Source organism: Primulina tabacum, chromosome 11 (genome assembly GCF_025594145.1).
Source record: "Primulina tabacum isolate GXHZ01 chromosome 11, ASM2559414v2, whole genome shotgun sequence".
NCBI lineage: Eukaryota > Viridiplantae > Streptophyta > Magnoliopsida > Lamiales > Gesneriaceae > Primulina > Primulina tabacum.
Window position 1 is genome coordinate 5,465,207 of NC_134560.1, and position 71,026 is coordinate 5,536,232.

The 71,026-nt window shown below is 34.7% G+C and overlaps 4 protein-coding genes, 1 long non-coding RNA gene and 3 pseudogenes across 12 annotated transcripts; 6 read left to right on the forward strand and 2 right to left on the reverse strand.

Moving 5' to 3' along the window:
• Positions 1-604: 604 nt before the first annotated feature.
• On the forward strand, positions 605-6,020 carry LOC142518597 (dihydroxy-acid dehydratase, chloroplastic). The gene is given in 15 exon segments (XM_075621387.1): positions 605-824; positions 826-1,233; positions 1,974-2,045; positions 2,615-2,662; positions 3,059-3,213; positions 3,320-3,514; positions 3,589-3,700; positions 3,783-3,852; positions 3,935-3,993; positions 4,105-4,228; positions 4,357-4,427; positions 4,664-4,765; positions 4,851-4,931; positions 5,419-5,577; positions 5,804-6,020. Coding segments are annotated over 15 exon segments (1,830 nt in total). The 5' UTR covers positions 605-701; the 3' UTR covers positions 5,855-6,020.
• Positions 6,021-7,124: 1,104 nt separating this feature from the next.
• Positions 7,125-18,293, forward strand: LOC142517676 (uncharacterized). Of its 8 annotated transcripts, XM_075620055.1 has the most exons (11): positions 7,125-7,277; positions 8,413-8,516; positions 9,042-9,161; positions 9,456-9,549; positions 11,161-11,806; positions 11,921-11,983; positions 13,096-13,296; positions 16,431-16,516; positions 17,227-17,323; positions 17,442-17,540; positions 17,999-18,293. In XM_075620055.1, the coding sequence occupies exons 2-11, from the start codon at positions 8,489-8,491 to the stop codon at positions 18,059-18,061; spliced, it is 1,497 nt and encodes a 498-aa protein (XP_075476170.1). In that variant the 5' UTR covers positions 7,125-7,277; positions 8,413-8,488; the 3' UTR covers positions 18,062-18,293. The 8 variants fall into 8 exon arrangements, with proteins under 8 accessions (XP_075476170.1, XP_075476166.1, XP_075476165.1 ...); XM_075620051.1 differs by having other exon boundaries at positions 9,042-9,549; XM_075620050.1 differs by having other exon boundaries at positions 7,145-7,277; positions 8,413-9,549; positions 11,161-11,410; positions 11,540-11,806.
• A 1,397-nt stretch (positions 18,294-19,690) lies between these two features.
• On the reverse strand, positions 19,691-23,856 carry LOC142518250 (3-ketoacyl-CoA thiolase 2, peroxisomal). Its single transcript, XM_075620996.1, has 14 exons — positions 23,627-23,856; positions 22,378-22,454; positions 22,179-22,263; positions 21,951-22,077; positions 21,776-21,874; positions 21,606-21,673; positions 21,409-21,516; positions 21,254-21,331; positions 21,023-21,155; positions 20,851-20,947; positions 20,615-20,738; positions 20,429-20,537; positions 20,072-20,155; positions 19,691-19,978 (listed from the first exon to the last, which is right to left on the reverse strand). Exons 1-14 carry the CDS (start codon positions 23,720-23,722, stop codon positions 19,869-19,871), a joined length of 1,395 nt encoding a protein of 464 aa, XP_075477111.1. The 5' UTR covers positions 23,723-23,856; the 3' UTR covers positions 19,691-19,868.
• A 1,470-nt stretch (positions 23,857-25,326) lies between these two features.
• On the reverse strand, positions 25,327-30,558 carry LOC142518512 (uncharacterized). The gene is made up of 3 exons (XR_012813560.1): positions 30,321-30,558; positions 26,797-26,940; positions 25,327-25,490 (listed from the first exon to the last, which is right to left on the reverse strand). It is a non-coding gene; the product is annotated as an uncharacterized LOC142518512 (long non-coding RNA).
• An 8,916-nt stretch (positions 30,559-39,474) lies between these two features.
• LOC142519994 (5S ribosomal RNA) lies at positions 39,475-39,593 on the forward strand (annotated as a pseudogene).
• Positions 39,594-39,714: 121 nt separating this feature from the next.
• Positions 39,715-39,833, forward strand: LOC142519937 (5S ribosomal RNA; annotated as a pseudogene).
• Positions 39,834-39,952: 119 nt separating this feature from the next.
• LOC142519995 (5S ribosomal RNA) lies at positions 39,953-40,070 on the forward strand (annotated as a pseudogene).
• A 3,814-nt stretch (positions 40,071-43,884) lies between these two features.
• LOC142518857 (putative pectate lyase 8) lies at positions 43,885-48,617 on the forward strand. Its single transcript, XM_075621684.1, has 7 exons — positions 43,885-44,124; positions 44,244-44,297; positions 45,048-45,128; positions 46,904-47,546; positions 47,636-47,739; positions 47,825-47,963; positions 48,060-48,617. The coding sequence occupies exons 1-7, from the start codon at positions 44,006-44,008 to the stop codon at positions 48,279-48,281; spliced, it is 1,362 nt and encodes a 453-aa protein (XP_075477799.1). The 5' UTR covers positions 43,885-44,005; the 3' UTR covers positions 48,282-48,617.
• Positions 48,618-71,026: the final 22,409 nt, after the last annotated feature.

Sequence of the window (71,026 nt, forward strand, 5' to 3'; positions counted from 1 at the left end):
GAATAAATATAATTTCGTCGTCGTTTGTGAGACAGATCTCTTATTTAGATCATTCATGGAAAAATATTACTTTTTATGCTAAAAATATTACTTTTTATTATGAATATCGGTAGGGTTGATCCGTCTCATAGATGAAGATTCGTGAGACCATTTCACAAAGACCAGCTCATTTTAAATTGAGAAAATGTCTAATATATAACATATATTATTTGATGTATTAGTGTTACTTGGATCACCTATTTACAAAAGTAATAATAATTAATAAAAGTCTCTTACAAATAGAAACTAGTATTTTATCATTTTTTTGCATATATATTTGTAATATTTTGTTTATGTATGTTATTGATTTTATTTTTTATACTTAATCAGAGTTTTATACATAGCATAAATATTTTATTTATTTCATTCACTACTTAACAAAAATCTATATTCTTAAAATATATTTAAATTATATCTTATAATATTTATTTGTTGATCATTATCCTTACATTTATTCATTCAAATTTAAAAATTTTAATGCACAAAATTTATAATTATTTATCTCTCTAATAATCCAATTTATTTCCCCGTAATTTTGAGATAAAAATCATTAAAAAGGAACCCACACACTGTACCGCATTTGTTGAGAGGCCCTCTGCTTTACCAAACATCTTAATCCCTCTACTAAACCCCCCAACTCCACGCGCCGCCGCTCGACCGCCATGCTAGCCACCTTCTACCTCGCCCCGTCGCCGACCCCCATCGGGGCTCGATTTCCAACATCATCACCCCACCTTAGAGCTCCTTGCTCCATCATCTGTTCCTCCACCACCACTTCCGAGACCTGTCGCCTCTCCTCCACCACCAACCACTGACACAAAACTTAACAAGTACAGTTCGAGAATCACCGAACCCAAATCGCAGGGTGCCTCACAAGCCGTCCTGTACGGCGTGGGGCTCTCCGATGATGATTTGCGCAAACCTCAAGTGGGCATTTCGTCGGTTTGGTACGAGGGGAACACTTGCAACATGCATTTGTTGAAGCTCTCTGAAGCTGTCAAGGAAGGTGTTAAAGAGGCTGGGATGGTGGGTTTTAGGTTCAATACTGTTGGTGTTAGTGATGCTATATCAATGGGGACTAGAGGGATGTGCTACAGTTTGCAATCAAGAGATTTGATTGCTGACAGTATTGAGACTGTAATGGCTGCTCAGTGGTATGATGGGAACATTTCCATACCTGGTTGTGATAAAAATGTATGTAAAGCGCATTTCTTTTTAACTATGATTTTGTTGTTTATTTTCTTTTTTGTTGGATGATTACGTAGAATGAGACTTTACCTGTCATTGAATATTCTATTGCCCTTAGGTGAATGATTTTTATGGTTTGAGGTGTGAAACATTGGGTTTTAGAATTTTTCTTGTTCTTGTCTTTCATTAGCTGTGATGTGACTTTATTCGAAATTGAGAAATTATAGATCTTTTGATGATTAAATTTTTTTGGCTTGTGAAATATACAATGTTTTGATCAATTGCTGGCTCTCCACCCTTACATTTGGAAAGAAGACGATCTTTTGCTGGCAATGTAATATTCAAGGTTGAGTCTTGACACTTGTTAAGCATTGGAGGTGAGGAAGCCATTGTATCTGCACCCTGAAGCAATGCAATTGTGCATTGTGCAATGTGCAGGGACACTTAAAATTGGTGGAGAGATGGTGAAAGAAGACTATCGTCAAAAGCAGCTGGCCAATATTCTACCAATTTAATATTAATTGGTGAATAGCAATTTGGAAGAGGAAGCAAAAGTACAAGCGTATGCTTCAATGGTTGCTCGTAGTATTACTATTTTTATGAAGTGTAACAATAGCTTTCTGTTTTTTCGTCCAACTTTTGATTAAAAGATCTGTAACTGAAACTTTGTAGTCCATTTGTTCACTTAACAATTTTTGTTGGGCTAAATCCTTAAATATATCAGTTAATGGGGCCTTACGCTGCAGATGCCAGGTACCATTATGGCCATGGGACGACTGAACCGCCCAAGTATCATGGTTTATGGTGGAACTATAAAGGTTGGTTGGATCTTGAGAACTATTATTACCGATTTTGTTCTATTAGTGTCATGTTCTATGTGAAACAAGTCACTGTGAAATGTGACTCATTTTACTCCAAAGGTGCACACCAGTGAAGTGAATTTATAGATTTTATTCACAATGTGCGCTCTGATTCCTGATTTTTGGTGAAAATTATAGAAGCTGTTGTACTTTGTAAATTTGTTATATGAAGATAGAAATTTTGTTTTGTACTTGATTATGGAATTATGAATGCTTTCCCTAGTGCTTGTGATATGTTTTATCGAGTAGGCAGGTGAGAGAGCTTTGCTATCTATTTCATCTCCAGTGTTGTCAATCACTTCTTATCCTTGATGTTTGTGCAATACTACTATAAGATTTTTCGTGAACTAACTAAGTTTCATTAGATATCACGTGGTCCTTGGAAATCATGAAATACTGTAGAATATGTAAGACGCCGTTGCAAAGTTTGTCGTTAAATACGTAAAAGATCTCCATCTTGATTTGCTGTTACCTTTGGGATTTGCATAACAAAACCATAGGGCTAATTCTTTATATCTCTCATGCAGCCTGGCCATTTTCAAGGTCACATATATGACATAGTATCTGCCTTCCAGGTATGTGGTTGGTTTAAACCCACTTCAGTCTCATCTTCTATTTCTACTTGTGCCACTTACTGCCTGTACTTTTTTTCCTCATCCTTTATATGTCTAATTGCACTCACCAACTTTTATCATTCACAGAAACTTATATATTAATTTGCGACAAATTGCATTTATTGCAAGCAATCATGTGCCAATTAAATTGAGTTGGTTCTTAAAGTGATGTCTGTAATTGTTTGTAAGGACGCCTTGTCCTACTAGTCAACATTTCATATTTGCAACAATTCTTACCATCAGTGCATGGACAATGCAATAATGAAACAGTTCGCCAAGTTACTGGTTTTATGTTCTCATTGTTCTTTTTATTCTTTTGGTAATGGCTGATAAGATCTGATGCTTTTGAGTCTTTAGGTTTATGGAGAGTATGTGAGTGGTTTAATTAATGATGAGCAAAGGACAAATGTACTTCGTAATTCATGTCCTGGAGCAGGGGCATGTGGTGGAATGTATACTGCAAATACAATGGCCTCTGCTATTGAAACAATGGGAATGTCCCTGCCTTACAGGTAAAACAACATTATTAAGGGCTTGCTGAAAGCCTGAAATTGTTCTTTGACGTCTAATGATTCTAATTGAACTGTTCAAACATTTTTTCCCTTCTTATTTCAAAAGTTCTTCGACCCCTGCTGAAGACCCTCTAAAATTGGATGAGTGCCGCCTTGCTGGGAAGTACTTACTAGATTTGATTAAAATGGACTTAAAACCTCGAGACATTATCACTTCGAGGTCCATGCATAATGCGATGGTCATGGTCATGGCACTTGGTGGATCTACCAATGCTGTTTTACATTTAATTGCTATTGCTAAGTGAGTACAGCCAAATTCTATGACTACTGGATATTGCTTGTCATCTAAGTGGCTCATGGAAAGATTTTTTCCAGGTCTGTAGGTTTGCAGTTGACACTTGATGATTTTCAAAAGGTCAGTGATAGGATTCCCTTCCTTGCAGATCTCAAGCCTAGTGGCAAATATGTAATGGAGGATGTACACAAGGTACTTCAAAGTTTGACAATGCAAGATTATGGTGATCCTCTATTACGAAATATTGCTAACAATCTATATCCTCCTAATGAAGATTGGTGGTACACCTGCAATCATCCGCCATTTACTGGAGCTTGGGTTTTTAGATGGAGATTGTATTACTGGTATGTTTCTGGCATTTGCTTGGTAATGCAAAGCTATGCTTTCTCGCTTTTGGGATTTTCTAACTCTACTGACCTTTTGTAGTGACGGGACAAACTTTGGCTGAGAATGCTAAGCTATATCCATCGATGCCTGCAGATCAGGTATAGCTTCTGCTTCAGCAAATCCTTTATTTTCGGGCTGTTTGTTTTGTAACTTGCTGATTCTTTCTTACGATGCAAGTATGAAGCCTGCCTTTTGTCTTTTGATTCCAGCAAATAATCAGACCATTGACAAACCCCATCAAAGAAACTGGTCACATTCAGATATTATACGGAAATCTTGCACCGGAAGGTTCAGTAGCAAAGATAACGGGGAAAGAAGGGTTATTCTTCTCTGGTGATGCATTCCACTTGACAAGAACCATTTATAAGTTTATTCTGTTCTTGTTTCGTTTCAGATTTGAATTTATCTGGTAATTTATTCATATTACAGTATGAAGAAATCCTTGAACATATGCTTTGTAGGGCCTGCACTTGTTTTTGAAGGAGAAGAATCTATGATTGCAGCTATCTCAGAAAACCCTGAGAGTTTCAAGGTAAGAGTTTGCTTCCTTTTATGTTTTTTGTATTCTGCATTACTTTCAACTATCGTCAGTTGATAGTGTTTAGGCATGGGGCATATCAAAAAAAGGCTCGAACATTGTACTACTTTTGATGGAAACCTTCTTTTATGCATACAGAATAAAACGCCAAAAAGAAAAATTAAATAAGCTTCTTTGGCTTAACTGGATGTAAAAACGACGATACTATATAATGGGTAATTATTTTTCAGGGAAAAGTTGTAGTTATCAGAGGTGAGGGGCCCAAAGGGGGGCCAGGTATGCCAGAAATGCTGACCCCTACAAGTGCAATAATGGGTGCAGGTCTCGGCAAGGTGATTTTTCCTGCCACAAATTTTGCCATCTTCGATGCATTGGCTTTTTCTTTGAATTTTTTCCCTTTTTTTGTCCCTCATGCAGGAAGTTGCACTGCTAACTGATGGACGTTTTTCTGGAGGATCTCATGGATATGTGGTGGGACACATATGTCCTGAGGCTCAGGTACACTGGTCTCAACTAAATTGTTTTTACAAACTTCTTCTCTTATATGTGAAGTTTGTCACCATTCACATCTCTCCCTCGTGAGGTGATTGGTAATTTGTAATGTCCAACAAGTCAGTCAAACCGTTAAACATTATCTTGATATCAAAAGAACCTTAACGCAAAATAGGATAAGCTTAATACAAATTGGGATACTTGTCAAGCGCTGAGAAATTTTATTCATGCTATTTGATTAAAATATAGTTTTTTTAATTATTATTTTATGCTCAACTGTTTGTAGAATGTGGCTTGTTTTGGAAAGTTTGCTATAATATCAGACGATCATACTCGTTAAATGTTACTTTGGTAGATTAGACATACTAAATTTTACTCTCTTCGTCGACAATCTAAATTTTCCTTCAAAAAGTAATGCCGATATCCCAACATGGTATTGATTTTACTTGCATTTCTATTTAATTATGTATGAAATACCCACTCTGAATTTCAGGAAGGCGGTCCACTTGGTCTCGTTGAGAACGGAGATATTATAACGATAGATATTCAGAAGAGGAAAATGGACGTACAGCTAACGGACGAGGAGCTAAATGAGCGAAGACAGAGATGGACTCAACCAGCTTACAAAGCTGACCGGGGAGTTCTATACAAGGTATGTGTGTATTATGTGTTTCAAATTACTCAACTTCAACAGCTAATCTTCTTGTATGGATCTTCCTTATTTAGAAAATGGAAAATTTATTCCCGCTTAAGTACCCCCCTCTTGCAAGGATTCGGCGCCTCAAAATCTAGGTTTTCTTGTCAATTTCTCTGTTCTAAATGCAACCTTGAGTTTTTATTGATCTCTTTCGACTTTGTTCTCCTTGTTTCGGCTTCAGTATATCAAGAGTGTGCAGTCGGCATCGCAAGGTTGTGTGACCGACGAGTAGAAGAGGTGAATCTTCCATAGAGAAAATTTAGAGCCAATCCATTTTTTTTATAGCCAAAGATGTGGCTGACGAGAGAATAATTATTCAACCTTATGCTTGAGACTCGGTGTCGATGTATCTTTACTTTCGCCCCATTTTCGTGCAATACCATTGGCTTTGGATTTTATTGGACTTTTTTTATTTTTAAATAAATATATAATTTTATGCTTTCCACTCTCGGATAAAAAATCTTTCGTCATCTGGGATTTTATTGGACATTTTCCGTCTAGTGTTTGTGTGGTGGAATCTTTCGAGTTTCGATTTCTTGACGCAATAGGATTGAATCTGTGAGTTTTTGAAAATAAATTAGAAATTTTATAGTAGAGTTGTTAATTTAGGGTTTGACTCGTCGGGTCAATCTCTACCGCCATTAAACAAAGGTGGGTTCGGCCATGATTTTGGCAGCCATGCGAGCAAACCCACTCTGAACTAACTAGTGTGGTGTGATTGTGAAACTCTTTCAAAATCGTAAAAATATCCTTTTAACTTCCTCCTATTTATTGGGCAATTTATATATGACAAAAACCTGCGTGAGACCGTTTCACAGGTCGTATTTTGTGAGACGGATCTCTTATTTGAGTCATCCATAAAAAAATATTATTTTTTATGCTAAAAGTATTATTTTTTATTGTGAATATCGGTCGGGTTGACTCGTCTCACTGATAAAAATTCATGAGACCGTTTCACAAAAGATCTATTCTTTATTTATTACTACTCAATATTTCGCTCAAAATCAAAATTCAAATATTTAAGAAAATTAGTTAGATGCATGTAATGTAAGAATCTCCATTTTTTTAAAATTTTTCTTCGTAAAAATCACTTACAATTTTTTTATTTATTTATCAATTTCAATATTTATTATAACTATAAATTTTATAATATTTATGTATCTTAGACACGCAATACGTATGTCTAACCAGCTAGTTTCGCATGCTTTTTGCATAGTTGATAGGTTTTAAAATATTTGTATAGTTCGAAATGATTCATGTATGATTTATAATATTTGAAAGATTTATATTATAATAATGATTTATGCATAATTGAGAATTTCGAAATATTTATATTATTTATAATGATTTATGTATGGATTTTTTTGGAAGGATAGACCGGTCTAAGCCGTGATGGATTGGGTTGGGTTGGGTCGGGTCGAGTTGACAGGCTGGGGCAGGGTGGAAGGGAGGCCCGGCTCTACATTATAGATAGAAATAGATGCATAAAATGTCGTCAAAAATTAAAAATCCAAATAATTTAATGGGCTCGGTGTCAATTATGGGAACGGTGTTTCTGGGCCGTGGACCGTAAAAATGTAGGCCCAAATTAATCTCGTCCGCCATCTTTCAGAACTTCGGAGTCCCGAAAGGTGGAAGACGAGAAGATAATCGAGGTTCGGCATTAAATTCTAATTTTTTTTTCCGGCAGTTATTTATGTTTGCAATTAATTAATTGGATCGAATTCTTGAGAAACTGAATAGTTTTAGTGATCCTTGGGGTGTATTTTTGTTAATCGTCGGTTTTTTTCCCTTTTCGAGGCAATAAAATCGTATTGCTGGAGTTTATTGTTAAATTATCGTGGAATTCCAGGACTTGAAATTAGTGTTTGATATATTTTTCCATCTCTCCAGTAAGGTTGAGTTCAACCTTACATTGGGCATTAAGTTCACAAGGGTCTGAACCTTTTTCTCTATTCTGTTTTACATCATGAATGAATTTTCTGTTTTTTTTTTTTAAATTCAAAATGTTGAATTTGATATGATTTTCTTTTTCTTTTTTGAAGTAAATGTTCATCGATCCTGGAAATTGTACATAATCTTTTTCATTTCTTACCCAGAAATGGAAAAGGAAAAAAATGTTTATGTATATTTATCCATGATAATTTTTTTTAATCTTAAATTGGATACGAATTCCAGTTTATCATTTGATACCCCTTGGAGTTTATCTTGGCTGAATCTTTAGGCTTCTTTTTGTTTATAACTTACTTTGTTCTGGGATTCATTCTTGTTTTTAGTTTTTTGTGTACTAGGTAGTATATGCCTTTTCCTCAGTCCTTCCGTTGGAGTTATGAGTTACATGGTTGATTTAAGCTTTTATAGAGTTTGTGACCGTATCTTCGATAGAAAATGAAGCATGTAATTATCTAATGATTTCTGTCAATAGGGCTTGATTATTTCGAATGCCATATTAGCTGCAGTTGGTGTTTAGTGTTCAATTTTTCAGAGATCAGGATAATCTCCTATCTATTGTGGGGAATATCTTTTTAACCTATACCACTAGCTTTCAGGAGTGTTACCATTGCATGTAGCTGTCGCACCATTAGCATTTTTCTCTTGATTGTTTCCAATTTGGTATATGACATCATTTCTCTTTAGTTTTATGAAATATATTCTATCGATCCCTCTATTCTCCGCTGTTTTGAACTCTGGAGGATGTGAATTATTGAGATAATGGGTAGAAGTGTTGTTTCAAATGTTCCTAGTTGTTGTCAATTAAATTGAATCGATATGGCTTGGTTTGTCCTGCAGAATATGAATCCAGTGGACACTGATGATGGGGTGGATGTATCCGATACTCCCGATAGATTAGCTAAACGAATGATTAATGAGAGGAGCGGTGTCAAAGAGGAAAGGCATGTTTCACATATTCCTTCTCATCTATTACAGCAAATTTTTTGTGAAAAAGAGATTGAAATTCAACCATTGGTTTTGGAAAGTGGAAGCAGAAAACTATCAACTCGTGCTAAAAAATGTACTAGCAGTTTCACCAACACTTTACAGCCCTTGAATCCTGCTGCTCCTTCTCTGACAAGTTCATCCTCATTTAAAAATAATCCCCGGTCAATGGTCATTGACAATGGAAGCAGAAGGCAGCCTTCGCATCCTCCAAAATGTGCTAGTAGTTCCAGCAAATCCCTACACCCCATTAATTCTGCAGGTTTTTCTATGGCAAGTTCATTTTCCTCTAAAAGCCCTCTCTTATTTAGGAAGAAGGCACCTACTGAACCAAAGAGATGATACTAGTCAAGCGCAGCATCTACAAATAGAAAAGCCATCATTTAGTTATAAATCTCGTTCTTCTTCTTCTTTTCAAGATGGTTTTGTAGATCTGACAGAAATGAGTCTGCATAGTCCTGAACATGGAAATACATTACCAGGTGGAATGCCTGGCAGTGGTCGATTTGACTGCAGTAGAAGATCAGCAATATCAAATGGGGCTTCTTCTTTTAAGGACCTGTTGAGATCGACTGTGCGGAGCAGTGCCGGTGAGGGAACAGGTAATTTGACTGAAGTTATTTCAAATAATGGTTATGGACAACTCAGTGAGTTAGTTGACAATGCTCGAAACAAACCTGGTGATGATGGTTCTCTTCCTCATGAACCCATACTCTCACCTAGAGTAAACAAGCAAAAGAGATTGGTGAGGAATGGATGTATATCACCCAATAACATAGCTAAGGTGAAACAGTTGGCTGGGAAAAGAAATAATTGTTTTGCACGTGATAATAATGATGCTATAACTTCTGGAGGTCCACTTGTTCCATTTGATATCGAGGAATTGGTTTCTGAAGGTCACAACTCCCACACCAGAAAGGGAAAAGGAGTGATTATGTATCCATGCACTTCAAAAGACCCTGAAATAAAAAACAAGAATTTACCTAGCAGGTATTTATTTCGTAGACTTTCAGATATTTTGAATGTTTTGAATTTTTTGTTTGCATTTAGGGACCAAGGGTGCTTACAGTCTGTACATCTTTACCCAATGAAATCTGTAAAAATGTCTATGAATCATCAGGGTTGTTGATTCCATCTCTTTATGTATTTTACCAAGAGTTTGGTCTCTTTCTCCTCACAACTTTCAATTTTTCTTGTTAATGTAGTTTCCAAAGGCCTGCCATTTTTTCTCGATTTCTTCATTTTCTTGCCTTTGTGGTACATATATTTACATGATCTGTTTCCGCACCTTTTGATTATTAATGGTTATAATTTCAACATCTAGTATAAATTTTATCATCTTGCTGATTCTTGGATTCTTGCTCATCTAGTTTCTCGAGAAATTCATGATTGTGAATGTTATCTTCTTCTAGTCTAGCCTGTGGAGACGAAGAAAGATCTGGAGATATGACTCCATCTTTCACTCTCAAATCGTGTTGGATGTATGGTTTAGATGCTTGCGTGTTTATATGTTGATTGAATTTAAGATTTCTATATTTGTTTTATTTTGAATGAGCTCTCCATGGGAAAGGGATCTTCATGTATAATTTCCCGGGTAATAACAGGAGAGAACAGATGCACATTGAGAAGTAAGCTTTAATTTTTTAATATTCACCTTTTAGAGTAGAAGAGAATCATGATAGATTTGTAGTGGATGTTAATCTTGTGGGGGAAGCAACCAGATAAGATTCAGGTGATATAGGCCCCATTTCTTTGGACTCCATTCAATTCAACTCAACTAAAAAATTCATCTTATTTGTACATTATAGGAACCCACACTGGGAAAATTCAATCTAAGTTTCAGTCTAACCATGATATCACACCTTAAGTAAGCTATTCAAAACTCATTTAGAGCTTTTATACTCAGCTTATAAGGTATTTAAAATGTCTGATAGCACATTTAGGAAATTATAAGTTGATTGTAGATGTTAGTAGAACCTTGTAAAAATAAGTTATAATATATAAAGATAAGCTGCTAAAACATCTTATAAGATCTAAATTTTGTATGATATTTGGTTATTTAGCTAAATGAGATCTTATAACATAATCACATATTTTTACTCCTTTTTTCGAACAGTCATTATTTATCTCCCTTTTTCACTTATCATGACACATTTCTTTATATCAGATCACATCGCATCTAACTTTCAAACCTATATTCAAATAACATTTCAAAAATTCCACAAATTTCTATTTTCAAATTTGTTGAGTTAAATCACGTTATTTTTATTGAGAGTATACAGCATCCCAAACTGATGTTATAGGTAGCCAGCAAATTCGGAATACGATTATGAAGCAGTTAATGGGTTATTGTGTGTCATTGGTTTGTGCGTGGTAAAATATACGTGCAGAAATACTGCATTTGGATGAAGGTTTGCGGGGAAGAGAGGAAATTTTATCTGTTAAACCGAAAGAATGAGAACTTTATATGTTGTGGCACTTGCTTTTAATACTAGTGGTTTCTATTTTTGTGAGGTGAAAGTTTTGTTTTTATAGGGAATCATGTGCTAAATTCTAAAATTTAAGCATTATTGTAGTTAAAGGAATATTTTGTGCACGCAGGAGCTCTTCCAGTTTCAGTGGAAAGGCTAAAGAAACCAGTGATTACGTCAGGGGCTCAGGTGAACACCTTGAAGAATCAGGTGAATGGAGAAGTATGCTTAACGGGGAACTGTGTTCCTCATCAACTGGTGAGGAACAGTTTTTAAAGAGGGAACTGGATGTCCCAAGGTATGCCAATCAACACAACGAGAAGAGGATGACAAAAAGGGAAAAAGGAAGTGCTGTTGCTACTGATGATGACGATTCTAAGGTCCCAAATTTATTTTCCTCTGAGCATGTTTCCAGTCTTCCTTTAAGGCAAACAATGCCCCTTTCTCGGGCTAGATTAGGACAGTTAAATAGGTATCCCTCTTCCGCTAACATGCACATCAAAAGACAGAAACAGAGAACCACTTCGAGATATTCAGGTGAATGTTCAACATCGGTGTCTGATGATTCAGAAGTTGTGATTCTCAGTTTATCTATAGGACCATCAAATTCGAGAACAACTTCTAGAGATGTGGCCAATTTACATCAAACTATTGATGTTGATGATTTTAAACCTAATACTCATGACGAAGTTGCAAGGGCTAAACAGGTTGAAGCAGATGAGCTCCTGGCTCGTGAACTTCAGGAACAACTGTACAACGACTTGCCAGTTCTTGGAGTTAGACAGTTTCTTCCTTTGTTTACAAGACTACATCTCAGAATTTTCTAAATCTTTTGCCTCTGATTAGACATTAAATTTAGTTTCTGTTTTGTATTATAAATTCGATGACAGGTTGATACACACATATCTACGGTCTTGCAGCACCAGGACAATTCAAATCACCCCTTTTCTAGTGTAAGATATTGTGTTGCAGAATAACTATAACATCATCCACAACTGAAAACTTCAGGAATCTGCTCATCCTGCACCCTTGTTATCTATTTACTGTGTGAATGTTTCAGCTACTTATCTAGCGTGCAGGATTTACATTCCCTTTGTTTACTTACCTTCCTTTTGTTTCGTTATTAAAATTTACTAGTATATGTATGATATGTTTTTGTGCTCATCCATGTGTATATCTGCACGTATATTGACATTGTCCCGTTGTGTTGGACGATCTGTTGCGCAAATCGTGAACACTTTCTTTCTAAGCATGCTTTATTTATATTAGATAATTCAATGGATTATTAAGTATAAATCAACTGTGATATCAAATATTTGATTGTTGTTTCTTTGTGGATTAGGAGTCATAAAGAGATAGCTATGTTCTCGACTATAGACTTAATCAGAAATTGGAGATTAGTATATTGTTGATGTGTCTTGAGTTTTAGGGGCTCTGTGGGTGGACATCTTATCCGTTTTTTGGAATCATTACATGATATATATATATATATATATATAATATGATCTCGTTTCTTATCAAAAAATATTGTTAGAATTTTGAGGTACACTGTGATCTCTTATAAAGTATCTCAAGCATCTTTAAAATGTATACCAAATATTTTTTTCAGTTGTTATTTGGACCTTGTTTCTAGTTGTTCATTTCTAGTTCAGTCTATTCTTGTGTAATAATCGCATTTGGTCTGCTCGTCTTCAAAATATACTTTCTTTTTATAACCCAACATTCACTGTAATGTAGAGTGGCTGATGGATTATGTACTTGTAACGCTTTCCTGTTCTATTGGTGCATTTGCTCACATAGAACTCCCATTGCCATCCTAACATTAAAACTTTTTGTCTATAATATAGCATTCCAGATTACATGGATGGTATGTTTCGTATTTTGAGTTGACTGTATTATCATCATATGAACCTTCTATGGTTGTCTTCTTGCTTGATTCATGTATTAATCTATTTGACTACCTTAATATTCTGGTCATTTGGCTGTATTTGTATTATTGCTATCATTTTTCTTGGGTGCTAAAAACTTTAGTTGAGAATTTTTTTGGCTTTTGTGCTCTGTGCAGAGAGGTTCGTTGATGTCCAATTTGCGAAGACAATCCCACTCTCGATCTTCTTCAAACCTCTCGCGTAGAGGATATCAAGCTCGTGCTTCTACACTGGGAAGAATGACGAGACTGAGGGGTCGTTTTCCTGGGCAACCACGTACTCTGTTGCCGTCAAGAGGAAGAACTTCTCTGTTCCCTGCAAACATGGATGTTGAAATGGTAGGGTTGAGTTGTTATATGTTTCGTCTTGCATTTGATTTTGGACAATCAGTTAAATTCAGTTTAATATATAACCTGAATGTTCTTATACTATACTGGTTTGGGTATTACTTGTAGAGGCTAGATTGGCTAATTGTACAATCAGAACTCGCCTTTTGTTGCATCCTTGCATCTGATGAGTAATGGTTGTGTAAGTTTTCCAGCTAATTGAGATGTAATGATAACTGTTGGATGGTCACTCAATCATTGAAGATTTGATGGCAGATTACTTGTTTGCACTTGGATATCAAGGTTGAAATACCTATCTATATAGAAGGATTGCTTGGCTGTTTGTGTGGACCTACAGTTGCTGCTAGCTTTGAGGATATTTAGCTATTTGATTTGCCAGCTCATATCTTGATTTAACATTGTCTATTAAACAGTGTATGTTTAGGCTGCTTGTTGCACAAAAATAAGTTGCAAAATTGTGAGTTATAGTTGGATGGCATATCTTATGCCATTATGTACGATTGATGCATGAGGAAGTACGGACATTGTGGATCCATATCGTTTCTTCACTCGCTCAGTTGTATGCCCATAATCTTGCTGCTAAACAGAGTTTTTTTTTTGTGATTTAATTTATGTAGAATGATGGAGCAAAGTTAGGAATTTGATACTATTCTAAACATAGAGAGGATTTATATGGATTAGATGATACTAATTTTGGAATAGTGTTTTTTACGAGATTTGTTAGCTAAGAGTAAGTCCTAATTATGTGGTGATTGATTTGCACTATTTATCTAAATAGTGAATTAATAATGAGAAATATTCTTCCCTCGAATCTACATGGTTCCAATGCCTACTCTCTCAAAACCCTAGCCTTCTTCATAGTAAAAATCTGGCATGACCACTGAATTAAAAAGGCCAACTTTTGAAGTGACCTCTTGTTAGGAACTTATGTCTAATGGGCCTAATTAGACGTAAGAGTAATATTTTCATGGGCTTATATAGATTGGGCCAAAAATTGTAACTAGTTATGAAAGGAATTTTAGATGGAATGACTTGCGGGAGGGGCAAGAAAAATATAAGAGGAAGTAGAATAGAGTTAGTCGTCAAGTTGTTTTCTTTTGAGTGTTGAGACTTGAGACTGGCAAAAAGTTGGGTTCACCTTTTCATTTCAGTTATATATTATCATATTTCCTCTTTCTTTCTTCTTTATTTTGCTGAGTATTGTGGTTGTAACAATTGGGCCGACCTGCCGGATAATCATCTGAGGAGAAGAAATGGCAACCACAACTGTTTCAAAAATGGGGATGGAATAACCGTTCACGGTAGCTAGGAATGCTCTTTCCCGGCCCTTCTTGTCTTTGGCTGAAGTTATTCGTCTCCTTGATTGAATTGAGTAATTTTTATCAAAAGTTGAGCAGTAACCTGGGAAATCCTATGCTAACCGCTTTTCTGCCTCTAATGGATGCGTTGATAGTAGAAAATCTTTTGAAGCATTCTGATGCTAATGTGAAAGTAGGAGTAGCTTCATACCTCAGTGAGATCACCAGGATTACGGCTGATAGGATCGGTTTTTGAGGATTTGTCGAACACTCCTACCAGAATACCAGATCTTACATTAAGAGGATAACTAATTCTGGAAACGATGGCTAAGGTCAGGTACTACATTGTCATGTTGGACTTAGATGTAGATGAGATGATTATTAAGATGTTTAAGCACTTCCTTAGATCTGTAAGAGTTCATCACCCAAAAGTCATCGTTGAATCCATGGAGGCAGTGATTCACTTGTGATAGAAGAAAGTGGGGATGAATCTTCAGCCCTATTAACACCCATTTTTGCTATTTTGAAAAGCAACAATGAGGAGGCTCTTCCAAATGCAAAGAAATTGTCTGAGAAGATTATTCAAAATTGTGCAGAGAAGTATAGATCTTATTTGACTCAAGTATTAAAAATTTCAGACAAGAAGACGAAGGATGGTAAAGACTCAACTTGATGGGAATATGGGGATGGGCAATCTGAAATAATTGATTCTCCAAAGGTGAACGATTGTATGAAGGGGCCGAACATGGATTGGAAATGGTTTACAAAAGAAGTGATCAAAAGATATCGTGGTAGAAAACCACGGATCCTTATGAACTTGCTTCTATATTGATGGGGGATGGGTTAGGAGGTCGTCTTATGCCGGTGGGTCGACTGTTGGAGATTTTGATTGATGACGACGAGGAACAATACATAGGTCATGTGGATAATGGGCTCACAGATAAATTATGGAGAAGGATGAGAACCCATGGGCTTACCACCTTCAAATGGGACGTAGAACCAATCAATTTAGTTATGGATGAAAGGGATCGTAGGGAGAATAATGAAGCAAGTTTTTGGTCTGTAAATCACAAGCAAAACTGGGCCCAAACAATTTATATAGGCAGACCAATTATGGATACGTCCCACTTTGCGTCAAATCCCAGAATCAAGGCAAAGGAAGGAGAAAAGATCGTTGGGGGTGAAAACCTCGGATCCGATGTGGAGAATCAGGTTTCCAAGAGAGCAAATTCACTTGAATTCGATGGGAGAGACTCGATTGGATGGATTTTGAAAGCTGGGCAACATATTGGCACCAAAAATAATTCACGATTCTGTTTTGTTAAATTGATGCAGAGGCTATCAATTGAAGAGCTTAAGATAATTCTTAAGCTCTGTTTTGTTAAATTGATGCAGAGGCTAATCAAATTAACAATCAGAGGTTCACAAATTGGAACTGTGATGCCAAGCAATGAGAAAACTATGAAGATAATTCTTAAGCTCAGCCTTGAGGACAAGGCTGATTTTCAATCTACTTGAGGGAAAGTGCAGAATGATGGAGCAAAGTTAGGAATTTGATATTATTGTAAATATAGAGAGGATTTATAGGGATTAGATCAGACTAATTTTGGAATGGTGTTTTTTAAGAGATTTATTGGCTAAGATTAAGTCCTAATTTTGTGGTGACTGATTTGCACTATTTGTATAAATATTGTATTGCACTCGGTATAATATATAATGAGAAATATTACTTTCTCAAATCTACAATTTATAATTTTGCAAGTGTGTGGTTGATAATGTAGTCTCTCAAGTTGTGGGGATCCTAAATAATATTTTTCTTTTTTGCAGAGAATGCATATTCTGGGAACATTAGAGACTTTCAGTGACATGGAAGTCGGCACCGGAAACCTTGTAACTCATCGTGATTTTAATGAGTGAGTATCGTCTGAGACTTTGTGCGCCATTATGATAAGAGAGTGTCAGCACAGAAAAATAAAATAAAATTATATATATATATATATATATCCAATCTGGTACCTCTGAAGTAGTACTTGATGGAGTGATCACAGAAGAACAACGTTGAATGCTCGTTGACAGCCTAATTTGATATGAAATTATGGATCGCCCTTTTCTCTTTTCAAGCTTCATAGCGGCTGTCTAAAACCACTCTCATGCTGCCATCATGATTTGCGTAATTAGGCGGTTGCTCCTCATTTTGAAGCTACTTTGAATACCTAGGGAGAAATGCTCTTCTATTTTGTGTGGCTAGATAACTGTATGGAGGCTATGCCTCAATCATAGTGATGGAGCGATAAGAGATAGTTCTCGATTTAAATGATAAAGTTTTAAAAATCTCAATGTACACGGTTTATGAGTTTTATATGCATTAAGAATTCGAGACTGTTAAAAGTTGAGAGATGGATGGGATGATGAAAAAAACACAAAGTCCTTATTTGACGTGTACGATGAACAGATATATCTTCAACAAATTTTCGTCAAGTAGTATAATTATGGAGCATTAAAGTCTGAAGTCTATTGGATTCCCCTTTGTTTTCTTCTCTGTTTTTCACTTTGTGGGTACTTTCCAAAATCCTGGTTTGTTTATTAAAGGCTGCTTATACTTTTCTTACCGTTACCTTGTTAGGAATGATTATGAAACATTATTAGCTCTTGATGAAAACAATGATCATGGTGGTGCATCTGTTCATCAGATTAATGGCCTCCCACAATCAACCGTTCAGGTAATCATCTTTAGAATTGATTCTTCCATTGAATCATATTCTTTCGTGAATGAAATAGCCTGTGCTAAGTCATGCATCTTCTGTTTCTAAGTTGCTTATTGTATTTTTGTTCTTGCAGAGTGACAATTTTGACGAGGCTTGTGCAATTTGTCTTGAAACTCCAACCATCGGCGATACCGTCCGCCATCTCCCTTGCTTGCACAAATTTCACAAAGATGTACGAGGCTTTTCTTTTTCACCTATCCATTGTCGCATGCTAGTTATCGTTGTCTTTAGTTAAATCATCCATGCATAGATGTCAATCTACTTGCCTACATTGGCTCACACACACACACGCACATATAAAAATGTGCACATCTAAATAGTTAGGTGTGCTGACTTATGTACTTGTATTTGTAATCTGTCTCTCTACATGTGTGAGTGTGCTTCCAATATTCTGTGTACTGTAGTTCTTATTTTAGTTGAATTTATGTCATGCAACTAACACAATCTTCTCGTTTGAAGTAATCCTGTCTATTTTTGCCTTGAAATGCTATAAAAGCTGTGATCTTTGTTTTCACTGCAACTTGGTGAAGTAATATTTTACCGTCAGACAACTGAGAGGAGATAGTTGGAGATTTCCCGCTTGACCTTGTAGGTAAAGCCGATTCCTAACCCCCTTCTCACTTGTCACAGTGTATTGATCCATGGCTGAAGAGGAGAACATTGTGTCCCGTCTGCAAGTCAGCTATAACTTGATATATTCATCGTATTTTTTGTTCCTTGTACTTGAAACCAAGTTACAAGGCAACAACACGTTGGTTGTTGAGGTATCTTTTGAAACTTTTTTTTGTTTTACTCTTTAAATAGCTTTTCTGAAGTGAACTCTACGCATCGATGAACTATAGTCCTGTACAATTATGTGTGATTGTTTATTTTTTGAATCGATCGTAATAACTACATAGCTTGTTTTTAGTTAGATTGAGAAAAATGTTGCTATTTTGGTCTAAATTTCTTACCTGGATTACTGTGCTGCGCTAATTTTACGATCGAATGTAGGTTCTTGAATTTCATGGTGAAATTCAAAAAAATTTCTTCTGAAATTCAAAAAAGTTTATAAATGTTGATTTTTAAACTCCAAGTAAACCTACAAAAACGATCACCAATCTCAATTACAAGTGAAATGAAAATGGCTTGTTAATTACAACTATTATTACTCTGCTAATTTCTAGTTACAAATGATATTTATGTATTAAATGAGATTTACTTAAATAATTTAAAATGAGAGATAAGTGGAAAAAAAACGGAAAAAATTAGAAAGATGTATAAAAATTATTAATTAATTAACAAATATTATGAATGGTAAAACAAAAAAAAAATTATTGTCAATATTGACATACCAAAATTAGCTAATGAGTTTGAATTTAATATAGAAATATAAATTTAGAATAATTTGAATAAAAACTAGCGAAATTACTATTTGAACGTGATGTTTTTTTATGTACTCTTCATTTACTTACAATTACAATTACGAGTCAAAGTCACATTGCCTCCATTAATCATAACTACATGTTGGTGAACATGTCAGATTGTATTTTTGACACTTCTAAAGTTGCATTGAACACATTATTTACAACGTGACCTCAAACTACGGGTGATTCTACGGTTGTAACTATCTATTATCCAGAGTTTGTTTTGATCCAAAATTCAGTGTGATATATAAAAATAATTATTTCCCGTCATTAAAATTAAATATTTTTTAAAAAAACATAAAAATTGTACGATCTATATTGCTAATGCGATTTTTTGAGTACGTATTCGTACCGTGATTAAAAACCAACGCGAATCTCAACTTTGAGTTGAGATTTCCCCTACAATAAACCATGATTTCTTGCTTGAAGATTCCATGATTTCTTGCTTGAAGATTCCATGATTTCTTGCTCGACCTTGTTGATGAATTCGATGATTCAGTCAGTCCCCTTGCTTCTCCCAATATCCAGCCTGGAAAAATATAAAAACCCATTTTTATAAATTAGAGATAATATTGTTCAAACTCAAGAGTTAGGTATGTGATCAAAAAATCCCTTCAGCAAGAGTAGATTTTACCATATTTTTATAAAAAAATAAAGAGATAGAAAGACGTCTATTTAATTTTCATAGAGACAAAATATACATTTTTTATATTTAACAGGATTTCTGTAAAAAAAAACTCTGTTGCATCATGACAATTATCATTATGATTTTTTCCTTGCAATATGTCAAACAGAATTTACTGCGATTTCATCATGATTTTTTCATTGCAATAGAGTATTCTTCACAGGTGCTAAATTCGAACCTAGCAGAGTAGCAGTTGGCTACGGAAAGGAGAAGACATTTGCTCAAAAGAAGCAAAAGAAATAATAATCCATTTTTCCCTTAAAAATATAGCTGTCGTCCACATATCAGACAACTGCCCGTTATACCAAGAACAAAACTATGATAGAACAAGTTTGAAGTCATTACACGCCATTATTCATTTTTGAGTTCAAACTCGAACATTATTGGAACTTGTATGGTTAAATGGCATTTAACGAGCATCCTTGGAGAGGAAATTGTGTGTTTCAGTTGCCCGTACGTTGGATAGCTCGTCACATGTGTCGCCTCTTTCAAACACAGCAGCTGCCCCCATACCTGTGCCTGTATTCAAATTCAAATAGAACTCTCAATTTGGCGTTCCTGGAAACTATGTTCACGTGAGTGAGTGCTCACAGAGATGGAAAAAAAACGAACCTATGCACATGGAGATCACACCGAAGCGACAATCTTTGCCTCGACGCTTCATCTCATGCAACAAGGTAGCTACACATCGAGCTCCTGAATCAAGCACATATTTTGATAAATACATTTAAGTTGATCGACAAATAATTTATATCACTTTTCGAAGAACTTTATTGTTATTACTAAGAATTTATAATTAGGCAGTATGGCCTCAACCTAATTAATTTTTGGTGCAGCTTAGTATAAAAAGATCCACGTACATGAGTTCGATTAGCATTAGCAGACAAAATTTAAAACTGATACTTGTGGAAGGAAAGAACGCAATCAAAATTATTGGTAGATCAACAATTAAGCCAAGAGGAAGAATACCTGTAGCTCCCAAAGGATGTCCAATAGCCATTGCGCCTCCATTAACATTAATCTTCTGAGGATCGAGTTCCAGCTTCTTACGGCAGTAAACAAATTGGGAAGCAAATGCCTGCTCAGAGCATCATTCATGTCATCGGTGCAATTGTGCATATGAAAAGTACATTAAGTTTTGGAATTAAATTTTACCTCATTTATCTCAAAAAGATCTATGTCATCAAGCTCAAGACCAGCAGATTTGACCGCTGCAGGAATGGCAACAGCTGGTCCAATGCCCATAATCGCAGGATCCACACCAACAGCAGAAAAGCTCCTGCAACAGCATTAAAGTATTAGACTTGTCACATGGAGGAGCATAATCCAGTTTTTTTATTTGCAGCAAAAAGCTTTAGCATCAAGGTTAAATAACCAATAAATTTACAAACCTGAATACACCAAGGATGGGAAGCCCTTTCTGCACTGCAACACTTCTCTTCATCAGTAGCACAGCTCCAGCACCATCACTCACTTGGCTGGAATTCCCTGAGCACAGACCACAAGAGTAGCATAACATAATTCATGCTAAATGAGAAACAGTTGCGCAAAGATCTTATTTACCAGCAGTTGTTGAACCATCTTTCTTGAAAACAGGCTTCAGTTTTGCCAGATCTGATGGTGAAGCATTAGGTCGTATGCCATCATCAACAGATATTGTGACTGCTTTCTCATCCCCCGATTTTGGGTCCACAAGCTGTTTCAAACAAATAGATGCCATTACCACCGGAAAAGTTGACAGTAATTGAACTTACCAATTATCAAAATAAAACGAAAAGTTTTGACAAAAGTAACCTTAGTTTTCACGGGTATTATCTCATCTTTGAATTTTCCTGAAGCGGTTGCAGCTGCAGCTTTTCTATGTGATTCAACCTGAAACATAGTTAGAATCCATCAAAGACATGGTCAGCTTGGATGCAACCATGAACTGACAGATATATTGAACTTACTGCAGCCTGATCTTGCTCCTGCCTCGTGACACCAAAACGATGGGCAACATTTTCTGAAGTAATACCCATTGGAAGAAGACAATCTTGCGCTTGAGCCATAGTTTTTACCTGGAATTTATACAACATTTCAAGTTCTACGGTTCAATCATGTACCAAAAAACTCAATCTAATACAGGAAATGACAGAAGTAGGATTACTCTTGGATTGACTGATCCATCCCAGGCCATAGGATTGGCAGTCATTGATTCTAGCCCCGCACCAATCCCTTGTTAAAAATGCGATTGAAAAGAGTCAGCTAACCCATGAAACTAGAAAAAAGTTCCACTAATGTTGGCTTACAAGGAAGTTCTAAGCAAAACAAAGGTACCAATATCATAGAACCCAGCTTTGATGGCTGCAGCTACATCAGCAACAGATTGAAGGCCAGACGAACACTGCCTGTTCACGGTCCTCACAGGTACAGTTTCTGCATAGAAACAACCCTGTATAATCAGTGATACCTGGAAAACAAATGGTTGCAGAACAACGGCATGAATAAATACCTGGAAAGCCGGCATAAAATGCAGCCATTCTGCATTCACTTGCTCTTTGGGATCCCGGCGCCAACACAGTGCCAACTACAATATCCCCAACCTCACTGGGTTTGACATTAGTTTTATCTATCAGCGCCTGATAGAGAAAGAAACAAACAAACAAACATATCAGAGTCCTCAACCCCAACCTCAAGCAGAACAACAATAACAAGTATATTGCGACAGAACCACACCCACCTTCAGAACTGGAGCAAGTAAATCATCAGGATAGGTATCTTTGAAGCCACCCCTCTTCGACTTGCATAATGCTGTACGATAGGCGCTACACACCAAGTAAGAAAATGAAATGCTTCAGTTATGGCACCTCAAATAAAACTAGTATGATTATTCAAAAAAATGTTAATGTAGCACAAATGTTCAAAAATTGATCTCTTACGCGACAATAACCACGTCATCACCAAATACCGAAGACCGTTGGTAGGCAGCGCTATCTCCAGCTGAACATACAGATGCCTGAACAAAAAAAAGTGAGTATATGTGAGTTAAAGCAACAAATCTCCAGCCGAACATGCTGAACAAAAAACGTGTGTATATGCAAATTAAAGCAACAACATACATGTAATGCCCACTTTCCAACATATTATACCTCTCGGCCAAAACTTATGTAACTAATATGGCAATATGCATAGTTTCATCTCAATATATCTCCAATATTTCAGCACTATGCTGCTGCTGTTAGACTTCTTTTATAAAATAATATCCACAAAATAAAACCTTATCGGTAAATATCACGTGGAGAGGAATGAATACAGTATACAGATTGATTCTATTGATTTTATTTAATCTCAAACAATAGTTAACAAGTCTTTACAAGTTTTTTAACTCAAAAAAGGGAAAAAAATTATCAAGATTGTCTCAGAGGAAAAACCTGGACCATGTCTGGATTTCGTCGAAGAAAGATAGATAGCACTAAGAAAAACATTTACCTTTATTTGGTTTTAAAGGAAAAACATGATGGAGTACTTGTCCAAGTACATACATGATTCTATTGCTGATAAAAAAAAATTAGTTTTTTTATTTAATCGAATTCAATCGCATCCGAAATGACCAGATTGATATTGATTTTTACCAGGACAGATTTTTACTGATTTTGTTGTCCTTATGCTTTCTCAATCTCAATAAATTAAAATCCAAGGACCAAATATCGGTAAGGTCTAATGAAAACATCTTAATTTTCTTACCTAATGATGATTACATTATGTTCTCAATGTCATTATATGCAGCAAATTAGAATTTTTTTTCATCGGAAGAAAATGATACGATCGCCAATTCTGAGACTCCGGTATTTCTTTTAGACTCGCCTCTAAAAAAATCACAACACAAGTATGGCATAGCTAATTGCTCATGGTACCTCTTCGATTTACCTCAATTCAAGCATAGAACTAAATCTGTAAGCTAGACTTAAATCTGGGTAAGTATTTTACCTAAGTGCTTGTATTAACACGAGCGATCAGGGAATAAGAAAATCATTTAATCGTGATCAGATCAAGACGAACAAAAAGACAAAACTTTCCGGATCCCCACCTCAATCATCAAACAGAAAAAGCAACTCAAAACTCAAAATAACAAAACAATTTCAATCACAAAACAAATGATCCCCAGAGTAAAAAATAAACAAATCTGACCGAAATTGAAGATTGAATATCTTCTAGCGAAGAGGAAGTGAATGATGGACGAAGGTGCTGCAGCAGAACTCTTTGCCTCTCAACAGCTTTCTCCATTTCCTCCAAATACGATACTCGAATATTGCTTCGTTTCTAAATTTCCAAGAACAGTTACGTATACGCAATTATATACACACACACACACACATACTCAGTGTTGGGAAGCGTGAGAGGATAACGATGAAATAATAACTATACACTGTCTTTATATTCATTTCTAAAAATTAAACAAAAATATCTTCAATATAAATTAAGTCACACACGTAATAATTCAATTTTAATATTTTGTTTTTATGATTTGAGTTAAATGAAAGATTTGTTTCATAAAATTGATCTGTGAGATTGTTTCGTAAATTCGTGAAGAAAATTTGACAGCCAATTATAGATTTGATTTTACCATTTTTTTTTTTTTTGAACAAAGAAAAACACATTTAGAAATTATGCTATCTATTTTGTATTATAATTATTTTTTTAAAGGAAATTAGTCAAATGTTTTATTTTTTTTAGTCCTAGGTTTTGATGTTGGGTATCGTGTGAGTTTTATAGTAATAATCGGCACAAGTTTTGTACGAGTTTTAAGTAATCTAAATTATCCTATTGGCATTGCTATGGAGGCAATTTAATAAGTCCAAATATTTGTGGTTTAAATAACGTGCAAGGAAATTTTTTTGTTGATTAATATTAAAAAAAATCTCGTCAAATAAAAACAAATAATTTGAAAGTGAATTTTTTTTTTAATTAAAGATACTAGGCTGGGCAGTAGTCGACATAACTTTTGATTATTAAAATAACTAAAAAACGATCTATTTTTAAAATTTAAACAAAATAATATTGTAACTGGAACTATAAAATGTACATCAAGAGGTTTTGGATTAGAAAATAAATAACGAATTCAATAATACTCAAACGAATTTAAAAAAATGTGAAGGATATTTTATTTTTTAACTTCGGTCAAATATTTTTTCAAGAAAACGACCTCTTCAAATATATTTCAAATACAGTTCATTTTCTTAAAAAAAGACCGAGATTATTTAACCAATTTCTCCAATTAAATGACAAGTGACTCTCACAAAACCACGAGTAAAAACCATACAAAACACTAAATTCACGAGGGATCCAAATGAATCACAATCATATAGGAATATAAGTTTGTATAGGCGGTCTACCGGTATGAATCCGGGCGCTTAGGTTTGCTCTGAACGACTGCTTCGATCTTTTCCATCACTGCAGGTGTAAGCAGAGGAATGATATTTACAGCTTTCATGTTCTCTTCAATCTGTATTGCAGAAAATATGAATAAAATTCAATAGCAAGTACCAAAGAAAAACGAAAAGGATTGATCATCGTGCGGTAGCCCGAGTGCTATATTTGCATTGTTTTGCCAAAACATGAACGATAGTTGCCTCCCAAATGTCACACCAGCTTGGGATTCATGAGAATTGAACATATGAGATTAACAAATGGCAACCCAAATATCATATTTCCAATACCATGGAATAAGCAGGGACAAATGTTGCTTCTGACACCAATACACACACACACACACAAAATGCATTTCCCAAGTTTTAATACAATGCGATAATTGTGTGTGTATGGAGATAGTGGAAATGCGGCAATGACAAATCATTTCTACATTTGAGACAAAGATCATTCAGCTTACCTGAGCTTCTTTGGTGGCACCAGTGATGACAGATGAGACATTAGGATTCGAAGCACACCAAGCAATAGCAAGTTGAGATAAAGGTACATCCAACTCATCTGCAATTGGCTTCAATCCTTTCACTTTCTTCAGAACATCATCTACCAGTGATCTGCTCGCGAGATTCTGCGGGAAATAAGCATACAAATAAGGTTGACACAAATAACAGGAGGAGAAAATGAAAGGTAATACAGCTAATCATAAGTTCAATCATGTGTGTGTTTGGATGCCGAAGCTTCTATCGAAAAAGCAAAAAAAAAAAAAAAGGCTTTTCCAAAAAAGAGTTGTGCTCGGGTTTTTCCCCTTTGAAAAAAGGCAATTAAAAAAGCCACAAACCTCAAAATGTATCTACGTTCCTGCTTCAACTTTCTTAAAAAAAATTCACCATTCTATTGAGTCTATTCATGCTCAGAGCTGCCTTTTTTTAAGGAAAAGAAGAAAAGCTTACAAACCCAGCAGGCCAGCTTAATAAAGCATTGTTTTAGATCACATACTTCTGCATCCAAACCGGCCTAATAACAACAAAACTCAGCATTCATATAACACATGCACAGTGGCAATAAACTTATAGACCAGACCACTTCTCGAAATTACCAATAGAGAGAGTGTCATAGAGATAATGTCCAGAGGTGATATTCTATTTGAGGGACAAACAAAACAATGACGCCCTTAACACAAAAAAATTCAAAACTGAACTTAAAGAAATCAAAACTTTTAACTCTAACGAGGCATTACTTGTAGCAAACATTTCTGTCAAATTGACGCGATCTATTCTTGATGCTAGATTTTGACAATATAGCTGAGCTTGGACAATTCAAACTCATTGTTTCTATACATTAGGCGATCTCCCACCCAAAACTCTATTTTAAAGCAACTCTACTCTGAAATAGTGCAATTTCTGCACCAAATACAATATTCATCTCCAACTCATCTACTTCAAATCTTACTCTAAAAAAGAATATTCTCGGAATATTCTTTTTATTATATTTATTTCATTTTTATATAATTAAATATTTTAATTTTTATAATTTTATATTTAATAGATATTATCTAATTATTAAATTAATATAATAATAAAATTATTAAATAAAAAATATTTATAATTTTTAATATAAATATTTATAATTAAAAAACCAAAAAAAATTTTAAAAAAAAATAAGAAATGAACTCTGCGCCACATTTGGCGCAGAGCTTCCCTCTGCGCCAAATGTGGCGCAGAGAAGAATGGAGCTGCGCTAAAAAATTGGAGAAGCCCAAGCAGCGAGATGCCCTTAAGTACAAATAACTCAAAACATAATTTTTTGCAGGACCAAAATAGCTTGATCAATATACATTATTGACAGAAGATTCAAGACAGAATTTTGCAGCCCATGCACAACAGTCAAGTAGGTAATGAAATAATCAGAACTTGAACTAATGTTCTTATCTCTACCTTGTAATTATCCAAGGCAAACCTACTATCAGGTGGAATAATTCCAGAGGTATACTTTCCAGTCAAAACTCCAGATGCGAGTGGGCTCCATGTGGCAAGCCCGAGACCGTAGTTGGTGTACAAAGGTAAATACTCAGATTCAACCTGCAGCAATCCAACGAAATTGGAAACCACATATTATAGGATACAATGAGGAAATGTACAGGGCAACTGGAATATAAAACTTCAGCAGTAACTTTTAATCTTTTACTCTCTTGACATGGACCCCGTTGGTGGGAGGTGAATCCCTCTCACGATATTTTTTTGAAGATTTGTGTAATTTTTTGTTCTTCTGTTTGAAAATCCAAATTTTTCTCCACCTCAAATTTATGGGTCTATCCTTCTAGATGCTTGAAAAAGAAGCCCATTCAGTAAAGATTTCAAGTCCCACAAAGATGTCCTATTTATGAAAAATGTGAGGTCTTGTTAATTGTAATAAACCATTAGCAGAAACTACCATCAATATGGACTTTGGAGCTAGCACAGAAGATAATTATGTTACCAAGGAAAGAGAGCTGTCATTTGATAATCAATTTACCAATACTGGTGTAGTACCAACAAATGTCATGCCTAACTATATTGTAATACAATGCTACTTAGCTATTTGTTTCATGAGGCAGCGGACAATGGAAAAGCATATATTAATAACCCACCCCATATAAAATATATGCAATCTCCAAAAGACAGTCAGCTGTGCTCCCTAATAGAAATGGAGCAACAACCGCCTCTAATTCATGATATATTTACTCAAAAGTTCCGAGCTTTTTTTATCAGCATCAAGTTTCGAGCGTTCAAGTGCCAGCATTGTAGTACTATGTGGTATATTATAAACTTATTGGTGAAATAATATAGAAAAAGTGTCATTGCAAGAAGATGAAGATATTGAGTTGCTTATAGTTTAAGAGGGAATAACCAATCTCTACTCTCATGACTCCATATCTCAACCAACAGGACAAGCGAAGAAAATTTTGCTTTCGGATCCCCCAATAGTACCCACAGAAATTTCTCTACAGGTAAAAATAACATGGTCCAGACCAAAATGTTCATGAAAATTTTTGAAAGAGAAAAAAAGGACTTGAATTCATGATTAAGAAATCAGAGTACTTTTTATGCAATTAATTCACCCAACCCAACAAACAAAAGCAAGCAAACAGCAAACAACAAAAATTACTCAATCGCCCATTCGGGTTCGAACCATATTGGCAATCAAATCCAGATTTCAAACTAGTGCTAGAAAGTTGTTGGTAGACAGATAATTCAATGAATATCACCTCTGCGAGTTGTCTTCAACAAATAGCAGCATGTGGTAAGTACATTAAGAACCAGCGCCTCTATTCAGGATCAAGAAAAGCAATTGGATCATCTTCTTGCTATGGATGAAGCATATTGGAAACGAAGATCTCGCCAACACAATAATCATATCCATGGAATATAATCATGTCCCAACTGTATTCGTGGGTCACTGAGGATCATGAAGTGCAATCAATCTTCAACGAATACTTTCTATCTTTGTTCACCACATCTGCACCTTCTCCCCAAATCAGCAATGTTTGGAATGGCTGTAAGAAAAACGTGACACATATTAAAAGAAGTAGCGTGTACAAATTGATATTGGCGACGACCAAGAAAATTTAGATGCGTACACGATTTTCCTTCTGAATTTCGGCTCCCGATACACTCATCGATGGTATGAGAAACGCCTATAAATAGAGCGATTGAGGTCTCTAAGTATACCCACCTCATAAGAAATATACACCATCTATTGAGAGGGTGGAGTGCTTAGAAAGACTTCAACCAAGAGGAAAAGCAGAAAAATCAGAAAACTTACAAATTTCTCGATGGTCGGAGGTAACTCGATCCGCTTCGGCATATTATATATCATGTTTATATATACGTAGAAACATGATTTTGGGAAAATTTTTGACAATGGCACCTTGGAAAGATGGTATTCATGCGGGGTTCTATCAAATGAATTGGGAACTTCTTTGACAACAAATAGCATCTCTCTGTTCTACTATTCTGAATGATGATTTATCTATCGGTATTTAGTTCTCGTTCCAAAGAAGAAGAAGCCCAAAGAGGTAAACAAAATATCGTCCTTGTAATGTGGTGGCTAAGATTGTTGCTAAATCTATCGCAAACCGCCTTAAGAGTTGCATGTCTGAAATTATTGACCAAGAACAAAGTGCCTTTAAAAAATTTTAAACAGCTAGTTAACACCTATTTTAATAAAATTCAAATTTTCATCTATAAATATTCATCACCTTACACAAATTTTTTCAATCTTCTAAACACATTATTCTACGCCATAGACCACTCCAAAAAATCTTCTTTCTATTATTTTCATAATCTAAATTTTATTTTTAATATTTATTTCTATAATCTTATTTTTTCCCGAAATTAACGAAAATAACCAAGGATTTTTTAGAAATTCCGTTAATTCTTCAAAAATGTCGAAAAAAATTTCGTGAATTATCCAAAAATATCGGAAGAAAATCATATTTAAATAATCATTTAAATTGTATCTATTTAATGTAAAATTAGAATAAAGATGAATGAGTGGACAATTAACCTACAAATAATTAGTGTTACTGTTAAAATGAATGTGAGAGAATGATGATATTAATATAATATGTAAGTGACATGTGGATCCTACGTTTTTTAATGAGGTTGTGGGTGTTATAATACGAACCAATACGGATGCCTAAGTCCAACCAAAAATATTAAGAACACAACAAAATAAAATAAATCAAAAAATCAAAAACACAAAAAAAAAATCAAAAGAATTCAATAAAATATTTAAATTTATATTTTTTTATATAGATATTTAATTAACACAAAAATTGTTATTCACTCACAAAGTACATTAATATGGAAGAAAATGCGACTGATATCTCTCTCAACGAGCATTCTCTCCGTATTAAGGTAATTACCTATTATTTATCTTGAATTTCCTTTTTTCTAAAAAAAATGATTTATTTTTAAGTGAATATTCTCATTAACAAATCTTCTCATTATTCTATTTGAATTTGAAAAATGGGTAAATTTTACATTTACGTATGCAAAATGTATGGTGGTAATTGATTGGTAAATAGCATATGATATTGACCAAAATTTCAAATACTTCCGGAGAGCAGAAATAAACTTCAATGCTGTTGTTTGGAAGGGTCGAGCTGAATTTCAATGCTATCCCGAGCTCCGAGCTGAATCTGCACCAACGAACAAGAGTTAAAAGGTACCAAAAGTGTCTCTGACGTAGCCCCTCTAATATTTAAATAAGTACTGAGACGGACAAAAAACGTACGAAAATAAAAATGCTAGTGTAAAAGTGTGAATCCCATAAATTGTAAGGAATATCTGGTATTTATAGACTTGAGGCTATGTACTTTATATGACAAGACAAGTCTTCCATGTGTAAATGACTCATATGTAAATTACTCTGATAAAGTAAGTTACCTAAACTACCATATTCGTGCTAATCTTACCTTATATTTGATAATTTATAAATTTGTATCTCAATTTCCTTGAGATTCTTTTCTTACAATAGGTGATTTAGTTCGGAGTTTCGTATGAATATAACTTTATTCACAACCATATCATACTGAGCTCTGGTAGGTAACCCATGAGTTGGGCAGCTCAGCCCCTCCCGTTCAAAGGTCTTTTACCGAGCAGAGATTAACTCAACTTCATAGTACGATACTGGACCATTTGGGATCGGATGGACATGATTGTGTGAGGCCCCGCAGAATAAAATAGTATTGATGGTATTTTTATAAATAAATTGAAAAATACTCAATTATTTTGATGGCAAATTGGTAAATAAACTGAAAAATATTACATTAAAATTTGATGGCAAATGTGTAAATATTTGATGGCAATTCTGTAAATAAATTGAAAAATACTTGAATTAAATCTAATGGTAAAATGGTAATTTTGTAAAGAAATTCAACGGGAGCCTTGCTTGAATGTTGGTTACGTGTCCTTTCATTTCCTTGCTTCTTCATATATATTATACTATTATATGAAATCAGATTTAACTGGATAGCACAACCGCCTTATTCCTTCTTGTTGCATTTACGTGTGTCTATCTGGTTTTCTTACTGTTTCTCCTTCGATTATGAAGTTCCAACGTGAGCGAAGATTTTGACAAAAAGTAAGTTCAGACTTCTTGAATTTGCTAGTTCTCAATTTAAGGATAGTGTGTTGAATTATCGTCATTTGAGGTAAGATTCTTTTAGTTCCAGCATCTTTAATTATTGAAGTGCTGGAATATAATATATTTGAAGTCAAGATTCATATATGTGATAGAATAACCGACAAGAAATTGAAGTGCTGGAATATCATATATTTGAAGTCAAGATTCATAAATGTGGTAGAATAACCGACAAGAAATTAAGTTTTGAAGTCGGAATTGAATTATGTTATGATTTCAATTTGATATAAAATTTAAAAGTTTTAAAAGATATTTGAAACTTATATTGTTGATTTTGAATGATGATATTGATTGAAATGAATATGTTATTGATTTAGATAGATTATTATACTGATATCTTCAAGCTACATCGACTGGAACGAATAATTGAGGTATGTTGCGACCGAGTAACATACGACAGGTATCTGTATCATATGATATATGTTGGATTGATTTGATGGATTGGACTGAGAATATATGTCTATATGACTCCTTATTTATTGATTTGATGTAGCATGCATGACATACACGTTGAGCTATGATCCTTGGATACCTTGATATGATTGGATTTGATTCTGGGGTTTGTGAACACGATGCTATGTTTGGCATTATGTGGCCCTTAAAACATATACATTAGTGACCCCGATGATTGATTGAAATTTGAGATTTGATGACGCTTTGTCGACGTTATTATACGAGTATCCCTGATTGAGACCGGTGTGCCAGCTCGAGCATTGATTTGATAGCGATTCGATTGATTCTGACATGTGCTCAGTGGATGGGCATTTGACCTGATACATCCACGATATACATGCATTGCATATCATATAACATTGTTTAGATACTTGTGGTATATATTGTGGTTGTTTCAGACTGAGCTTTGCTCACCCCAGAGGGGGCTGTTGTTGTCTTTGTATGTGGAAAATGACAAGTACTCCAGGATATCAGAAGGCCGGAGATTGTGCTTCTGGAGGGAGTCACAGTTTGATTTGAGGTTTCATGGTCTTTCCCAGTATATATGTATATGTATTTATATACCGGGGTATGTCCCGAGGATATGAGTTTGGTTGTATGTAGTTGTTTTGGATTACGTGTGGGCTTGTTTTATATTGTGACGTGTTGAGATGAGACTATATTATATACTATTTTAAGTATTATAATTACAATTGACACGTTTTGGGCTCATTGAAAAGAAAAATATTTACTCGTTTTTCGCTGTAATTAATTAACCCTAATCAAATTGTATTGTAATAACGATTAGGAATTAAGGGCCCCACAATTTGGGCTGGGTCGGATTTCCGGGTGTATCAGCATATATAAAAATAAAGAGAGTGAAATATCTTTTTGTTGAAGATCTTTCAAAAATTATATATTGGAATGAGTCTATCAGGCATTCTATTTAAGAGATCGCTGTGAAGTGCTCTAACAAATATGAGTAGGTCTTTTGTGAGACAGTCTCACGAATCTTTATCTGTGAGACGGGTCAATCCTAGCGATATTCACAATAAAAAGTAATATTTTTTTATGGATGACCCAAATAAGATATTCGTCCCACAAAATACGACCCGTGAGACCGTCTCATACAAGTTTTTTGCCAACAAATATGGAACACAAGGATTCAATCAAGTACTTAATTCCCTTAAAGAAAATATGTTTCAAGAACTATTTATATTTTACACGGGTGAATTATGGTCATATTGGTCGAAATTTCACCCGGTGTGGCGTTTCTTTTTTCCAAGATTATGGTATTTTGGATAGAAAATATGAATTGAGATTCTAAATTTTCTTTTAAAGCTTTCAGATGGACGAATTAATTGGCTACTCTGAATTCAGTATGAAATTGTGAACATCCCATGCAATCACAAACTTAAAATGATTACAAATTGTCTGAATTTTCTATCTTTCCCCATTATAAAAGGCAGGACATGCACTTTCAATAATCTCACGCAGAGAAAAAAAAAATGACTCGTTTCCCAACCAAGCATCTCCTCCCTCTTGTGTTCCTCATTTCTTTAATCCCTTCAAGTTTCTCGGTTATAACCTTGCTCGAATGGACGGTCGCGGTCAAGAACAATTCACCAAATGCTAGTCTAGTTACCCATTGCTACTCGAACGGGGACGATATCGGGGTAAACACGCTTCTTCCCTCTGAAATCCAAGAATTCTCATGCTCAGTACTGTTCAAGCATAGGAGTGTTGCGACATGTGACTTGACCTTGGGGAATTTACATGGGAAATTCGACCTTTTCGATTGGGAGAGAGATGGAGCTAGGCGCAAGGAATTTCCGGCCAATCTGACCTTCTGGGGAGCAGATGAGAAGGGAGTGTCCTTGCTTATTCATAGTCGATATGTTTTACAATACCAATGGCAGTGAGAGATTTTGAACATGATCGTAAAAGGTTGTTTTTAGAACATTTGGGATGGCTTGATTACAATAAAGACTAAAGAGTAGCCCATTATACATCATGCATGCATGTGTTCTATGTTTCTTAGGTTTGAATGTGTTGGAAATAAAATATCGATCCAAACTTGGATTCTATTGCTGTTGGTGTTATCTGCATTCTATTTTTACATGAAGGAATCAATCAAATCAAACATTATATTAACTATCATTTTTATATATTTTATTATTAAAAATATTACTTATCTCCATAATATTTGTCTCATACAACGAACCAAAAAGTACCGATAGTTTGAAACCAACTTTTATTTTCTAAGAATGTCCCCATATACTTTAGTTGTTCTTGATAATTACAATTTTATCACTTATCAACTCCTTTATATCAAAATGACACCAATGTTATTTTCTAAGAATTCCCCAATGCCAAATGGAATATAAAATTATTTGGTTATTTCTTTAATCCTGAAACTTGTGACGTATCTATATAATTGAACAATAATTATCATATCATTGTCACCGTATCTACATAATCATAACAACCTCAATATACAACGTCAAATACCTCAACAACAATTAATTCAACAAAAAATATAAAACTCGATTATAACCTCCATAGTTCAACAATTAATATTATGGTGTATTTAATTCACAATTCTAATATCAAATACACCTAAATAAATTAACTTCAATTAATAGGTTAAATTACAAAAAAATCATATCAAATAATTGCATATTTCTCATATACTTCGAATCTATAATGCGATTTAATAATAACCGAAAACCAATGTCTCAATTTTAATTTAATGATTAAAATTTCTCGTTATAATAAATTAGAAATAATTCCAAATAATCCAACTGTAATTTTTCATTCTTTGTTAAAATCACACTATCAAACAATTTTTCATTTCATTATTATTTAACAACTAATTGGATTTATTTCAAAAATCGACGAACTCCAAACATTGCCGGAAATATAAAATTTATATCTCAAATCGAAGATCTCGTGTCAACAATCTAGAATTGGAATTGGTTTGTCCATTGGATAAACCGATAAATCACAAAATCAAAAAAATATCGAAAATCTTGTCAACTTTTCTTCTCTTCTATGTTTGCTAACGTTGTCGATGATCAGAAATGAATTTTCACACTTAGTTTTTTTATATAATATAATATAATACATTTAACATTTCTAGTACCACATATTTGTTTGGACCGCTAAAATGATCAAATTTCTCAAAAACACAGAACTTACATATTTCTAGTGTTATTCTCTCAAAAATTCAACTCATTTGGATTTTATGTAACCGATATATACAATATTTTATTATTGTTTAAAACCATAAGTTTGAACACGTGCGTGAAGGGGTCGGCGAAATGTTGGCCCACCCCACATGTCACCCTTTTCTTTTAAAAAAAATGTTTTTTCCATTTTTTAAAAAATTATCCAATGGTTTAAATTAAAAAAATGCATATTTTATTTTAAAAATTATGAAAGGTTGAAATTATTATTTTTTTTAAAAAAATTAAACAGTTAGTTAACAGCTATTTTAATAAAAATTAAATTTTCATATATAAATATTCATCACCTTCCATAAATTTTTTCAGTTATCTAAAACACATTATTACATGTCATAAATCATTCCAAAAAATTTCTCTCTATTATTTTCATCATATAAATTTATTTTTAATATTTATTTCTATATTCTTATTTTTTTTTCCGAAATTAACGAAAATAACTAGGATTTTTTAGAAATTTCGTGAATATTAAAAAATGCCGAAAGAAATTTCATGAATTATCCAAAAGTATAGTAAGAAAATGCCATTTTAATAATAATTTAAATTATATTTATTTAATGTAAAATGAGAATAAAGATGAATAAGTGAAAAGTGGACCCACGAATAATTAGTGTTAATGTTAAAATTAATGAGAGAATGATGATGTAATATAATATGTATTTGATATGTAGACCCCATGCTTTTTGATGAGATGATGATTGTAATGACACGAACCAATGAGGATACCACAAGTCCATCCAAAAAAATTAAAAACACAACAAAATAAAATAAATAAATCAATCAAAGTCACAAAAAATAATCAAACAAATTTAATAGAAATAAATAAATAAAATATTTAAATATATAATTATTTTATATAGATATTTACTGAACACAAAAATTGTTATTCACTCACAAAGTACACTATACTATGGAAGAAAACGCTACTGATATATCTCTCAACGAGCATTTTCACCACTATATTTTGATTACCTATTATTTATCTTGAATTTCCTTTTTTTTAAATCATTTATTTTTAAGTTAATCTTTTCTCATTAACAAATGTGCTCATTATTCAATTTGAATTTAAAAAATGGGTACTATTTTACATTTACGTATGCAAAATGTATGGTAGTAATTGATTAGTAAATAGGATATGATGTTGACCAAAATTTCACATACACAAGGTAAAATAAACCCCACAATTCATGTTCTTGTTTGGAAGGGCCAGAGCTGAATTTCAATGCTATCCCGAGCTCTGAGCTGAATCTACACCGACAAACAAGAGTAAGAGGGTGTCAAAAGTGTCTCTAATGTAGTCTTTTCGATGCTTAAGTCAATACTGAGACCAAGCAAAAACGTGCGAATATAAAAGTGCTAATGTAAAGTGTGAATCCCCCAAATTGTAGAGAATATCTGGTATTTATAGAGTTGACACTAGGTAAACAAGAACTCTAGTAAGACAAGTCTTCCACGTGAAAAAGACTCTGGAAGGTAAGTTTCCCTAAAATACTAGATTCATTTTGATCTTACCTTATGATACCCCATGGATGAGTCCATTACCCCTGACTCATTCCTAGCCCAAATGGAAGACAGACTTATCAATGGCTCAGATATTCTCTTATAAATATCAGGTTTCAGTGTTAATTCATGCATTCACTATAACGTTTTCAGCATCACCTTTAGCTGCTACCCATATATTCTCAGTTTCTGACTTGAGCGTCGGAGGGGCTACGCCAGGACACCCTCCTGGCGCCCTCCTAACGATCTTATTTGTGATTTCAGGCTCAGGGTAATTTCAAAACCTGTATCTGAACTAGTGACACTTGCTGGAATCGGACCCTAAATTTCCCATGAGTATCACCTTATATTTGGTAATTTATAAATTCGCATCTCGATTTCCTTGAGATTTTTTCCTTGTCATGGATGATTTAGTTTAGAGTTTTGTATAGACATAACTTTATCCACCGCCATATCATACTGATCTCGGGTAGGTAACCCATAAGTTCGGCTGCTCGGCACCTCTCGTTCAAAGGTCTTTTATCTAGCAGGGAGTAGCTCAACTTGTAGTAAGATACTGAACCTTTTTGGCTCGATCACATCATTCTCTGGCCCATCATCTTTATAAATGAGCTCATGCGTGATCCGGATCAGACTGACATGATTTGGGCCACGTCGGATTTCCGGGTGTATCAGCATATATAAAAGTAAAGAGAGTGAAATATCTCTCTGTGCAAGATCTTTCAACAATTATATATTGGAATGAGTCTATCTGGCATTCTATTTAAGAGATCGCTATGAAGTGCTCTTAGCAAATATTGAACACAAGGATTTAATCAAGTAGTTAATTCCCTTTGAAAAAATATGTTAACAAAACTATTTATATTTTACACGGGTGAATTATGATCATATCGGCCGAAATTTCACCCGGTGTGACGTTTCCTTTTCCCAAGATTATGAGTATTTTGGATAGAAAATATGTATAGAGATTTCTAAGTTCTCTTATAATTAAAGCTTTTAGATGGACGAATTAATTGGCTACTCTGAATTCAGTATGAAATTATGAACATCCCATGCAATCACAAACTTAAAATGATTACAAATTGTCTGAATTTTCTTTCTTTCCCCATTATAAAAGGCAGGACATACACTTCCAATCTCACGCAGAGAAAAAAAAATGACTCGTTTCCCAACCAAGCATCTCCTCCCTCTTGTGTTCTTCATTTCTTTAATCCCTTCGTGTTTCTCGGTTATAACTTTGCTCGAATGGATGGTCGTGCTCGAGAACAATTCACCAAATGCTAATCTAGTTACCCACTGCTACTCGAACGGTGACGATATCGGGGTAAACACGCTTCTTCCCACTGAAACACAAAAACTTTTATGCTCAGTAGTGTTCAAGCATAGGAGTGTTGCGACATGTGACTTGACCTTGGGGAATTTACATGGGAAATTCGACCTTTTCGATTGGGAGAGAGACGGACCTAGGCGCAAGGAATTTCCGGGCTATGTGAGCCTCTGGCGAGCAGATGAGAAGGGAGTGTCCTTGCTTCTTCAAGGTCGATATGTTTTACAATACCAATGGCCGTGAGAGATTTTGAACATGATCGTATTCGTAAGAGGTTGTTTTTAGAATATCCGGGATGGCTTGATTACAATAAAGACTAAAGATCAGTAGCCCATTAATTATACATCACGCATGTGTTCTATGTTTCTTAGGTTTGAATGTGTTGGAAATAAAATATCGATCCAAACTTGGATTCTATTGCTGTTGGTGTTATCTGCCTTCTATTTTATGTCATCGAAATTATCACATAAGTAATACTAAAGTCGGCGGCGCTAACATGACGAAACCTGAATCACTGGATCAACTGTTAGGATAACAATAGTTTGAACCCGGCCAACCGTTATTTTCTAAGAATGTCCCCATATACTTTAGTTGTTCTTGATAATTACAATTTTATCACTTATCAACTTCTTTATTTAATATATTATCGAATCAGCCATGTAATACCAATCTTAAAATAACCACGAATTGTCTCCATTTTCATTCTCTCCCATTATAAAAAGCGAGGCATGAACTTGCAATCTCATGCAGAGAAGAAGGAAAAAAATGACTCGTTCCCCAACCAAGTATCGACCTGCTCCCTCTTGTGTTCCTCATTTCTATAATCCCTTCAAGTTTCTCGTTTAGCTTGATCAAATACACCAAATCTTGATCTAGTTACCCATTGCTACACAAACTGCCGGGGACGTACGATATCGGGGTAGGCACGCTTTTTCCCTCTCTGAGACAAACAATCACATGCCCAGTGATCGTCAAACATATGAGTGTTGAGACTTGTGAGTTGAGATTGGGGTATTGACACGGGGCATTCGACCTTTTCGATTTGGACCGAGACCTAGACAGGTTGCCGGACAAGACGAACATTGGGCAGGCCGAGGAGAAGGGATTGTCCTTGCTTCTTGGTGGTCAAAATGTTTTACAATACAGTTGGTATAGCAAGATTTAGAACTTAATTGATTGTAAAACCTTGTTTTAGAACATTTGGCATGGCTTGAATACAATCAAAGAGTAGCAAATTATACATGTGTACGTTCTATGTTTCTAAGGTTTGAATGTTGTCGGTATTTTGAAATGGGCAAAAAAAAAAAAAAAAAATCGACCCAAACTGAATTTATCGACCTCAAATTTTATAAATTTTGGAATATATAATAATATATGGGAAAAAAAGTAAGTTAATTTAAAATTATCGTAATATATATAATTCACGTGCCAGGAATTATTTTTTAAGTGAAATTTGTAAAGTGATCTAACGCACCCTAATATTCATTGTTAGGCGGAGGAACGTGGATGAAACATTTCAAATTTTTAGCAATGGTACGTAGATATCCTCTTTTATTGTGGTGCATGTATGTTTATGCATATTTATATAAAGAGAAAAATTACGAATTTGGTCTTTTATGTTTACTCGATTGTGATTTTGGTCATCGTATATGATCAAATTTCAGTTTTAATCAGTAATCTTTGTTTTTTCCTAATAAATTCGGTCTTTTTTCTACGTGTCGTCGATGTGATGTTAGCATGACTGACGCTCATATGTCAAATGTCACATAAACATTTTCATGAGAAAAATATTAAAATTGCAAAATATATGACCAAAATTATCAAAAAAAAAAAAAAAGATACATGACAAAAAATTATATTTTGATGATACGTTGGACCAAGTTAATATATAAAAATACAGATTAACATATATATCTTTTGAAAGGTGTGATCATACCAACACTAATACACCGGATCCCATCAGAACTCCGAAGTTAAGCGTGCTTGGGCGAGAACAATACTAAGATGGGTGGGCCCCTGATAAGTCCTCATGTTGCACCCCTTTGTGTATATGACCAAAATTATCAAAAAAAAAAAAGATACATGACAAAAAATTATATTTTGATGATATGTTGAACCAAGTTAATATATAAAAATATAGATTAACATATATATCTTTTGAAGGGTGTGATCATACCAACACTAATACACCGGATCCCATCAGAACTCCGAAGTTAAGCGTGCTTGGGCGAGAACAATACTAAGATGGGTGGGCCCCTGATAAGTCCTCATGTTGCACCCCTTTGTGTATATGACCAAAATTATCAAAAAAAAAAGATACATGTCAAAAAATTATATTTTGATGATACGTTGGACCAAGTTAATATATAAAAATACAGATTAACATATATATCTTTTGAAGGGTGTGATCATACCAACACTAATACGCCGGATCCCATCAGAACTCCGAAGTTAAGCGTGCTTAGGCGAGAACAATACTAAGTGGGTGGGCCCCTGATAAGTCCTTGTGTTGCACCCCTTTGTGTATTTTAAATATATATATATATATATATGTCTTTTGAAAAAGAATTTGACAGAAGCGTTGATGTTATAACTCTAACGTTGTGCGTTATTCAAGGAAAGACAGCTTTGATTTATATGAACCATGTATGTAATAATGTCACCAACTTAATACTTAATAGAATGGTAATGTGTAAAAGTAAGAAGAGCAAGATCTATACAAGTTTTCCTTTGAACAAGTAGTTTAAAAATGTTTTAATGACGTTTATAATGTTTTATAAGTGAAAAAAAAAATTAAAATATGCATTCTGGATAAGATTTTTGTAAAACGTTTGTGAAAATTATTCGTAAAATACCATACTGCATGTGTTTTTTTTTTAAATTAAAAAAATAGTCATTTCTTTTGTATTTCAATACATTTATTTTAAAAAAGAAATTACATATTAGATCTATTGGTCATAATTTCCTCAATAAATATAGCATGCCCTACAATATGTACAATTTCGCTTTACATAATGTAAAATGGATGCTAATTAAGTGAATAACGAAAAGGCAACCCCACAACATGTCTCTTATTGCTTCTCGGTCAAGATTTATCAATCAATTATTACAAATTCAATATATCTCTTATATCTTTATTCACGTGACGAGTCAATCTTAATCACATTTACAATAAAAAATAATATTTTTTACACAAAATGTTACGTTTTTTTACGGGTGACCTAAATAGAATATTTGTTTCATAAAATTCATCTACAAGACTGTATCATTTTTGTGTTATAAATTTATGACCTTTATAAATTCGTGAGTCTACCTAACTTTTAAAGTATTGCCAATAAATTTAGCAGATTTACATCACATTTATTTATTATGTTCAAATTTTGAAGAGATTATTTACAATCAAATTATATGTGTATATACCCCCATTTCGAATAATGAAATAAAATTCTATATATTTTTTTTCTCAAAACACAAGAACTAAACCAAGCAAGCACAATAAATTGGATCTATTTCAATTTTCAACCTCAATAAAGTCACTCTCTTATATTATGTTAAATGAAACCAAACTTTGGGCTACTTATTGAATGTAAAATCCATAATTGTGACACTTTTCATAAATACTAGTGTGTGCATTGTGATTATAATGTCCCAACAAATATGTTTGATGCAGACATTAAAGAAGGGGTTGGTGTGTCATTGAAGATAAAGAAAAGTCTTTGTGAGTAAGTAATATATTGTTATTTGAAGTCTTGCATTGATAATTTGATTGGAATTGGTATAAAGTTTGTTGGTTGGTGAAATATTTGTAAATTTGATTTTATTGAAACTACTATTATTTTTTTAACGTCGAATAACATGAAAACCAATATTCTTAGCATACGTACGCATTAAGTAAATATCTGATATATGTAGTAGTGTGCAAACCAAACATAACAGATAAAGATATATAAGACTACACACAAGCTCTAACATATAAGACTTTTATATGATTCGAGCTTCAAAACTTGACCCCAAACTTCACACGGAACCAACTCAATAACTAACTCCTCATGTCCATTGGATCCGCTTTAGTCTTGCCTTGAAAATCGATTGGAATTGCAATAAAGTTTGTTGGTTTAGTGATATACTTGTAAATTTGATTTTATTGAAATTACATGGATTTTTATGACCAAAAACTTGTAAATCACACACGACATGTAAACTTATAGTAAAGAATAGATATGGTCTCACGAGTCTTTATATATGAGACGGGTTAACCTTACCTATATTCAAAATAAAAAGTAATACTCTTAACATAAAAAATAATACTTTTTCATGGATGATCCAAATAAAGATCTGTATCACAAAATACGACCCGTAAGATCGTCTCACACAAGTACTGCCGACAAATTCATACAGATAAGACTTTTGCGGGATTCGAGCTTGGGACATGGACCCTAAACTTCACACATAACCAACTCAACTAACTTATCATGCCCATTGGATCCTAGTTTGACATTAGAGAAATTACAAGCTTATCATATAGCTAATGCTGCCAAATTATTTTTAGCAACAATTTCCGAGAATCCTATGTATGTGTATATGATACTCAAATTGTAGAATATATTATAATTAATAGTCCCAAAGATGAAACAAATTTTATATACCAAAGTCTAAAGTCAAAACACATCTTAATTATCGCAACAATTAAAGCGAATCCCATTCCCCAAATTCACCCATTTTCTCTATAAAAAAATCAAGCCCCGGTATGAATAAATCGGCCCAAATAAATGGTTAGGTCGATGCTACATATGGGGGCAGTGTCTTCACATGGTTTGAATGGACAAGATTCACACACATATGTGATTTTAAAAAAATTAATAGACCACGTGTATGTGTGACTAAATTTGGACCCTTGATTCTATCATGGGGGTAGTGCCTAGGATGTAATGAACCCAAATAAATTGTTTCAAATTATGAATTCCCTTTATTATAAAACTTTTATAATTCCCGCCTTTTGGAATGTATGTACGGGTAAAAAAGAGTATGAGATTATCACTCCCAAATAGGTATTATCTAAAATTTGTTCTATGGATTTCGAGTTCGGTTTGAATTTGTTGGGATGCAATCAAAGTCCCACATTGAAAAATCTAGAGAAAGATCATGAGTTTACAAAGATGGAATGATATCTCTATTGGTATGAGGCCTTTTGGGTGGTTCCAAAAGCAAAACCATGATGGTTAAAACCCAAAGTGAACAATATCATACCAGTGTCGAGATATCCGAATTCCATTGATCCTAACATGATTCAGATACTTTCAAAATTCGATGTCGAATATAAAGCAAAATAGGGATAATACGGTTCACTTCAACCAACTCTTAGGACTTTGCTTTGAGTATATATATGGAATGATTCATATTTATTCTTACGTGTGGTGTCGATGATTTTTTTTTTTTTTGTGTATAATACTAAATGTGAGATTGAACTTGAGCCATTAAATTTGATTATTATATTTCATGTTCGAATTAACTGACATTTGCTTTGTATATAGTAATAGTCAAATCATACGAATCAGAACTTTGCAAATGATGTCATATTTTAAGTTATAATATTTTTCAGATGGGCAAAAAAACAATAAATTAACATTGGTTTGTGACTCTTATACCCAACAAACGTATGGAAGATGATACACCATCTATTGCCATGAGCCGTGGATTTATTTTATTACCGGCAATTCGGCATTGACCAAAAATAAAAATTCATGTTAGATTATCTAATATGTCAATTTTGTAAGACAGATGTTATATTTGGTTCAATCATGAAAAAATATTATTTTTTATGTCAACAATGCTATTTTTTTAATTATAAATATAGACATGATTAACTCGTCTGTCTCAAGAACAAAAATACGTTAAACCAACATTTAACCCCAATGACCAAATATACATGCGTTCATATTTGACCATAGTAAAAATTGTTATCTCGGAGTAGGTTGGACTAAACATGTTGATTCCAAGTTCCAATACGATAGACCATTTTCCACTAAAGGTCAAAAAAAATTATTTGATTGATATTTTCAATTGAAATTTTTGTGAGAGTAAATTTTTTGAAATCTCTCATTTTTTTAACTGTCAGGTTTTTGTTTTGTTTTTTTAATGAATATATATAGTCGAAAAGTGGGAATGATTTTCTAATTTGTTTTGAAGATGAAATCAATAATTATGTTTGGTCTTAATATATTATTGTGGGGGTAATTTTAACGACAATGGGAGTTAGTTAACGGTCGTTAAATTTAACCTTTTACGACTGTCACTTTCTATAAAAGAGCTAAAGCCGTTACGTAGGCTGTAGTGCTCTGCATTCTCCCTCGCCTCCAACCTCTGAAATTCTTCTCTTTTATAAGTTTCAGCTTCCGTTTTCAGCTTTGAAGAAAGACCAAGAGGATTGGAAAAGAGTTCGAAAACGTCGGATTAATGGCAATGGGAGTTTCCGGAAAATGGATGCGGCCTCTGTTTTCTTTGCTGCTGCTGCTCGTGCTTTTCGTTGGAGCAATGTCAAGAGTTCACCAAAACGAATCAACTCAAAATTTCAGGTTTTTTATTTTCTCTCTGACTGCATTTTCCTAAAGAATCTGCTAGAAACGATTCTCTTTCGCTTCCTTAGCATTTTGAGTGATTTCTTTTATATTGTATTTCTATTGTTATTCTGCAGAGCTGTGGAAAAAGAGCAGTTGCAGAGCTCTCCAAACTCGACAATGGCGGCGAGGTGAGAACCGAGAAACCATTCCATTTAACCTAAAATTGCACTCCAACTAAATCTCAACCGTGCACGTTTCCCTCTTCCGCATACACCAAACCCCAGCCGTCAGATCTCCTTCCTATTCGCTAACCAGTAACCAGTAACCACCGTCGTACTCGCTCTTTATATATCCAGAACAAGAACAATCCCAGCCGTTGAGGTCCCTTGTACCGCATCAGGTCTCATCCGTTTATTCCGTTGTTTAATACGCAACCGCCATTGGATCTCCATGCTTAACAAAATCCCCATCTTTCCCAAATCACCCACGCACAATTGTCGAATCCCATGCCATTCTGCTAGTATGGCATGGTCGAAGGTATAATGGTAATTGCATCGTTTCATTCCTAAAGAAGTAGTTAATCAGTTGGTTCTTTCTCTCTCCTCTGTGGGCTAAAAGCACTTTTTGACCGTTTTATGTGTCATCCAATGTTTGTGCACGCTCTGTTCCACTGCATTGAACACTGTATTCCATCTTCTTCTTTTTTTTTTTCTCTATATCATATTCCACTTTGCCTCCGCGGTTCCAGATTCGAGACGCAATCCTAAAATTCTAGTCCTCGACTAAAAAACAATAAATAAATCATTCGTCTTCTGCTTTAGATAAATAATCAATATCTACACATATAAATTTTAAGGCACTTGTGATTTATGTAACATGTTAACAAACGGTGGATGTGTAATAATAAATCTTGATGGGGTTTTGTAATGCTCGTTCAGGTCGGAAGGAATTGATGAGGGTACCGCTTTGAATGAGCATGCGGTGGATGACCCGGAGGAGGTTGCAAAAATGGTTGAAATGTGGGTGATTTTGCATTCACTCATTTTATTTCTACTTCTTGAGATGGCCCTTTTTGTGCATTTACTTCCGGTGTATATTGCAGTTTCCGAACCTGGCACTAACGTTTGTGTCGAAGGCAAATTTCTAATATGCCAAACTTGATGTCATATTTTGTTTTATGTAGATAAATGTCACATGCCAGAGAACAGATGTTATGCATAAAATATATGAATGCGTGAACAAGTTTGTTATCCTTATGCCCAATACATATACTTTTTTTATATTCAATTTTATATGCACAATTGGGATAATATCATAAAGATAACTTGAAATTTCACACCGACTCTTGCTTGTCGCTGTCTGTTTCTTCAATCAGAATGCTTGTTGAAACGTGTAGTCTGTTTCAGATGCTGAATGTCAATATAATATTTTAGAGTTGTTAAAGATGTGGTCCTTCCAAATTGAATGGCACCATGTTTTGTTTGAGTAGACCTACCCTTCTCACATGGCATACGATGTATCAATTGAGATCATTATTATTGTCATTATTATGGGGGCGGGGTAGGAGAGAGTCCTTTTTTATAAAGAAAAAAGCTATAGCTTCAAGATTAGTATGTGCTAATTATGAATAGTAGTTATTTTCCTGTTCGCTACACAAAATCTTGCGCAATTGAAGGGTAGTTGGATCCGTGTTTTGCGCCATTTAAGACCCATTTTGGTTTCGTTACCTGCAAATTTATTTATATACAAAAATAAACCTTTAATTAAGTGGTTGAACTTCTATGTTTCTTTACTGACTTTTCTTTCTTCAGTGGACTTTATATAGTCAAAATTGTGATTTGATTTGTTCACTTAAATTTGGATTTTTTTGAACTTTCATTTACCTACTGTCCTTTTCATCACATTAATGGCCGCTCTAATTCTGTACGATTTGATTATGGGAATAGGTAAACGTGTGCGAAAGAGTTGGTGAATGTGCATAGACATGCTTAACAGGCCGTTTGACCTGGGACCGGATCAAAACAGGCCCATTAAGCTCGGAACCAAAATGGGTTTCGTAGGGCGGTTTTTTTACTTAAGGAACCAGATGATCGGAACCGGTTAGTTAGAATCCAATCCGGAAACGGTTAAATTTTTTTAAAAAAATGAAAACAGCAGTTGGGCTTAGAAAAGACTCAAAACCGGCTGGAACTGACCTGGAATCGGTCCATCTACTATCGGTTCAGGTAGTGGATCGGATTGATTCCAAAGTACATACCTTGGAACCCGAACCCGGGAACCATTAAAAGCATGCCTGTTAAGTGAGTATACCCAAATTTTCCCTTCACCTCTTAGGTAGATGTAACTGTAAGCATGATCGAAGTGTGTGCTCGGAGTCTTGGACAAAGACTTAAGTTCCATACTAGTTATTACAATAAGAAAGTCCTTAATTGCCCTTTTGAACCGATAAAAGTATATTAATTCCTGTAGTTTCATGTAGACCAGAATGTTTGCAGTACTATGAAATTAAAGAAAGGACTATAATGACAGAAGAGACCTATGATTTGCTCCACTGGCACAGAATTGTATAGTTACTGGTTTTAGTTTGTTTCCTCCATGCTTCACATATTAAATTGCTCCCTTCCAGACCGATTTCATTGATATTTTCCAAACCACTAGCTAGAACATCGACTTGAAATTACATTAAAACAACCAAATGAGTGCCCATGAGGATCTAACTCTGACCAGCATTCTTAATGAGACAATATAGTTGGTTATCATGACATTCTGTGCTGACAAATCTTTGAATCTTCAGGGCCACCCAGAACAGCACAGAGAGGCGAAAACTTGGATTTTTCTCCTGTGGAACTGATAACCCTATTGATGACTGCTGGCGTTGTGATCCGAATTGGCATAACAACCGAAAGAAACTTGCTGACTGTGGTATTGGTTTTGGGCGCAATGCCATTGGTGGACGTGATGGCCGATTCTACGTTGTCAATGATCCTGGTGATGATGACCCTGTCAACCCTAGGCCCGGCACTCTGCGTCATGCTGTTATCCAGAAGGAGCCTCTTTGGATTGTGTTCAAGCGCGACATGATCATAACTTTGAAGCAAGAGCTCATAATGAACAGCTTTAAGACTATAGATGGTCGTGGAGTCAATGTGCACATTGCTAATGGAGGGTGCATCACAGTCCAATTCATTACCAATGTGATCATTCACGGGCTACACATTCACGACTGTAAGAGAACAGGAAACGCAATGGTGCGGAGCTCATCATCACATTATGGTTGGAGGACGATGGCTGATGGTGATGCCATTTCTATCTTTGGCTCAAGCCATATCTGGGTGGATCATAACTCACTCTCTAACTGTGCTGACGGACTTGTAGATGCTGTCATGGGCTCTACTGCCATTACCATTTCAAACAATTATTTTACCCATCATAACGAGGTTTGCATACTTGATATGACTATCTTCATTGCTTGCATATAAGATTTTTCTTGCATTATACCAGTGAAGCGGTGTATCTTTCCAAACAGGTTATACTGTTGGGTCATAGCGATAATTATGTTAGAGACAAGCAAATGCAAGTGACAATCGCCTATAATCATTTCGGGGAAGGCCTCATTCAGAGAATGCCAAGGTAAATTCATTCTCGAAATGCTTTATCTTAAAATGAGCAAGATCTAAGCGTAGTTATTGATCAAATCATCTTATGAAAAGTACAGGTGCAGACTTGGATACTTCCACGTTGTGAACAATGACTACACTCACTGGGAGATGTATGCCATCGGTGGAAGTGCGAACCCCACCATCAACAGCCAAGGCAACAGATATCTTGCACCAACCAATCCTTTTGCAAAAGAGGTGACGCGATGTTGAGTTGTTTTCTGTTCAGAGAAACATTCAATTGAAAACGAGCTCAAGACGTTATACTCTGCATTTATGAATTGTTTTTATCAGGTGACAAAGAGGGTAGACACTGCTGAGAGTCAATGGAAGGGTTGGAACTGGAGATCAGCCGGTGACCTGATGTTGAATGGAGCTTATTTTACTCCATCTGGTGCCGGAGCTTCAGCCAGCTATGCTAGAGCTTCAAGCTTAGGTGCCAAGTCTTCTTCCATGGTTGGATCTATAACTTCTGGTGCTGGAGTTCTTGGTTGCCGGCCCGGCCGTCAGTGCTAAAAGTCACTACTCATAACATCAAAAAGAAAAGCGTGTAGCTTATTTCTTCGTTTTCATAATTTTCTTATCATTGGCAAGTGTACATTTTTTTACACATGCCAAAATTTCTCCACCATATATCCATCTGCATCCCATTATTGTGCAACCTCGGCCTGCTTATTGAATTAAGCAGTTACGCAAGTGTTGTTGCGCTGTATTAACACATAATTGTGTTGGCTAGCTTTTGGTCTTTCATAGGAACTAAATGGTATACGTACAGTATTTGAGTCATACAATATGTAATGCGAGTTTTAAAATTTGAGTCACAGAAAACATATCGAATGCCCTTTTCTTTTACTTGCTGGTTTGTTTCGACGTTACATATATACACATTGCCTTTCACCTACTGCACGTCCATATCAGCTTGAAATTAAAATCGACATATATATATGGCTACCATAGCACTCTGGTCTATCAGAAACGTAATCTTCAAAAAAATTGGGAGTGTTCTGTTTAATTTGTAGGTAAATTTCACGAGTGACACAAGTTGATTCGAGTATCCATCCATCCAACTCACATGCAAAGATGGATAAAACAACGTAGTCTTTCTTACATGCGATGTTGAATGCTGACACATTTGTTCACCAACATGTTCAGCCCACATTGGTTCGCCAATAATGTGACTTGCCTTTGGCTCAAATGCAATAGAGCATGTCAAACAGTGACACATGTCTCATGTTCGAAACTCAATCCCGTCATGATTTTTTTATTTATTTTATATTATAATACCGTGGTTCGTGAGATAAAAGATAGAACTTGTATTCAAATCACTTAATTCAAAACATACACCAACAAAAAAAAGGTAAAAAAAATTCACTTAAAAAATTGCAGTTCTTAATTTAGAACTACTTTTTTGAAATGTATAAAAATTGACCTCGAGATTATTCATTTATCAGAAATTTTATCTTTGAATAATTCAGCAGCTACTTTGGCTGTGTCCAAAGCGTCCTTACTTGTTCCACTCTTTGCATTTTCTGCTGTTTTTTCAAGCTTTTTCGTGGTCACATCCGCCACCACCTGCTAACATTATAAATTATACGAAAACTCGTGTGAGACAGTCTCACGCATCGCATTTTGCGAAACGAATATCTTATTTGGGTCATCCATGAAAGAATATTACTTTTTATGCTAAGAGTATTACTTTTTATTGTGAATATCGGTAGGGTTAACCCGTCTCACAGATAAAGATTCGTGAGACCGTCTCACAAGAATCCTACTCTATAAATTAAATCCCACCCATTAATATATACTAAAATATTATATTATGTTATAAATAGTTACTATTAAATTATAATTACCTTTCCTGTTGCTGCCGCCACCTTCTCTGTGATGGCTTGGCCAACCTTTTTCACTTCGTTGACCACTTGTTTCGTTCCATCTTTCACTGTTTCTGCAGCCTCTATCACCTTTCCACACGTTTCTTTATCAATCTTCGCCTACAATTAGACATTTATATATCATTTTTTTATCACTTTATGTTAGTCAAATCTGAGTTTTAGGTTCAACATCTTTGTATTTTTTTGCCATTTTTATTCTTTTTTCTAACGTAGCGTTTACGTGGACGTCGACGTGGTGTTCACGTGAATAATCTCACATCAACACACTCGAAGAAAAATGACTAAAAAAATAAAAAATTGATGAATACAGGAATAAAACTCAATTTTCACAACACAAAACGAAAAGATTACAAAGAGATAATTATAATAAACGAAAATTGAAATATTCCCCGGAAGGAAAAAAAAGCAAAGAGAAGATGCAACTACAATCGAAAATTATCACTCACTTTTAGAGATGGCTTGGAGGCAGATACAAATCCCCTTGAAATCAATACACTTTCGAACAATAATACTTTGAGATTAATCGCTATGTTTACTTCACGTTTTTGCCTTTTTTTTAATTTTCCAAATTAATTTAATTAACTGATATGGTTTTTGTGTGAGATTATATATATTACATTTGGAAGGAAGGCATTTCAGTGTCTCGAGAAAATTACGGTTCACTTGAGGCTACGCATGTTAGTTGGCGCATCGAAGGTTTCTTTTTAGGACAATTGTCATTTGCATTTTTATAATTTTATTATCAGATAATTATCTATTTAGCGACTTTTCATTACTCAGGTTGCTACTCTCAGTCAATTGATTAACCTTAAATAAATTAGTCGGTAAATGAAAATTAATATTTTTAACATAAAAATAATATTTTTTATTATTGAGTTTATATAAAATATAACGTCTCACAAAAATTGATATGTGAGACAATTTCATAAGATTTTTCTGTAAATATAATTAACTAAATGATGAAAATTTTCAGATGAGTTAATCATCAAAATGTTAATGATAAATCTTATCCAATATTTACTAACTTATTTAAAATTGAGAAAAATTATATATATGTATATCATACAAACCCTTGTATGCAAGTACGATATTCATTGCAATAATCAAATATAATTATTTTTAGTAGATTTTTTCAATAAGAATCTTTTATAATTTTTTCACAAATAAATATTGGTTACAAGTATAAATACGCTAATTCAATTTGGTTCGCATAGTTTAGTTTTATTTACTTTTTGACTTGGGTATTTTTGTTTAACCCGATTTTTATTCATCCCTTAATTTTTGGTAATATTTTCTGAAGAAATTTTTGGTAATATTGTGTTTACCTTATTAATTTATTTCATATTGAATTACACGATACATAGAAAGTTGATATATGTGCACGAATTGTAATTTGTAATCCAAGGATTATTAATAATTAAAGAAATAAATTAGCCAGTCAGTTTAGCTCGATATCTTAGGTACAATATCAAAATAACATAATAAAAATACAAATTTAACAACTACGTACCCTTGTGACAAAATTAATTTATCAATAATATCATAAGGCAATCTATAAAATTCCAATTATTTAAAGAAACTTTCCTAAGTACTGAAACTCTTCTTCTTCAATAAAATAATCGTCCTTTCCAACCTCTATAAATAGTCTTCGGTTTGATTTATTAATTCACATCTTATTTGGACTGAGTAACTAGTGTCTCCCAGGGACATTGAACAGAAGCAACGCGAAGGTGAGAGTGGTCGACGGGAATCATCTGCGCATTCCCGTGAAGAGAAGATGGTTTCCCAACGGAACACAACAAGATATCACGTCGGATTACATGACTCCCCTCAATGGCATCCCCCATGCATCCATACATCAAATGTTGGTTCAATTTTTCTGATGATGGGGTTGTTACAGTCAATTTTCCAAAGGAGCCACTCTTATTCACATGAATATTGATGTGTGTGTGTCTATCTATCTATCTTTTTCTATATATTCTTTGTTGGATTAAAGGTGGGCTTTTAGGTTTATGGGCTTTCCATGTGAGTAAATGTAAATTTGGAAAGGTGGGTTTGTCCCAGATTGGAAAAATGAAGTGGTATAGATAAGTTATATTGTGTTACACTTTATGGAGGTGTAACTATGATTGGTCAAGAGGCTCTCTCTCGCGCACACAGGCGCAGGGGGGTGCAAATCAAGGGCCCGATTTGCAGTGGAAAAAAGGCTTGACTCGTGTGCAAGCATACGAGCGCGACCTGGGCGCGTCGAATGTCGGACCGATCAAGGCAAAATTTGCCTAGCAGTCTATGCCATCTTTTATTATTTTTTTCAATTGAGACCTTTCACATGCCCTTGAGACCTTTCGCATGGCATAACTGTTGGTGCTTCATCTCCCCAACTGTTGGTGCTTCATCTACCATCTTTAAGGCATATTTAAGGCAACCTGTGACCTTTCATATGGATGGTATTGACATGTATAAATAGGGAATGTGCCTAGCCTAGAAAGAGAGACCGAAAAATCCACTTTCTCCTGCTGCTACAGTTCCTCTGCTTATTCTGCTACAGTGCTTCTGTTCTGCTACAGTGCTTCGTTCTGCTACAGTACTGCTTCTGCTGCTACTGTACTGTTCGTTCTGCTACAGTACTGCTTCTGCTGCTACAGTACTGTTCGTTCTGCTACAGTACTGCTTCTGCTTGTTCTGTTTCTGCTCTGTTCACTGATAAAGTTCAGGTACTGATTCTGTTCGCTAGCATAGTGCTTTGTGCTGCAACTCTGCTGGTTTGCCCGTTGTATCCTGGGAAACAGACGTCCGCTGAATCCTCGGAGCACATACAGGAGGGGGCGAATCTGTTTTAAGGAAACTGTACAAGCTACAGGCCTCGGTTTGATTTAATTAAGCATTATTCTATTGTTTTCTTCAAGATACTGATTTGCTGGTTTTATACATTAGTCATACTCTACTGTGAACATCACGCTTGTTTGGTTTACTGCATATCTGTCCTGTTTTTCCACATATTTTTGTCAACTAAACATAAAACAGATTTTACTCATTACGTGGTAAAGTTCATATATGGCTACTGAATCCAGCGTGCAAAGGGAAACTAGTCATGTTGTCCCTACTGTGCCTACTCAAGTTGTCCCACGTGCTGCTGAGGTTACTGTCCCAGCCAGCCACGGTGAAAAGCCTGAGAAGTTCACTGGTGTGGATTTCAAGAGGTGGCAGCAGAAAATGTTGTTTTACTTGACAACACTGAACCTGGCTAGATTCCTATTCGAGGATGCTCCTAACTTGAAAGAGGGTGAGGGAGATGTTGAATCCGTCAGTACACTGGAGGCTTGGAATCATTCTGATTTCCTATGCCGAAATTATGTGCTGAATGGATTGGAAGACTTGCTGTACAATGTGTACTGCGAAAAGAAGACAGCCAAAGAGCTATGGGAATCCCTTGACAGAAAGTACAAAACCGAGGATGCCGGAGCCAAGAAGTTTCTTGTAGGCCGCTTTCTGGATTTTAAAATGGTGGATTCTAAGCCGGTTATCAGTCAAGTTCAAGAAATCCAAGTGATTCTTCACGAGATTCACGCCGAGGGGATGACGTTGAGCGAATCTTTCCAAGTGGCTGCTATAGTTGAGAATCTACCACCAGCTTGGAAGGATTTCAAAAACTACTTGAAACACAAGCGAAAGGAGATGAACGTTGAAGAGCTCATTGTTAGACTTTGCATCGAGGAAGACAACAAGAGTTCGGAAAGACGATTGCTTTCTCCTGTTGCCGCTAAGGCAAATGTTGTCGAGCATGGCCAAAAGCTCGAAAAAGAGAAACTTCTCTCCCTCCAACAAGAAGTTGAACCTCAGACCCAAAGGAGGTGTTTCAAAGAAGAAGTTCTCTGGAAAATGCTATAACTGTGATAGCATGGGTCACAAGGCATCTGAATGTAAGAAGCCAAAGAGAAACCGAGAGGTGAATATGGTGGAGAACATATCTAAAGAGGTTTCGAACATGAATCTCTGTGCTGTAATATCAGAAGTTAATCTGGTAGGGTTCTAACCCAAGGGAGTGGTGTATCGACACTGGTGCCACTCGCCATGTTTGCTCCGACAAGGAGATGTTTGCTACTCTTGAGGAATCTATGAATGGTGAAAAACTATTCATGGGAAATTCCGCCACTTCCGAGATCAAGGGACAAGGGAAAGTTGTCCTAAAGATGACATCTGGAAAAGAACTGACTTTGAACAATGTGCTGTATGTGCCTGACATCCGCAAGAACTTGGTGTCAGGGTCGCTTCTGAACAAGCATGGTTTTCGCATTGTATTCGAGTCAGATAAGGTGGTTTTGTCGAAAAGTGGAATGTTTGTTGGCAAAGGTTATGTTTGTAATGGGTTATTCAAACTCAATGTTATGGCTGTTAAGCCTGTGATGAATAAAGTTAATATTTTTGCTTACTTGCTTGAGTCTTCTTGTTTATGGCATGGTAGACTTGGACACGTTAATTACGATACAATTCGTAGACTAATTAACATGAAAAGCATTCCTGCATTCCAAATTGATAAACAACACAAATGTGAAACTTGTGTTGAGGCAAAACTAACAAGATCATCTTTTCGAACTATTGAAAGAAATAGTGTACCACTTGATCTAATTCACAGTGATATATGTGATCTAAAAGGTGTACAAACTCGTGGTGAAAATAAATACTTCATCACTTTTGTTGACGATAACACAAAATTTTGTTATGTGTATCTCTTCAAAAGTAAGGATGAAGCTATTGACAAATTTGTCCAATATAAGAATGAAGTTGAAAACCAACTTAGCATGAAAATTAAGGTGCTAAGAAGTGATCGTGGAGGTGAATATGAATCACCATTTGCTGAGTTTTGTGCTCAACACGGTATCAAACACGAAAGAACTGCACCTTATTCTCCTCAGCAAAATGGCATTGCAGAGAGAAAGAATCGCACATTGAAAGAAATGATGAATGCGTTGTTATTAAGTTCTGGTTTACCACAGAACATGTGGGGGAAAGCTGTTGTAACAACAAATTACCTTTTAAATAAGGTGCCCCAAAAGAAACAAGATAAAAGTCCATATGAGTTATAGAAAGGTAGAAGTCCTTCTTACCAATACTTGCGAGTGTGGGGATGTCTTGCCAAGGTAGCAGTACCCACTCCAAAGAAAGTAAAGATAGGACCAAAAACTGTGGATTGCATTTTCATTGGATATGCTCAAAACAGTAGTGCATATCGTTTTCTTGTACATGAATCTCAAATACCTGATATTCACAAGAATACGATAATGGAATCAAGAAATGCTTCGTTCTTTGAACACATGTTTCCATACAAATATAAGGAAGAACCAAGTTCATCCAAAAGATTATATGAAACAAATGATGAAGAACAAGAGCTTGATCAAGACACAGAACCTAGACGTAGCAAGAGAGCTAGGACTGAGAAATCCTTTGGTCCGGATTTCATCACTTTCATGATGGAAAGTGAACCTCAAAGCTTCAAGGAAGCAATGAGTTCATCTGAGGGACCTCTATGGAAAGAGGCTATCAATTCCGAAATGGAATCCATTTTACAAAACCATACGTGGGAATTAGTAAATCTTCCTCCGGGAAGCAAACCACTAGGCTGTAAATGGGTTTTCAAAAGGAAAATGAAATCAGATGGAATCATAAGCCAGATTGGTAATTAAAGGTTACCATCAACGTGAAGGACTTGATTACTTTGACACATATTCTCCTGTATCGAGAATAACCTCTATTCGTGTGATACTTGCGATTGCCGCCTTGCGGAATCTTGAAGTACACCAAATGGACGTAAAGACAGCTTTTCTAAATGGAGATTTAGAAGAGGAAATTTACATGGAACAACCTGAGGGATTTTCTGTGATTGGGCAAGAAAATAAGGTTTGTAAACTGGTGAAGTCTCTGTATGGCTTAAAACAAGCACCCAAACAATGGCACGAAAAATTTGATAAGGCCATGTTGGAAAGTGGATTTAAATTTAGTGATTGTGACAAATGTGTATACATAAAAACCATTGAAAATGGATATGTCATTTTATGTCTTTACGTAGATGACATACTTATCATTGGTAGTAATGATAAAATGATCAAATCCACCAAGAAGTTATTGAACTCTAGATTTGACATGAAAGATTTGGGCTTAGCCGATGTAATCCTTGGAATTAAAATCCATAGAACATCAGAAGGGCTAATCCTAAGTCAGTCACATTATGTTGACAAAATACTTGAAAAGTTCAATAATGATGACTCTGCATTGGCTAGAACCCCGATGATACCAGTCAACATCTATCAAAGAATCGAGGTGAAAGTATGTCTCAATTAGAATACTCTCGAGTCATTGGAAGTCTGATGTACTTAATGAGTTGTACAAGACCAGACATAGCCTATGCAGTAAGCAAATTGAGTAGATTCACGAGTAATCCAGGAGTTGAACACTGGAAAGCAATTATCAGATTGCTAAGATACTTAAGGTACACTCGTGATCATGGGCTGCACTATACCAGATATCCTGCTGTTATTGAAGGATACAGTGATGCAAATTGGATATCTGATATGAAAGACTCAAAATCTACAAGTGGATTTATATTTACTTTAGGAGGTGCAGCAATTGCGTGGAAATCTTCTAAACAAACTGTAATAGCCAGATCCACAATGGAATCTGAGTTTATAGCTCTTGACAAGTGTACTGAAGAGGCTGAATGGCTGCGTCACTTATTAGAAGATGTTCCAGGATGGGAAAAACCAGTGCCAGCTATATGCATACATTGTGATAGCCAATTTGCGATTGGAAGGGCACAAAATAAAATGTATAATGGTAAGTCTAGGCATATACGTCGTAGACACAATACCATCAGACAACTACTCTCAACTGGAGTTATCTCTGTTGACTATGTAAAGTCAAAGGATAATATAGCGGATCCGCTAATCAAAGGGTTAAACAGAGAGTTAGTTCCGAAAATGTCAAGGGGAATGGGGCTCAAGCCTATAGAATAAATTGGTGCGAAGGAAAACCCAACCTACGGTGACTGGAGATCCCAAGAACTAGGTTCAATGGGACAACTTAATCGCACTAATTTGGAGAATCACTGTGGGGGTTATCTCTAATCCATTGCTATTATGAAACAGTGAATGTTGAGGATAAGCATACGACTTTTAATGATTCTGATTAGAAGCAATATAGAATCACCTATGTGAGAGAGAAGTGGGGCCGCTTCGAAGGAATTGCAGGGCTCAATTCTAGACCTTCTTGCAGAACCAGGCGTGTGTTCATGGCCAAAAAGAACACAATCATGAGAACTTAATAGTATCAGGGAGAGTCTTGTGTAAAGTATATCATCATTCACACAAACGGATGTACAGTTCAAAGACATCACGTCTACTGTCAACCAGTGAATTAATATGCTTTCACAAAGGAAGGTTCAAAGGGTAACACCTACCTATCCTATGCAAGACTCAACTGTTGAACTTTATCAGTGGAATCCTTTCGCATAACTTTAAATTCCCATTCATGTGGGGGATTGTTGGATTAAAGGTGGGCTTTTAGGTTTATGGGCTTTCCATGTGAGTGAATGGAAATTTGGAAAGGTGGGTTTGTCCCATATTGGAAAAATGAAGTGGTATAGATAAGTTATATTGTGTTACACTTTATGGAGGTGTAACTATGATTGGTCAAGAGGCTCTCTCTCGCGCACACAGGCGCAGGAGGGGTGCAAATCATGGGCCCGATTTGCAGTGGAAAAAAGGCTTGACTCGTGTGCAGGCATACGAGCGCGACCTGGGCGCGTCGAATGTCGGATCGATCAAGGCAAAATTTGCCTAGCAGTCTATGCCATCTTTTGTTATTTTTTTCAATTGAAACCTTTCACATGCCCTTGAGACCTTTCGCATGGCATAACTGTTGGTGCTTCATCTCCCCAACTGTTGGTGCTTCATCTCCCCAACTGTTGGTGCTTCATCTACCATCTTTAAGGCATATTTAAGGCAACATGTGACCTTTCATATGGATGGTATTGACATGTATAAATAGGGAATGTGCCTAGCCTAGAAAGAGAGACCGAACAATCCACTTTCTCCTGCTGCTACAGTTCCTCTGCTTATTCTGCTACAGTGCTTCTGTTCTGCTACAGTGCTTCGTTCTGCTACAGTACTGCTTCTGCTGCTACTGTACTGTTCGTTCTGCTACAGTACTGCTTCTGCTGCTACAGTACTGTTCGTTCTGCTACAGTACTGCTTCTGCTTGTTCTGTTTCTGCTCTGTTCACTGATAAAGTTCAGGTACTGATTCTGTTCGCTAGCATAGTGCTTTGTGCTGCAACTCTGCTGGTTTGCCCGTTGTATCCTGGGAAACAGACGTCCGCTGAATCCTCGGAGCACATACAGGAGGGGGCGAATCTGTTTTAAGGAAACTGTACAAGCTACAGGCATCGGTTTGATTTAATTAAGCATTATTCTATTGTTTTCTTCAAGATACTGATTTGCTGGTTTTATACATTAGTCATAATCTACTCTGAACAGCACGCTTGTTTGGTTTACTGCATATCTGTCATGTTTTTCCATATATTTTTGTCAACATTCTTTTCATTGATTATTATTATTATAGAATTAATGACGATTATTCAAGTGTTTATTATGACTAATGGGCACATTTATTCATTAATTTGATTTGTTTATATTTATCTAAGGATAAATTTACCTAAATGCAGATCTACAGATGAAAAATTATTGATAAGTCAGATTATACAAAAAAAAAAAAATTTGTTGATTTATTTCCGTTTCATGCAGTGATTGCAGATTAATCACTATCAAGGAATTATATATATATATATATTATTAAATACAGCGTCTTTCATAAAATTTCCACTCGTACGTTGCAAAGTAGCTAGAAGCACAAAAAATAACATTTTACAAATTGAATCACCGGCATAAGCTACTAATTTCTTTATTTCAAAAAATAAATTAAATTAAAGGTTATATTGGTTTATCACTGACTAAAATTTGTTGGCAAAAATTCATGATATATATGTTAAACATATTTGGTTCGGATTATGTAATGATTATTGTATTGTTTTAACATATAATCCGAAACAAAGATTTCATCCCTCCAGGCTGCATGAATGATTCCACCTGTTTACTTACGATTTCCCAACTACAGAAACCCCAAAAAAAAAGAAACCAAAAACTCATGGAAAAAAGTTAACATGTCGTCCAAAAGCTTGATTGTTCCTCTGGTTTTAGCCATAACCCTTCATGGCCTCTCCATGCAAACAACATCTCAGGCTACCATCGACGATGATGTGGGCGGGAAGCTTGTAATGGTAAAAATTACCGATGTTATCCCTCAAACCCGTTTTCCCCATATCTCCATGAAAATTCAAGTCGGCGACGGAGATTTCGCTCCACCTATTTCATTCAGAGGCGGCCAAGAATATCAGATGAAAGCAAGAGAAAACAATACTTACAAAGCCGTGGCTTTTTTTGGCCCGGAGTATTCTGTGTTTGATCCGTACGTGCCGACGCGGGATAAAGGCTGAGCATCCGTGTATTGGAAAATGGACGGTAAGGGGTTTTCCAAAAGCTATGATGGCTCCAATTGGGAGTTTAATTCTGGTAATTGGTGGCCAGTGATTTATTGTAATATTACAGGAAAAAATACGTGTTTATAATAATTGCTTCGAAAATTGGGTGTTTCTGATTATCAATCTATGTGAAATTTGTAGTCGATTGATCCCAAAAATATAGTTTTCCCGTATGTCTTTATTTTTTCTTTTGTTGTCAACTAATTTAATTTAACTTTTTTCAATTTTATCTTTTTTATCAAAGTACTGACATGTCGTCGTACACTGACGGCATGATTCTCGAAAGATTGCTGAATTGGCGGTGTCAGCACAAAATAACTAAAACTGGAAAAAAAAAGAAATTGATAAAGAATAAATTAATTAATTATTCTTCACGATAGAATATTGAATTTTGTGCACTTATAGATTTTTTTAAAAATCTAAATAACACTAGAGTAGGTCGTTAGAGAGATCGGTCGACCTGATTCATATCTATATTGAAAAGTAAAATTTTTGACATAAAAAAGATTATTATTTTTATGAGCAAGGTCGAATCGGAAATCACTCTCATAAAATTAATCTGTGAGACCGTCTCATAGAATAGTGATAACGAGTATGTCTCTTTTGAGACGATGCAAGATAGATCGATCTAGTTCATATTTGAAGTGAGAAATAATATTTTGACATAAACAATAATAATTTTTCATTGATTATGTCGAATCGAAAATCCATCTCATGAAATTGATCCATACATGATACATGTGGTAGAATATATTTTTTGTATATAAAAGTGCATATTGATTTCATAAAATTTTCATGCATACGATACAAAATAGAAGCACATAACAAGAATATTTTAAAACTGAATCACCGGCATAAACTACTAATTTCTTTATTCAAAAATAGAGTAAAATAAAGGGTTAGAAGGGTTTATTACTGACTGAAATTTGTTACCATAAATTCATGAACCTATATATTTATATTATTGTCATATCATTTTATAATCCGAGTCAAAGATTTTTAATATATTTCATCCCTCCAGGCTCCATGAATGATTCCACCTATTAATTCCTTAAGATTTCCCAACTACAAAAACCAAAAACTCAGGAAAACGAGTTAACATGTCATCCAAAAGCTTGATTGTTCCTCTGGTTTTAGCCATAGCCCTTTATGGCCTCTCTATGGAAGCAACCTCTCAGGCCACCATCGACGACGCCGCTGGTGGAAAGTCTGTACTGGTTCACATTAGCGACTTTATGCCTGCAGCAAGCCATCTTCCCCCTGTCTCCATGAGGATTCAAGTTGTGGGCGGAGCTTTCTCTCCACCTATTTCACTCAGTGGTGGCCAAGAATATCAGCTGAAAGCTAACAAAAACAGTTCTTACAAAGCCGTGACTATGTTTGGCCTGAAGTTTGCTTTGTTCGATCCTTACGTACCGACGCGGGATATAGGCCAAGCAGCCGTGTATTGGAAAGTTGACGATGTAGGGTTTTACATAAGCTACGATGGGTCTAAGTGGAAGCTGGATACTCCTTGGGAGACTGAGTGATTTATTGCAATATTACAGGGAAAAATATGTGTTTATGATCTCTCAATAATGTTTCAAATAATTTCATCGAAATCTGGGTGTTTTTGAATGGTTTTTTGTAGTCCGCATCTTCTTTTCTATCGAGTACTCATTGATCAATGTGAAATTTGTAGACGATTGATCCCCAAATATTTAGAATTTCATAATCTAGTACGATGATAGAAAGACCCTAATGTTTGAAGGGAAAAAATGATATTTTTGGTGTTGTAATTTACATTTTTTTCATTTTTTGTTATCTTGTTGGTCAATATATGGTCTCAGTTTACTAATTTGCACTTTCGAGTTTTTTTTCTGATTTGAGTCTTTTTCCATCCAAGTGCGTTGTTGATAATGCGATTGATGTCACGTAAGCATAAAATGAATATTAAAGTTGAAGAAAATACAAATTAATGGAATAAAATCATAAATCGATAAATAACATGATCAAAATAAAAATTGAGCAAGTTAGTGACAAAAATCATAATTCTCCCATGTTTGGAATATATAGTGTAGTTGTACAAAGAGAACCGCATTTTTTAAGGGAAATAGGAAGAAAAAAGAAGAGAAACTTTAAGATTGTGCGAATTAGGACATAGATTATATAAAAGCACTAAATTGAAATGTTTTAATTACAATTTTTCCCAAAAAATAAGTTAACTTTAACATGTAAATCCAGCTTTTTAATCAAATACTATAATTAATTTTCGTTTATTCATTTTATTTACAGATCCTAGCTCTATATATACAACTTTCTATTCCAATCTTTACCATTCTTGAACCCAACGTTAAGATTTTAAATTAATTACACGTTATTTTCAATGTGTGATATTCACGATTGCACAATCGTGATCTCACATTGATATATATATATATATGATCCACCTCGAAACGGGCCTCTAAAATACAACCCAACCCGTCTTTTTTAGTGAATGAGCTGGTTGACCTGACGAACTAAACTCATATTGAGGTTCTACTAGGGATGTAAACGAACCAAACCGTTTGTGAACTATTCGAATTTTGATTCGATAAAAGCTCGTTTGAGCTCGTTTAATGAGGCTCGTTAAGATAAACAAACCAAATTCAAGCTTTACATTATTCGGCTCGTTAGCTCGTGAACATGTTCGTTGGTAAGTTCATGAGTAATCTTTTAGATGAAAAAATAATAGTTTTGATATTTGATTTATTAATTTTGCATATTATTTATGAAATATATAGAAAAATCTATTAAATTTATTTATTATAATAAATTTACAAATTTTAATAAGAATAATATATTTTTCTTTAAATATATAATTTACTTTTTAATTAATTTAATGAAAATTTAAATGTATAATTCATATTTATTAAGCTTGTTTAGGCTCGATAAAAGCTTGAATAAGCTCGTGAGCCATGCATATATTCGTTAAATAAAGTTCGAGCTCGGCTCGATTGTAAACGAACCAAGCTCAAACATTCAAGAGTTCGGCTCGGCTCGACTCGATTACATCCCTAGGCTCTACCAATAATAAGTCTTGAAAGAGAGAGATGGTGAATTTACCTAGGAGCCTACCAATAATAAGTCTTGAAAGAGAGAGATGGTGAATTTACCTAGTTAACGTGATTTGTATGATAATATTTTAAGGCTTATCTTGAACCATGATCCAGGATAACGCCACAAACTAAGTCAATTAGGCTCACGAACTTTTCTTGTTGGATCAAATATTAATGTTTCGCACAATATTGTAAAACTCCAATCAGAACCATTCCACACTTTCTTTGTCTATATTTTCCTATTTCATCCATTTATCTACATAAGTTTTTAATTTTAAATATAATAAAAGGGAAATTGATATAGCATAAATTAATTAATTATTGTTCAGCATAGAATATTTATAGATTTTTAAAAAGCTAAATACTTCACTTTATAGATAAGTGGAGTCTATATATGAAAAATAAAATAATAAAATGGAGTGCGAATAACATTTTTCGTTTTAAAATTATAGTTGACGTTTGGAGATGACCTCAAGACAAATTCAAATCCCTTGAGAATCCATGCATGATTAGTTCAAGGGATATTACATTTGGAAGGCATTTTAGGGTAATTAGTTTCATTTTTGGTCCAGCAATTTACAGTTTTTCCACTTACTAACCATGTTAACATTAAATTTGTATTTTTAATTTTATAACTTGCATTTGTTTTTCATTTTCGGTATTGTTAGGGTGAATCTTTTTTTTTCGTCCTGTAATTTTTATTTTTTTTTCACTTTTCGTCCTAACTTGATCGATGTCCACCATCTTGGTCGGTCAAAAAATGAAAACAATATATAGTTACATCACTGAAAATGAAAATTCATCGTAACATGACCAAGAATGAAAAAACATGCAAGTTGAATAACTAAAATTGCAAATTCACCATTAACATAATTAAAAATAGAATAATCATCGTTAATTCTATGATAATAATCAATGAAAAAAATATAGATAGATAGATAGACACACACACATACATATTGATGTGTGTGTGTATGATCATGTGAATAAGAGTGGCTCCTTTGGAAAATTGACTGTAACAACCCCATCATCAGAATATTGAACCAACATTTGATGTATGGATGCATGGGGGACGCCATTCCGGGGAGTCATATAATCCGACGTGATATCTTGTTGTGTTCCATTGGGAAACCATCTTCTCTTCACGGGAATGCGCAGATGATTCCCGTCGACCACTCTCACCTTCGCGTTGCGTCTGTTCAATGTCCCTGCATTCGGAACTCTCAGTATGAATTTGTAAGCATTTGAGCTTTCCTCGGGGACAATTCTTGGATATTCCATCTGATACTGGGAGAGACTAGTTACTCGGTGCAAATAAGACGTGAATCAATAAATCAAACCGAAGACTATTTATAGAGGTTGGAAAGGACGATTATTTTATTGAAGAAGAAGAGCTTCAGTACTTAGGAAAGTTTCTTTAAATAATTGGAATTTTATAGATTGCCTTATGATATTATTGATAAATTAATTTTGTCACAAGGGTACGTAGTTGTTAAATTTGTATTTTTATTATGTTATTTGATATTGTACCTAAGATATCGAGCTAAACTGACTGGCTAATTTATTTCTTTAATTATTAATAATCCTTGGATTATAATTCGTGCACATATATCAACTTTCTATGTATCGTGTAATTCAATATGAAATAAATTAATAAGGTAAACACAATATTACCAAAAATTTCTTCAGAAAATATTACCAAAAATAAGGGATGAATAAAAATCCGGTCAAATTAATATATATATATATATATATATATATATATATATATATATTAATTATCCTTAAATTATGATGTTCATCTACCGTACACATATATTATGATTATATTATCCCTGAAATTTATTTAACATGAAAAAATAAAGAGTTAAGAGTAATAATGAAGTGATTATCGATATTACAATGGAAGTGTTTAATTTTTAATTGATAAAAGAAAAGAAAGAAAATAAAACACTTATTTAATATGATCAAATTGAGAATGAGCATTATAATAAGAATTAAAACTATTAGTTAACGTAAAATAATACTTAGCGAAACTATCATTTTTATATATAATAATGATTAAGAAAAAGTTTATGTATATATGAATTACATCATCGGAATATGTAATGATCATGGCGCAAAAACACAAGTAATCTAAGTATTATAATAACTTATTATTAAATATTATGTCCTTAAAAAAAATCAACTTTTCATTTCTGTTTTTACGCGATATACATATTTGATTTTTTTCCCACTTTTAATCAATTATTGAAAAGCTCAATCTTTGGTTGGTGCTTCCGTCTCCAAATTCACCAAATCTTATTTTTTTCAAACGCTTCTCTCAATTCCAATTGTTTGAAACTGTAAGGACCGTGTATCGTATTATCGTAAATCTTATGTGATTATCGATAATTCATGAATTTGATATGTGATTATATATTTGAGGTAAATCTTGACACTGAAAATGAGAAAATAAGTATGTAATATGAATTGACGTTGTAAGAACTTGAGTGGAGAAGCCGGACGCCAATAAGTACAAATAATTGTACAGAAAGTGTGGCGCCCCGACGGTAGAAAATGACCGCCCGAGCGCCAGGGTATATTGAGATAATATTCAGGTAGAACACTCCGCGCCCGAGCTGTAATGTTTGACCGCCCGAGCGCGGCACAAATTACACTTGGGGACATAATGTCTTGCGCTCGGGCGCGAGAATTCTACCGCCCGAGCGCGAGAGCGGTGGAGATAAGAATGAGTCTTTTGATTCATTTCTTCTTCATTTCTCTATCAGCATCTTCGAGGGGTCAGTGGGAAATTGATTTCTTTCGTCCGAATCGACTTTGAAACATTGTCCAAACGCGAAACAAATTATATATTTGGAATCTTCGCGTCGAGGGCTTCTGATTGAGGTAAATTTCTTCTGGTTCTAGCAGCTCTAAATATCAAAGTGCTGGAATAGCATGTATTTGAATTTGAAATTCCTATATGTTGTAGAATAACCGACAAGAAACTCATATTCGAAGTCGGAATTGAATTATGTTATGATTTGAATTTGATAATGAATTTTTGTAGCTTCAAAAGATATTTGAAACTCAAATTATTAATTTTGGATCATGTTATTGATTGAAATGAACATGTTATTGATGTAGATAGATTATTATACTGATATCTTCAAGCTAAATCAACCGGAACGAAGAATTGAGGTATGTTGCGACCGGATAACATACGACAGGTATCTGTATTATATGATATATGTTAGATTGGTTTGATTAATTGGGATGAGAATACATGTCTATAGGCCTTATTTGTTGAGTTTATGTGTCATACATGACATTATGATTTGAATATCGATGTATAAAATAACTGTTTTGTTAACACACATCGTTTGATACATGCATCGATACATGACATGCACGTTGAGCTATGATCCTTGGATACCCTGATATGATTTGATTGGATTCTGGGGTTTGTGAACACAATGCTATGTTTGGTATTACATGACCCTTAAAACATAGACATTTGTGGCCCCGACGATTGATTGAGATTTGGGATTTGATGGCGCTTTATCGATGCTGTCATACGAATATCTCTTATTGAGGCCGGTGTGCCAGCTCGAGCATTGATTTGATAGCGATTCGATTGATTCTGACATGTGCTTAGTGGATGGGCATTTGACCTGATACCTCCACGACATACATGCATTGCATACCATATATCATTGTTTAGATACTTGTGGTATATATGATGGTTGTTTCATACGGAGCTTTGCTCACCCCCAAGGGGGGCTGTTGTTGTCTTTGTATGTGGACAATGACATGTACTTCAGGATATCAGGAGGCCGGAGAGCGTACTTCTGGAGGGAGTCACAGTTTGGGCTGATGTTTTATGTTTTGTTCCCAGTATATATATATATATGTATTTATATACCGGGGCATGTCCCGAGGATATGAGTTGTTTGTATATGATTGGTTTTAATTATGTGTGGGCGAGTTTTATGACATGAGATAAAATACTATTTTTAGTATTCAAATAAAATGATTTGAGCTCATTGTAAAAAAAATTTAAACTCGTTTTTCGCTGTAATTACTTAACCCTAATCAGATTGTGTTATAATAACGATTAGGAGCTAAGTGTTATAATAACGATTAGGAGCTAAGGGCCCCACAGAAAATTTATTGATAAATCGAGAGTTCATAAATTTTTTTGGTTTCTTTTCGGTTAAATGACCAAATCACTCACTCTCCCAACGAGCATCGAGCTTCCACTTAGACTTATCATGGCCTATGTAAAACCCTATCTCATTAACTTTCTACTACACGGCTGCTTTGGCCTTTATCCCGCCCCGGGAAGTACGGATCGACCGCAGCAAAGTCCAAGCCCAAAGAAGCCATGGCGGTGTAAGAATTATTTTCCATAGCTTTCAGTTGGTATTCTTGGCCGCGGTTCAGTGAAACAGATGGTAACATATGTCCTTCTTGGTCTTGAATATTCAGTTCGACAGGGGGCTTATTGTTTGTGGCGATGACGTTGGTAATGTGAACCATTACAGGCTTTCCGCCGACGTCGACGATGGCCTGTGGGGTTGTTCGCATGGAGAGGGTTATGGCTAAAACCAGAGGAAAAATCAAGCTTTTCACTACAAGAAATTTCAGAATCAACAACACACATACGACAACGGTTTTAACTAAAACCGTTGTTAAAAAACTTTTAACAATGGTTTTAGTTAAAACCGTTGTCGTAGATCATTTTTTAAGCAAAAGACAACGGTTTTTTTGGGGGTCAAAGACAACGGTTTTTAGGGTCAATAACAACGGTTCTGTAAAACCGTTGTCTTTGAACGTTTATGACAACGGTTTCATGAACCGTTGTCTATTAGCGTGTTTTTTTGGACAATCGACAACGGTTTTAGAAAACCGTTGTCGATTAGCGTGTATTTAGAATAAAACACAACGTTATTTAGCGACGGTTTTCCTAAAATCGTCGTTAATGTTAGCGACAGTTTTAGCTACATCGTCGCTAATTTCAAATTAACGACAGTTTAATTTGAACCATCGCTAAAGTTAGCAACAGTATCATATACAATCGTCGCTAATTTGAACTCAGCGACGGGTTGGATAACACCGTCGCTAATATTAGCGACGGTTGTATGAAAACCGTCGCAAATCTCAAAAATTCGATCTTAAATTCCCTCCATTTTCTTCCACCACTCTCTATAAATACCTGCAAATTCGCTCCATTTTCTTCCACTTTACTTCACAACACTTAAAATTTTTCTCACTTACACGATTTTACAACACTTAAAATTTTTATCTCTTACACGATTTTACCACTTCACAACACTTAAAATTTTTATCTCTTACACGATTTTTTTACCACTTCAAAACAATTAAAATTTTATCTCTTACACGATTTTATCACTTCACGACACTTAAATTTTTTTATCATCTTACACGATTGTACCAATTTACAACACAGATTTATTAAATTCTTAATTTTTTTTATTTTACCTAAAATGTTAGCGACGGTGTAACAAACAACCGCTAATTAGCGACGGTTTATATATGATTTCCGTCGCAGATATCATTTGCTACGGTTTTTAAAACCGTCGTGAATTGTAGCTACGACAACGGATTTTCATTTGAAAACCGTCGCAAATTGTAGCTACGACAAGAAAAACTGTTGTCTTTGAGCGAACCATTTAACAACACTGGCTTTAACAACAGTTTTAAAAGAGCTAAGACAACGATTAAAAACCGTTGTCGTATGACATTTTTCTTGTAGTGAATTTGGATATCATACTAACTTGTTTTTTGCTTTTCTGACCCTACCTCTTTTTTTTTCCTTGAAGTTTTGGTTTCTTGGGCATGGATTTTTATGGTAGGGAAATGGAAAATCTTAAGCAAACATGGTGGAATCATTCATGGAGGCTGTATATCAAATTTATCCAAAAATTATACAAAAATTTACATATAAATTTTTTAAAAAAAATTAGTCTGCATACAAGAGGCTGTAGCGCCGCCTCTGTTCATGGAGGGATAAATATATGTAATATATCGAATATCTTTGGTTGGATTTTGCAGTGGTTATGGTAACAAATTTTAGTAAGTATAAGAAGGCAAAAAAAAAACTTTTAAATTTAGTTTTTTTAAGTCTATAATCACATAAACTTTAAGATTGCTTTTAAATGAAAAGTGTTGAAGTTATGAATTTCAGATTTATGGATTTTAAATTAATTTGATTATTTAGATTAATTTATGTCGGGTAAATTACAATAATAATCAATCACTCAATATGAGTGTTATTTCAAATTAATGTTTACTTCAAATCCATTCTCAGATAAAATTATTGCTTCTAAATCAAATTCTAACATCCAAGCACAAACTTAATATTTTAACAGCATAAGTGAAGATTAATTGATTGATGCTGAAGCACGAAAAAAATATTTAAAAACTGAATCACACATAGGATTAAATTTTTGAAAGTTGAATATATGGACTTGAACCATCGTATCTCTTATATACTTTTTGGAATGGATATAGGCTAAACTCAGTGATCTTAACATGGTACCAGAATCCCGACCTATCATTATATATTGGATTTGCCCTTATGAGTCCCCTGCTAGTCTTGTAAACTTTACTTACAGCTGTCCATAAATCATGTGTGTGAGAGGGTGTGTTAGTATCTTACATCGGCTAGATTAATTATTGAAAGTTGTATATATGAACTTGAACAATTCTTCACATTGAGCTAGCTTTTGGGGTGACTCCGTTGGACAAACACTTTAAAAATATTTTTAGTATTTGTTGAGTGAAAAAAACTTAAAGTATGTATTTGGAAAAGATTTTTGCAAAACATTTCAACATTTTTTTAATAAGTGTTCTCTAAAAAAAGTTTTTTTTTTTTTATAAAAGTTGATATATGTTTTTTTATGTGCTTAGAATAAAAAAACTTGGGTTAAACGGGACAGTTGTCCAACATCTTTTTAATTATTTTAACTGTAAAATCATTTTTAAAAAAATGATTGCCAAAAACATTTTCAACCCTATAACGTTTTCATAGAAGATTTTTCCAAATTAAACACATATTTATTCTAAAAACAATTTTTTAAACATTTTATAAAAATTTTGTAAAAAAACATTTATAAATAATTGTCTCAAAGGAGCCGAATCGCGACATGAGCTACTAATTTCTTTATAAATATATAAAAGGTTAGAAGGATTTATTACTTACTAAAATTTGTTTAAATTCATGAAAAAAATATTTTTTGGTTACCATAATCATTACATAATCCGAACGAAATATGTTCAACATATTTCATACCTCCAGGCTCCACCAATGATTCCACCTGTTTCCTTGAGATTTCCCAACTACAAAAACGTACACCATCAACAAGAAACCAAAAACCAAGAAAAAAAACAAGTAAACATGTCATCCAAAAGCTCGATTCTTCTTCTGGTTTTAGCCATAACCCTTCATGGCCTCTCCATGCAAGCAACCTCTCAGGCCACCATCGACAACGGCGCTGGCGAAAAGCTTGTCCTGGTTCGCATAACCGACGCCGTGGTCACACACAACCCGCGCGCCCATGTTGATATGAAGATTCGAGTGGTCGGAGGAGATTTTTTACCATCTGTTTCATTGAACCACGGCCAAGAATATCAACTGAAAGCTACGGTTAATAATTCTTACATCGCCATGGCTTATTTTGGCTTGGAGTTTGCTGCGTTCGATCTGTACGTGCCGAAGCGGGATAAAGGCCAAGCAGCCGTGTACTGGAAAGTGAACGAGTTGGGCTTTTACATAAGCTATGATGGGTCTAAATGGAAGCTTGATACTCGTTGGGAGACTGGAAAGTAATACACGTCCTTCCTTAGTAACAATTATGAGGATGATTTAAATGTGTTTCAGGGATAAAATTAAGGACTAAAAATGTAATCATGCCGTCTAATTCATTGTGTCACCAGATAAAATAAATTCTATGCATAACCAAATTACCAGAAACACAGAGCATTTGTCTTACGTACCTTTCCTCAATTAGGACTAATAAATGCTATGACTCCAATTTTTGTTCGGAACACGCTTGTAAACCTGCACCCTCGAGTTTTTAAAAACAATCAGCAAATGGTACTGTTCCATAACCACACGTCCATGGCCAAGATTTAATCTTTAACCAGTTAACAGAGATAGATTCAACAAATGACAGCAGAACACCGGAACTTGGTAACAGTAGTTTGTATGATCAAGAATGGAGAGGGAATGATAAATTTGGAAAAGCATCGGATCACTGTTGATTTCCTTCTCCACAGTCAACTTCCCTCTTTCCATCCCAGGCTGATCGGCTACCAACTCCAAGTATCATATTCATTGCAACTATATATATCAAATATAATTTTTTTATTTAACTTTTTAATTAGGTATTTTCGTTTGACCGGATTTTTATTCATCCCTTATTTTTGGTAATATTTTCTGCAGAAATTTTTGGTAATATTGTGTTTACATAATTAATTTATTTCATATTCGATTACGACATATATATTGAAAGTTGATATATGTGCAAGAATTGTAATCCAAGGATTATTAATAATTAAAGAAATAAATTAGCCAATCAGTTTAGCTCGACATCTTAGGTACAATATCAAAATAGCATAATAAAAATACAAATTTAACAACTACCCTTTTGTGACAAAATTAATTTGTCACAAGGCAATCTAGGGGATCCCAATT

Bases quoted from the DNA above. Each gene is read 5' to 3' on its own strand.
- LOC142517676 (XM_075620049.1), top strand. From the start codon at position 8,741: ATGGAAGCAGAAGGCAGCCTTCGCATCCTCCAAAATGTGCTAGTAGTT. The intron at 11,984-13,095 runs GTAAGATATTGT...TGCTCTGTGCAG, and splicing joins CAAATCACCCCTTTTCTAGT to AGAGGTTCGTTGATGTCCAA. The intron at 17,541-17,998 runs GTACGAGGCTTT...CACTTGTCACAG, and splicing joins TGCACAAATTTCACAAAGAT to TGTATTGATCCATGGCTGAA.
- LOC142518250 (XM_075620996.1), bottom strand. From the start codon at position 23,722: ATGGAGAAAGCTGTTGAGAGGCAAAGAGTTCTGCTGCAGCACCTTCGT. The intron at 21,156-21,253 runs GTTACTTTTGTC...TGTTTGAAACAG, and splicing joins TAATACCCGTGAAAACTAAG to CTTGTGGACCCAAAATCGGG. The intron at 20,948-21,022 runs GTAAATAAGATC...GTCTGTGCTCAG, and splicing joins AGATGGTTCAACAACTGCTG to GGAATTCCAGCCAAGTGAGT.
- LOC142518857 (XM_075621684.1), top strand. From the start codon at position 44,006: ATGGCAATGGGAGTTTCCGGAAAATGGATGCGGCCTCTGTTTTCTTTG. The intron at 44,298-45,047 runs GTGAGAACCGAG...ATGCTCGTTCAG, and splicing joins AACTCGACAATGGCGGCGAG to GTCGGAAGGAATTGATGAGG. The intron at 47,964-48,059 runs GTGACGCGATGT...TGTTTTTATCAG, and splicing joins CCAATCCTTTTGCAAAAGAG to GTGACAAAGAGGGTAGACAC.